This window comes from Taudactylus pleione, unplaced genomic scaffold (assembly GCF_031769625.1).
Source record: "Taudactylus pleione unplaced genomic scaffold, aTauple2 ptg000166l, whole genome shotgun sequence".
Classification (NCBI taxonomy): domain Eukaryota; kingdom Metazoa; phylum Chordata; class Amphibia; order Anura; family Myobatrachidae; genus Taudactylus; species Taudactylus pleione.
The window spans coordinates 2,336,288-2,408,376 of NW_028284568.1; positions in this window are offsets into that span (position 1 = coordinate 2,336,288).

Here is a 72,089-nt window from a genome sequence, read left to right on the forward strand (position 1 = left end):
CTCTGGTAAATGTATGCCATTTATATGGTATCAAACCCCTCCATGTGCCTCTTATATAGCTTAGAACACTCCAGGTGTCCCTTTTATATACTATACTTTGACGCTCCTATAATAACTGGCCACTCCTCTCTGGTGGTTAACCACACCCCTTAGTGGGCTCCTATGATTGTATTCCCCTGGTGGGCCCTTCAAACCCCAGTCCAACACTGGTAGGAAATATGACATTAAGATATAGAGATGGTGAGACATGATGACAGAAGGTGGGAGATAATATTAGTGGTGGTGTGGGTGAGATACAACATGAAAATATAATGATTAGAGACATACTAACAGTAGGTGAAATATAATATTAGTGGATGGTGGGGGTAAGTTATGACATGAAGATATAGACATGTAAGACATAATGACAGAAGGTGAAAGATAATATTATGGTGCCTCTTTTTACCCTCCCAAATAAACTCACCTCCGTCATTTTCATTAGTTATTGACAGCACAACCATCCTCTCTAGACAACAAGTGCACTGTATTGAAGTTGTTCTTGACCCCTCCTTCTCCTTTAAACCTCACATACCTTTTGCATTCCTGCCAGTTCCATCTCAGAAATATCTCCAGGGTGAGACCCTTTCCCACCATGGAGGCAACTAAGACTCTCATCCTCTCACTGGTCAATTCTAGACTGGACTACTGTAACCTCCTTACAGTATATCAGACTTCCCTGTCTCCCACCTTCTCCACTCCGTTCTGTCCTCAAAGCTGTTGCCCAGCTCATCTTTCTCTTCAAATGCACAATGCCTCCCCTTTCCTACAAGCCCTACACTGGCTCACCCTTCCCTTTCAGAACCCAATTCAAACTCCTCACACTAACTTACAAAGCCCTCACCCAATGCTTTCCTATTTTGATCTTTGACTCTCCCTCGCCCACCGCTCCTCAAATGATTGTCATTTCTCCTCCCAACTGAGTTCTTGATCCCACTCCCTTATATAAGATTATTCCTGAGCTGCTCCTTACTACTGGAACTCTCTCTCTTTCCCTATCAGACTCTCCTCCTCTCTACAAAGCTTCAAATGGGATCTTAAGACCCACTTCCTTTCCTGCTTATCCACTCCATGTACCTTATTCACTGTCTCTCCTCTGTGTGTTATCCCTGTCCATCTCCCCAGGGCCGCTGAGAGGGGGCGGAGTGGGTACAAATTACCCAGGCCCAGGCTTGCTGGAGGGGCCCGGCTGGGGCCCGGGTCCAACACCACTCCCCCTCCCTCTTATGTCACAGCAGCCCAGCACACGCTGCCATGTGCTGGGCTGCACTGGGAGACTGCTCGCAACTGCTAAAGCAGCAGCCACAGCAGTTTCCTATGCCTATGGGGGGAGTGATCATGTTGATCGTGGACCTCCATTGGCTGTGCACTGGGCTGAGGGGCACAAAACACCCCCCTCCCCAGCGAGCAGCGCCACTATGTGGTGCTGCAAAAATTACATTGTTTCTTTTTTTTAAAGGGGGCTTGGCCATGCCTCCAGATATTAGGTCACGCCCCCTGTCACCTGGGCCCAGCGCGGCTGTCAGCAGCCCTTCATCTCCCCTCCCCTTTAGATTGTAATCTCTCATGAGCATGGCCCTCTTCCATCGTCTTCCTCCCACTGCCATCAACAGCACCTAACCTTTGGGTTTGACTGCCCCACTGCTCATTACTGCAGCAATGTCTTTAAATCTTGTCATTGTTCTGCAATGTTGTGTACTGTAACTAACTCTTTTCTTGTTTTGTTCATATTAGATACATTTAATATCCCGACAGTGGAGATTCCTGCGGTCACAATACCAATGCTGGAATCGCAAAGGTGGGAAGGGTTAGGGGTTAAGGTTAGACAATAGGGGGAGAATTAGGGTTAGGCACTAAGGGGGGTGGGTTAGGTTTAGGCACCAGGGAGGGAGGTTTAGGGTAGTGTTAGGGGTTAGGTTAGATATATTTGCTTTCAGCCATTTGGGCAACTAATCTAGTTGGGATGCCGGCATCAGGATTCTGACAACTGGGATCCCAAACGCCGGTATCCAATACAAAACCCATTCATATTGTTTGTTTACATGGGGCTTGTGCAGGGCCAGATTAACAATGGGTTTTAACAGGGCCAGATTAACAATAGGATTAACAGCTCCAGGCCTCCACATAAAAATAGGCCCATTGCAGGGCCGGATTAAGGGCAGGGCGACAGGGGCGATCGTCCAGGGGCCCCCACACATAGGGGGCCCCCACACTGTACCTGGTCCCTGATCCCTGGGCACTTCTACTAATTAAACTGCTGTGGTCCTCGGCAGCACAGCTGTTCCCTTTTTTATCACAAATTATTTATCCGTTGTAACTCCCATCATGGCACTTACCAAGAAATCCCAAAATCAAAATCCCAAAGTTTGGTCTCCTGGAACTGAGAAGGCATTATCTCATCTGAAACTTTTCTTTACTTTAGCACCTATTTTGAGGCAACCAGATACTGATCAACATTTCTTCTTAGAAGTGGATGCTTCTACAGATAGAGTAAAAGATGTTGACAGCTATTAGATCCTGGCAAAGTGAATAAAGCACTTGATCTACAAGTCCAACATACTTAGCAAAATCATTTCATTTCATCTCCTCTTTCAGTTTCTTGAGCTGTTTTGTCAGAAGTCTAATATGGGGAATCACCTGAATCAAGCTGTCAGTGTCTGAACTCAATTCACAGGTGACTACTTTGAATGGTTTTAGCATCTTGCACAACACAGAAAGTATTCTGCACTCTGCTGGACTAAGGTTCATTTCCCCTCTTCTCCCTATGTCATGACTTGTTTTGTAGGTTTGGAAGACTTGTTGCTGTTCCCCCATTTGCTGAAGCATATGGTTAAATTTCACCTTGTTACCATCTCTTGTCTCAGTTGGTGGTAAGGAAAATAAAACTTTTCTTGCAGCCGCTGCACTCTTCTACATGCAGTTGAGAGTGAGAATCGAAGCTGGATAATTCATTTTGTTATGACATCCCTTACTTTTTCTAACAGGTTGACACCAGTATGCCGGTGTTACAGATAGTAGCCTGTCTGGGAAGTAGCTGGTTTTGTGTTACTGCTGCTGCTAAAGGCGATACACCCACCCAGTGAACAGTCATATATCATTTTATTAACCCTGTACTACTTATCCAAATATCTGTGGTTAAGTGGACAATGGGTACAATGGCATTTTGTAGGCCAAGAATTACTTTTTTTAATGTCTTGGTATAAGTGAGGAATTGCTTTTCTGGTCACATAACTGAGATGGAATTTGGTAGCAGGTACACAAGACTTAATTGACAGTAACTGTCTAAAACCAGATGCATTAATGGCAGATATTGGATGTAGACCTAATACTATCACAGCCATCATGGTTTCAGTATACACTGTGCAACTGAGTGAAAGCTGTCATACTTGTTCCTCCTGGAAAGGATTGTTTACCAGTCAAGTGTATTTTGAAACTACTACTAGTATTCTTGGCAGTGGCGTAAGTTCATCCCAGACGCCCAGAGGCAAGTTATAATTTATTGCCCCCCCCCCCGTCACAGCCACTGACATTGTGTAATGTAGCAATTTGCATGCAGTCAGGCTATAGATAGATGAAGGCAGCAGCTGATGGTCTGACATGGTGCTCTCCACTAGTGTATGGTGGTTTCTCAGGAGCTGGGAAGGAGTGCCATGTATTGGGGCTGCCGTAACAGTACACTCCGGGTACATAGTGGGGTGAATATGTTCTGGACAATGGAGGAGGTGCCCCTTCAAAGCTGGAGCCCATCAGCAGGTGCCTCCATTGTCTCCCATAGTTCTGCCCTGATTCTTGGTCCCCTTTCTGGGATGAAGATCCACCCCGAGCAGCAGCAACAGCAGCAGCAGGCCTAGTCCTCAAGGACTCTTCTCAGGAAACCTGGATAGGTGAGGAATGAGTTAGCCTTAGCATATTGGGTGCAGGACTACCTCTGGTTATTAGGAGGAGATTGATGATAAAGGTGTTATTTTATGTCACCATCTTTACTTGTGCTGCTCATCCCCACATTGGCAGAGGGTGCAGATATATCATATCACACATAGCATCGTAGACACCCTTAGACTTTCCTCAAGGACATTTCTGAAGACAGTTTGCTCCTCAGCCTGAGTGGTATTTTTCTGCACTGGTCTGCCTGTTTTACACATCTTCTAGACTCTGAGTGAGAAGGTTTTGCTTCATCATGTGTCAACCAGCGCTTATATTATTAATGTGGTGTCACGGCACATACTGAACATTATTATAACACAGTGCCACTACCTGGACCTGAACACACAAGTTTTATATAATAAAAAGTCTTTTGTTTTTTAATAAATAACAATCACTTCACACTGGAGTCACACAGCGCTTATATTTTTAATGTGGTGGCATGGCACCTACTGAGCATCAATGTAATACAGTGCCGCTGACTGGCCCTGAACACACACAACTTTTTTTATCCTCTTTTTAAACACATTTAATACACATAATAACAACCATAAATTATACACACAATAAAATAAAATAATATGCCATGTATATTAATGGAGCTGCTGCTCTCAATGTCTCAATAAAATAACCACATTAACTTAAATTTAGGGAGATATATATATACACTCACCTCTGCATCTGTCACAACTAGAAGCAGCTCTGCCTCTGACACTACCACAAGCAACTCTGCCTCTGTCACTTCTATAAACAGCTGTGCCTCGGTAAATACAACAAGCAGCTCTGCCTCTGTCCCTACTATAAGCAGCTCTGCCTCTGTCAACAGTATAAGCAACTCTGCCTCTGTCACTACTATAAGCAGCTTTGCCTATGTCACTAGTATAAGCAGCTCTGCCTCTGTCAATACAACAATCAGCTCTGCCTCTGTCACTTCTATAAGCAGCTCTGCCTCTGTCACTACTGCACGCAGCTATGCCTCTGTCATTACTACAAGCAGCTCTACCTCTGTCATTTCTACAAGCAACTAATCCTCTGTCACTACTACAAGTAGCTCTGCCTCTGCCACTACCATAAGCAGCTCTGCCTCTGTCACTACTAAAAGCAGTTTTGCCTCTGTCACTACCACAAGTAGCTCTGTGTCTGTCACTACCATAAGCAGCTCTGCCTCTGTCACTACTATAAGCAGATCTACCTCTGTCACTACTACAAGCAGCTCTGCTTCTGTCACTACTACAAGCAGCTCTGCCTCTGTCACTACTACAAGCAGCTCTTTCTCTCTCACTACTACATGAAGCTCTACCTCTGTCACTACAATAAGCAGCTCTGCCTCTGTCACTACTACAAGCAGCTCTGCCTCTGTCACTAATACATGCAGCTCTGTCTCTGTCACTACAACAAGCAGCACTGCCTCTGTCACTACTATAAGCATCTCTGCCTCTGTCATGGCTACATGCAGCTCTGTCTCTGTCATTGCATATGCAGCTCTGCCTCTGTCACTACAATAAGCAGCTCTGCCTCTGCCACTAATACATGCAGCTCTGCCTCTGTCACTACAACAAGCAGGTCTACCTCTGTCACTACTTTAAGAAGTTCTGCCTCTGTCATTACTACATGCAGCTCTGATTATTTCACTACTACAAACAGCTCTGCCTCTGTTATTACTACAAGCAGCTCTACCTCTGTCACTACTACAAGCAGCTCTTTCTCTGCAGCTACAACAAGCAGCTCTGCCTCTGTCACTACTATAAGCAGCTCTGCCTATGTCATTAAAACAAATATCTCTGCCTCTGTCACTACTACAAGCAGCTCTACCTATGTCACTACTACAAGCAGCTCTGCCTCTGTCACTACTATAAGCAGCACTGCCTCTGTCACTGCTACATGAAGATCTGTCTCTGTCACTGCTACATGCAGCTCTGCCTCTGTCACTACTACATGCAGCTCTGCCTCTGTCACTACTACAAGCAGTTCTGCCTCTGTCACTACAACAAGCAGCTCTGCCTCTGCCACTATTACATGCAGCTCTGCCTCTGTAACTACATCAAGCAGCTCTGCCTCTGTCACTACTACAAGCAGTTCTGCCTCTGTCACTACTACATGAAGCTATGCCTCTGTCATGGCTACAAGCAGCTCTTCCTCTATCCCTACTACACTCACCTCTGCATCTGTCACAACTAGAAGCAGCTCTGCCTCTGACACTACTATAAGCAGCTCTGCCTCTGACACTACCACAAGCAACTCTGCATCTGTTACTACTATAAGCAGCTCTGCCTCTGTCACTTGTATAAACAGCTGTGCCTCTGTAAATACAACAAGCAGCTCTGCCTCTGTCCCTACTATAAGCAGCTCTGCCTCTGTCAATAGTATAAGCAACTCTGCCTCTGTCACTACTATAAGCAGCTCTGCCTCTGTCACTTCTATAAGCAGCTCTGCCTCTGTCTCTACTGCACGCAGCTCTGCCTATGTCACTAAAACAAGTATCTCTGCCTCTGTCACTACTACAAGCAGCTCTACCTATGTCACTACAATAAGCAGCACTGCCTCTGTCACTGCTACATGAAGAACTGTCTCTGTCACTGCTACATGCAGCTCTGCCTCTGTCACTACTACATGCAGCTCTGCCTCTGTCACTACTACAAGCAGTTCTGCCTCTGTCACTACAACAAGCAGCTCTGCCTCTGCCACTATTACATGCAGCTCTGCCTCTGTAACTACATCAAGCAGCTCTGCCTCTGTCACTATTATAAGAAGTTCTCCTTCTTTCACTACTACATGCAGCTAGGATTCTTTCACTACAACAAGCAGCTCTTTCTCTCCAGCTACTACAAGCAGCTCTGCCTCTGTCACTACTATAAGCAGCTCTGCCTCTGTCACTACTATAAGCAGCTCTGTCTCTGTCACTACAACAAGTAGCTCTGCCTCTGTCACTACTACATGCAGCTCTATCTCTGTCACTACTTTATGCAGCTCTGCCTCTATCACTACTAGAAGCAGCTCTGCCTAGGTCACTACTATAAGCAGCTCTGCCTCTGTCACTACAACAAGAAGCTCTGACTCTGTCACCCCAACAAGCAGCTCAACCTCTGTCACTACAACAAGCAGCTTTGCCTCTGTCACTACTATAAGCAGCTCTGCCTCTGTCACTGATACAAGCAGCTCTGCCTCTGTCACTGCTACAAGCAGCTCTGCCTCTGTCACTAGAACAGGCAGCTCTGCCTCTGTCACTACAACAGGCAACTCTGCCTCTGTCACTAAAACAAGCAGCTCTGCCTCTGTCACTAATACAAGCAGCTCTGCCTCTGTCACTACAAGCAGCTCTGCCTCTGTCACTACTACAAGCAGCTCTGCCTCTGCTACAAGCAGCTCTGCCTCTGTCACTACTACATGCAGCTCTGTCTCTGTCCATAGTACATGCAGATCTGCCTCTGTCACTACTACATGCAGCTATGCCTCTTTCATGGCTACAAGCAGCTCTTCCTCTATCCCTACTACACTCACCTCTGCTTCTGTCACAACTTGAAGCAGCTCTGCATCTGCCACTACTATAAGCAGCTCTGCCTCTGTCACTACTACAAGCAGCTCTGCCTCTGTCACTAATATAAGCAGCTGTGCCTCTGTCACTACAACAAGCAGCTAGGCCTCTGTCACTGCTACATGCAGCTCTGCCTCTGTCACTAATTAAAGCAGCTCTACCTCTGTCACTCCTACAAGCAGCTCTGTCTCTGTCACTACAAGCAGCTCTGCCTCTGTGACTACTATATCTAGCTCTACCTCTGTCACTACTTCATGCAGCTCTGACTCTGTCACTACTACATGCAGCTCTGCCTCTGTCACTACTACAAGCAGCTGTGTCTCTGTCACTACTTCATGCAGCTCTGCCTCTGTCACTGATACATGCAGCTCTGCCTCTGTCACTGCTACAAGCAGCTGTGCATATGTCACAACTATAAGCAGCTCTGCCTCTGTCACTGATACATGCAGCTCTGCCTCTGTCACTGCCACATGCAGCTCTCCGTCTATCACTAATACAACCAGCTCTGCCTCTGTCACTTCTACAAGCAGCTCTGCCTCTGTCACTACAACAAGCAGTTCTGCCTCTGCAACTACTATAAGACACTCTGTCTCTGCAACTACTAAAAGCAGCACTGCCTCTGTCACTACTATAAGTAGCTCTGCCTATGTCATTATTACAAGCAGCTCTGTCTCTGTCACTACAAGCAGCTCTGCCTCTGTGACTACTATATCTAGCTCTACCTCTGTCACTACTTCATGCAGCTCTGACTCTGTCACTACTACATGCAGCTCTGCCTCTGTCACTACTACAAGCAACTGTGCCTCTGTCACTACTTCATGCAGCTCTGCCTCTGTCACTGATACATGCAGCTCTGCCTCTGTCACTGATACTTGCAGCTCTGCCTCTGTCACTGCTACAAGCAGCTGTGCATATGTCACTACTATAAACAGCTCTGCCTCTGTCACTGATACATGCAGCTCTGCCTCTATCACTGCTACATGCAGCTCTCCGTCTGTCACTAATACAACCAGCTCTGCCTCTGTCACTTCTACAAGCAGCTCTGCCTCTGTCACTACTATAAGACACTCTGTCTCTGCAACTACTAAAAGCAGCACTGCCTCTGTCACTACTATAAGTAGCTCTGCCTCTGTCATTACTACAAGCAGCTCTTTCTCTGTCACTGCTATAAGCAGCTCTGCCTCTGTCACTGCTATAAGCAGCTCTGCATCTGTCACTGCTACAAGCAGCTCTGCCTCTGTCACTGCAACAAGCAGCTCTGCCTCTGTCACTACAACAGGAAGCTCTGCCTCTGTCACTACAACAGGCAGCTCTGCCTATGTCATTACAACAGGCAGCTCTGCCTCTGTCACTACAAGCAGCTCTGCCTAAGTCACTACTACATGCAGCTCTGCCTTTGTCACTGCTACAAGCAGCTCTGCCTCTGTCACTACAACATGCAGCTCTGTCTCTGTCATTAGTACATGCAGCTCTGCCTCTGTCACTACTACATGCAGCTATGCCTCTGTCATGGCTACAAGCAGCTCTTCCTCTATCCCTACTACACTCACCTCTGCATCTGTCACAACTAGAAGCAGCTCTGCCTCTTCCACTATGATAAGCAGCTCTGCCTCTGTCAATGATACATGCAGCTCTGCCTCTGTCACTCCTACAAGCAGCTCTGCCTCTGTCACTACAAGCAGCTCTGCCTCTGTGACTACTATATCTAGCTCTACCTCTGTCAATACTTCATGCAGCTCTGACTCTGTCACTAATACATGCAGCTCTGCCTCTGTCACTACTTCAAGCAGCTGTGCCTCTGTCACTACTTCATGCAGCTCTGTCTCTGTCACTGATACATGCAGCTCTGCCTCGGTCACTGCTACAAGCAGCTGTGCATATGTCACTACAACAAGCAACTCTGCCTCTGTCACTGATACATGCAGCTCTGCCTCTGTCACTGCTACATCCTGCTCTGCCTCTGTCACTACAACAAGCAGCTCTGCCCCTGCCACTACTATTAGACACTCTGTCTCTGCATCTACTAAAAGCAGCACTGCCTCTGTCACTACTATAAGTAGCTCTGCCTCTGTCACTACTACAAGCAGCTCTGCCTCTGTCACTGCCACATGCAGTTGTGCCTTTGTCACTACTACAAGCAGCTCTGCCTCTGTTACCCCAACAAGCAGCTCAACCTCTGTCACTACAACAAGCAGCGTTGCCTCTGCCACTACTATAAGACACTCTGTCTCTGCAACTACTAAAAGCTGCACTGCCTCTGTCACTACTATAAGTAACTCTGCCTCTGTCACTACTACAAGCAGCTCTGCCTCTGTCACTACAAGCAGCTCTGCCTCTGTCACTACTACATGCAGCTCTGCCTCTGTCACTACTACATGCAGCTCTGCCTCTGTGACTACTAGAAGCAGTTGTGCCTCTGTCACTACTACAAGCAGCTCTGCCTCTGACACTGCTACATGCAGCTCTGCCTCTGTCACTGCTACATGCAGCTCTCCCTCTGTCACTACTATAAGCAGCTCTGCCTCTGTCACTACTATAAGCAGCTCTGACTCTGTCACTTCTATAAGCAGCTCTGCCTCTGTCACTAAAACAAGTAGCTCTGCCTCTGTCACTACTACATGCAGCTCTATCTCTGTCACTACTTTATGCAGCTCTGCCTCTATCACTACTAGAAGCAGCTCTGCCTAGGTCACTACTATAAGCAGCTCTGCCTCTGTCACTACAACAAGAAGCTCTGACTCTGTCACCCAAACAAGCAGCTCAACCTCTGTCACTACAACAAGCAGCTTTGCCTCTGTCACTACTATAAGCAGCTCTGCCTCTGTCACTGATACAAGCAGCTCTGCCTCTGTCACTGCTACAAGCAGCTCTGCCTCTGTCACTAGAACAGGCAGCTCTGCCTCTGTCACTACAACAGGCAGCTCTGCCTCTGTCACTAAAACAAGCAGCTCTGCCTCTGTCACTAAGACAAGCAGCTCTGCCTCTGTCACTACAAGCAGCTCTGCCTCTATCACTACTACAAGCAGCTCTGCCTCTGCACTGCTACAAGCAGCTCTGCCTCTGTCACTTCTACATGCAGCTCTGTCTCTGTCCTTACTGCATGCAGATCTGCCTCTGTCACTACTACTTGCAGCTATGCCTCTTTCATGGCTACAAGCAGCTCTTCCTCTATCCCTACTACACTCAACTCTGCTTCTGTCACAACTTGAAGTAGCTCTGCATCTGCCACTACTATAAGCAGCTCTGCCTCTGTCACTACTACAAGCAGCTCTGCCTCTGTCACTACTATAAGCAGCTGTGCCTCTGTCACTACAACAAGCTGCTATGCCTCTGTCACTGCTACATGCAGCTCTGCCTCTGTCACTAATTAAAGCAGCTCTACCTCTGTCACTCCTACAAGCAGCTCTGTCTCTGTCACTACAAGCAGCTCTGCCTCTGTGACTACTATATCTAGCTCTACCTCTGTCACTACTTCATGCAGCTCTGACTCTGTCACTACTACATGCAGCTCTGCCTCTGTCACTACTACAAGCAGCTGTGCCTCTGTCACTACTTAATGCAGCTCTGCCTCTGTCACTGATACATGCAGCTCTGCCTCTGTCACTGCTACAAGCAGCTGTGCATATGTCACTACTATAAGCAGCTCTGCCTCTGTCACTGATACATGCAGCTCTGCCTCTATCACTGCTACATGCAGCTCTCCGTCTGTCACTAATACAACCAGCTCTGCCTCTGTCACTTCTACAAGCAGCTCTGCCTCTGTCACTACAACAAGCAGTTCTGCCTTTTCAACTACTATAAGACACTCTGTCTCTGCAACTACTAAAAGCAGCACTGCCTCTGTCACTACTATAAGTAGCTCTGCCTATGTCATTACTACAAGCAGCTCTGTCTCTGTCACTACAAGCAGCTCTGCCTCTGTGACTACTATATCTAGCTCTACCTCTGTCACTACTTCATGCAGCTCTGACTCTGTCACTACTACATGCAGCTCTGCCTCTGTCACTACTACAAGCAGCTGTGCCTCTGTCACTACTTCATGCAGCTCTGCCTCTGTCACTGATACATGCAGCTCTGCCTCTGTCACTGATACTTGCAGCTCTGCCTCTGTCACTGCTACAAGCAGCTGTGCATATGTCACTACTATAAGCAGCTCGGCCTCTGTCACTGATACATGCAGCTCTGCCTCTATCACTGCTACATGCAGCTCTCCGTCTGTCACTAATACAACCAGCTCTGCCTCTGTCACTTCTACAAGCAGCTCTGCCTCTGTCACTACAACAAGCAGTTCTGCCTCTGCCACTACTATAAGACACTCTGTCTCTGCAACTACTAAAAGCAGCACTGCCTCTGTCACTACTATAAGTAGCTCTGCCTCTGTCATTACTACAAGCAGCTCTTTCTCTGTCACTGCTATAAGCAGCTCTGCCTCTGTCACTGCTATAAGCAGCTCTGCCTCTGTCACTGCTACAAGCAGCTCTGCCTCTGTCACTGCTACAAGCAGCTCTGCCTCTGTCACTGCAACAAGCAGCTCTGCCTCTGTCACTACAACAGGTAGCTCTGCCTCTGTCACTACAACAGGCAGCTCTGCCTATGTCATTACAACAGTCAGCTCTGCCTCTGATACTACAAGCAGCTCTGCCTCTGTCACTACTACATGCAGCTCTGCCTTTGTCACTGCTACAAGCAGCTCTGCCTCTGTCACTACAACATGCAGCTCTGTCTCTGTCATTAGTACATGCAGCTCTGCCTCTGTCACTACTACATGCAGCTATGCCTCGGTCATGGCTACAAGCAGCTCTTCCTCTATCCCTACTACACTCACCTCTGCATCTGTCACAACTAGAAGCAGCTCTGCCTCTGCCACTACGATAAGCAGCTCTGCCTCTGTCAATGATACATGCAGCTCTGCCTCTGTCACTCCTACAAGCAGCTCTGCCTCTGTCACTACAAGCAGCTCTGCCTCTGTGACTACTATATCTAGCTCTACCTCTGTCAATACTTCATGCAGCTCTGACTCTGTCACTAATACATGCAGCTCTGCCTCTGTCACTACTTCAAGCAGCTGTGCCTCTGTCACTACTTCATGCAGCTCTGCCTCTGTCACTGATACATGCAGCTCTGCCTCGGTCACTGCTACAAGCAGCTGTGCATATGTCACTACTACAAGCAACTCTGCCTCTGTCACTGATACATGCAGCTCTGCCTCTGTCACTGCTACATCCTGCTCTGCCTCTGTCACTACAACAAGCAGCTCTGCCCCTGCCACTAGTATTAGACACTCTGTCTCTGCATCTACTAAAAGCAGCACTGCCTCTGTCACTACTATAAGTAGCTCTGCCTCTGTCACTACTAAAAGCAGCTCTGCCTCTGTCACTGCCACATGCAGTTGTGCCTTTGTCACTACTACAAGCAGCTCTGCCTCTGTTACCCCAACAAGCAGCTCAACCTCTGTCACTACAACAAGCAGCTTTGCCTCTGCCACTACTATAAGACACTCTGTCTCTGCAACTACTAAAAGCTGCACTGCCTCTGTCACTACTATAAGTAACTCTGCCTCTGTCACTACTACAAGCAGCTCTGCCTCTGTCACTACAAGCAGCTCTGCCTCTGTCACTACTACATGCAGCTCTGCCTCTGTCACTACTACATGCAGCTCTGCCTCTATGACTACTAGAAGCAGTTGTGCCTCTGTCACTACTACAAGCAGCTCTGCCTCTGACACTGCTAAATGCAGCTCTGCCTCTGTCACTGCTACATGCAGCTCTCCCTCTGTCACTACTATAAGCAGCTCTGCCTCTGTCACTACTATAAGCAGCTCTGACTCTGTCACTTCTATAAGCAGCTCTGCCTCTGTCACTACAACAAGTAGCTCTGCCTCTGTCACTACTACATGCAGCTCTATCTCTGTCACTACTTTATGCAGCTCTGCCTCTATCACTACTAGAAGCAGCTCTGCCTAGGTCACTACTATAAGCAGCTCTGCCTCTGTCACTACAACAAGAAGCTCTGACTATGTCACCCAAACAAGCAGCTCAACCTCTGTCACCACAACAAGCAGCTTTGCCTCTGTCACTACTATAAGCAGCTCTGCCTCTGTCACTGATACAAGCAGCTCTGCCTCTGTCACTGCTACAAGCAGCTCTGCCTCTGTCACTAGAACAGGCAGCTCTGCCTCTGTCACTACAACAGGCAGCTCTGCCTCTGTCACTAAAACAAGCAGCTCTGCCTCTGTCACTAAGACAAGCAGCTCTGCCTCTGTCACTACAAGCAGCTCTGCCTCTATCACTACTACAAGCAGCTCTGCCTCTGCACTGCTACAAGCAGCTCTGCCTCTGTCACTTCTACATGCAGCTCTGTCTCTGTCCTTAGTGCATGCAGATCTGCCTCTGTCACTACTACTTGCAGCTATGCCTCTTTCATGGCTACAAGCAGCTCTTCCTCTATCCCTACTACACTCACCTCTGCTTCTGTCACAACTTGAAGTAGCTCTGCATCTGCCACTACTATAAGCAGCTCTGCCTCTTTCACTACTACAAGCAGCTCTGCCTCTGTCACTACTATAAGCAGCTGTGCCTCTGTCACTACAACAAGCAGCTATGCCTCTGTCACTGCTACATGCAGCTCTGCCTCTGTCACTAATTAAAGCAGCTCTACCTCTGTCACTCCTACAAGCAGCACTGTCTCTGTCACTACTAGCAGCTCTGCCTCTGTGACTACTATATCTAGCTCTACCTCTGTCACTACTTCATGCAGCTCTGACTCTGTCACTACTACATGCAGCTCTGCCTCTGTCACTACTACAAGCAGCTGTGCCTCTGTCACTACTTAATGCAGCTCTGCCTCTGTCACTGATACATGCAGCTCTGCCTCTGTCACTGCTACAAGCAGCTGTGCATATGTCACTACTATAAGCAGCTCTGCCTCTGTCACTGATACATGCAGCTCTGCCTCTATCACTGCTACATGCAGCTCTCCGTCTGTCACTAATACAACCAGCTCTGCCTCTGTCACTTCTACAAGCAGCTCTGCCTCTGTCACTACAACAAGCTGTTCTGCCTCTGCCACTACTATAAGACACTCTGTCTCTGCAACTACTAAAAGCAGCACTGCCTCTGTCACTACTATAAGTAGCTCTGCCTCTGTCATTACTACAAGCAGCTCTTTCTCTGTCACTGCTATAAGCAGCTCTGCCTCTGTCACAGCTATAAGCAGCTCTGCCTCTGTCACTGCTACAAGCAGCTCTGCCTCTGTCACTGCTACAAGCAGCTCTGCCTCTGTCACTGCAACAAGCAGCTCTGCCTCTGTCACTACAACAGGCAGCTCTGCCTCTGTCACTACAACAGGCAGCTCTGCCTATGTCACTACAACAGGCAGCTCTGCCTCTGTCACTACAAGCAGCTCTGCCTCTGTCACTACTACATGCAGCTCTGCCTTTGTCACTGCTACAAGCAGCTCTGCCTCTGTCACTACAACAAGCAGCTATGCCTCTGTCACTGCTACATGCAGCTCTGCCTCTGTCACTAATTAAAGCAGCTCTACCTCTGTCACTCCTACAAGCAGCTCTGTCTCTGTCACTACAAGCAGCTCTGCCTCTGTGACTACTATATCTAGCTCTACCTCTGTCACTACTTCATGCAGCTCTGACTCTGTCACTACTACATGCAGCTCTGCCTCTGTCACTACTACAAGCAGCTGTGCCTCTGTCACTACTTAATGCAGCTCTGCCTCTGTCACTGATACATGCAGCTCTGCCTCTGTCACTGCTACAAGCAGCTGTGCATATGTCACTACTATAAGCAGCTCTGCCTCTGTCACTGATACATGCAGCTCTGCCTCTATCACTGTTACATGCAGCTCTCCGTCTGTCACTAATACAACCAGCTCTGCCTCTGTCACTTCTACAAGCAGCTCTGCCTCTGTCACTACAACAAGCAGTTCTGCCTCTGCCACTACTATAAGACACTCTGTCTCTGCAACTACTAAAAGCAGCACTGCCTCTGTCACTACTATAAGTAGCTCTGCCTCTGTCATTACTACAAGCAGCTCTTTCTCTGTCACTGCTATAAGCAGCTCTGCCTCTGTCACAGCTATAAGCAGCTCTGCCTCTGTCACTGCTACAAGCAGCTCTGCCTCTGTCACTGCTACAAGCAGCTCTGCCTCTGTCACTGCAACAAGCAGCTCTGCCTCTGTCACTACAACAGGCAGCTCTGCCTCTGTCACTACAACAGGCAGCTCTGCCTATGTCACTACAACAGGCAGCTCTGCCTCTGTCACTACAAGCAGCTCTGCCTCTGTCACTACTACATGCAGCTCTGCCTTTGTCACTGCTACAAGCAGCTCTGCCTCTGTCACTACAACATGCAGCTCTGTCTCTGTCATTAGTACATGCAGCTCTGCCTCTGTCACTACTACATGCAGCTATGCCTCTGTCATGGCTACAAGCAGCTCTTCCTCTATTCCTACTACACTCATCTCTGCGTCTGTCACAACTAGAAGCAGCTCTGCCTCTGCCACTACGATAAGCAGCTCTGCCTCTGTCAATGATACATGCAGCTCTGCCTCTGTCACTCCTACAAACAGCTCTGCCTCTGTCACTACAAGCAGCTCTGCCTCTGTGACTACTATATCTAGCTCAACCTCTGTCAATACTTCATGCAGCTCTGACTCTGTCACTAATACATGCAGCTCTGCCTCTGTCACTACTTCAAGCAGCTGTGCCTCTGTCACTACTTCATGCAGCTCTGCCTCTGTCACTGATACATGCAGCTCTGCCTCTGTCACTGCTACAAGCAGCTGTGCATATGTCACTACTACAAGCAACTCTGCCTCTGTCACTGATACATGCAGCTCTGCCTCTGTCACTGCTACATCCTGCACTGCCTCTGTCACTACAACAAGCAGCTCTGCCCCTGCCACTACTATTAGACACTCTGTCTCTGCATCTACTAAAAGCAGCACTGCCTCTGTCACTAGTATAAGTTACTCTGCCTCTGTCACTACTACAAGCAGCTCTGCCTCTGTCACTGCCACATGCAGTTGTGCCTTTGTCACTACTACAAGCAGCTCTGCCTCTGTTACCCCAACAAGCAGCTCAACCTCTGTCACTACAACAAGCATCTTTGCCTCTGCCACTACTATAAGACACTCTGTCTCTGCAACTACTAAAAGCTGCACTGCCTCTGTCACTACTATAAGTAACTCTGCCTCTGTCACTACTACAAGCAGCTCTGCCTCTGTCACTACAAGCAGCTCTGCCTCTGTCACTACTACATGCAGCTCTGCCTCTGTCACTACTACATGCAGCTCTGCCTCTGTGACTACTAGAAGCAGCTGTGCCTCTGTCACTACTACAAGCAGCTCTGCCTCTGACACTGCTACATGCAGCTCTGCCTCTGTCACTGCTACATGCAGCTCTCCCTCTGTCACTAGTATAAGCAGCTCTGCCTCTGTCACTACTATAAGCAGCTCTGACTCTGTCACTACTATAAGCAGCTCTGCCTCTGTCACTACAACGAGTAGCTGTGCCTCTGTCACTACTACATGCAGCTCTATCTCTGTCACTACTTTATGCAGCTCTGCCTCTATCACTACTAGAAGCAGCTCTGCCTAGGTCACTACTATAAGCAGCTCTGCCTCTGTCACTACAACAAGAAGCTCTGACTCTGTCACCCAAACAAGCAGCTCAACCTCTGTCACTACAACGAGCAGCTTTGCCTCTGTCACTACTATAAGCAGCTCTGCCTCTGTCACTGATACAAGCAGCTCTGCCTCTGTCACTGCTACAAGCAGCTCTGCCTCTGTCACTAGAACAGGCAGCTCTGCCTCTGTCACTACAACAGGCAGCTCTGCCTCTGTCACTAAAACAAGCAGCTCTGCCTCTGTCACTAAGACAAGCAGCTCTGCCTCTGTCACTACAAGCAGCTCTGCCTCTGTCACTACTACAAGCAGCTCTGCCTCTGCACTGCTACAAGCAGCTCTGCCTCTGTCACTTCTACATTCAGCTCTGTCTCTGTCCTTAGTGCATGCAGATCTGCCTCTGTCACTATTACATGCAGCTATGCCTCTTTCATGGCTACAAGCAGCTCTTCCTCTATCCCTACTACTCTCACCTCTGCTTCTGTCACAACTTGAAGCAGCTCTGCATCTGCCACTACTATAAGCAGCTCTGCCTCTGTCACTACTACAAGCAGCTCTGCCTCTGTCACTACTATAAGCAGCTGTGCCTCTGTCACTACAACAAGCAGCTATGCCTCTGTCACTGCTACATGCAGCTCTGCCTCTGTCACTAATTAAAGCAGCTCTGCCTCTGTCACTACAACTAGAAGCTCTGACTCTGTCACCCAAACAAGCAGCTCAACCTCTGTCACTACAACAAGCAGCTTTGCCTCTGTCACTACTATAAGCAGCTCTGCCTCTGTCACTGATACAAGCAGCTCTGCCTCTATCACTGCTACAAGCAGCTCTGCCTCTGTCACTAGAACAGGCAGCTCTGCCTCTGTCACTACAACAGGCAGCTCTGCCTCTGTCACTAAAACAAGCAGCTCTGCCTCTGTCACTAAGACAAGCAGCTCTGCCTCTGTCACTACAAGCAGCTCTGCCTCTGTCACTACTACAAGCAGCTCTGCCTCTGCACTGCTACAAGCAGCTCTGCCTCTGTCACTTCTACATTCAGCTCTGTCTCTGTCCTTAGTGCATGCAGATCTGCCTCTGTCACTACTACATGCAGCTATGCCTCTTTCATGGCTACAAGCAGCTCTTCCTCTATCCCTACTACACTCACCTCTGCTTCTGTCACAACTTGAAGCAGCTCTGCATCTGCCACTACTATAAGCAGCTCTGCCTCTGTCACTACTACAAGCAGCTCTGCCTCTGTCACTACTATAAGCAGCTGTGCCTCTGTCACTACAACAAGCAGCTATGCCTCTGTCACTGCTACATGCAGCTCTGCCTCTGTCACTAATTAAAGCAGCTCTACCTCTGTCACTCCTACAAGCAGCTCTGTCTCTGTCACTACAAGCAGCTCTGCCTCTGTGACTACTATATCTAGCTCTACCTCTGTCACTACTTCATGCAGCTCTGACTCTGTCACTACTACATGCAGCTCTGCCTCTGTCACTACTACAAGCAGCTGTGCCTATGTCACTACTTCATGCAGCTCTGCCTCTGTCACTGATACATGCAGCTCTTCCTCTGTCACTGCTACAAGCAGCTGTGCATATGTCACTACTATAAGCAGCTCTGCCTCTGTCACTGATACATGCAGCTCTGCCTCTGTCACTGCTACATGCAGCTCTCCATCTGTCACTAATACAACCAGCTCTGCCTCTGTCACTTCTACAAGCAGCTCTGCCTCTGTCACTGCTATAAGCAGCTCTGCCTCTGTGACTGCTACAAACAGCTCTGCCTCTGTCACTGCTACAAGCAGCTCTGCCTCTGTCACTGCAACAAGCAGCTCTGCCTCTGTCACTACAACAGGCAGCTCTGCCTCTGTCACTACAACAGGCAGCTCTGCCTATGTCACTAAAACAGGCAGCTCTGCCTCTGTCACTACAAGCAGCTCTGCCTCTGTCACTACTACAAGCAGCTCTGCCTCTGTCACTGCTACAAGCAGCTCTGCCTCTGTCACTGCAACAAGCAGCTCTGCCTCTGTCACTACAACAGGCAGCTCTGCCTCTGTCACTACAACAGGCAGCTCTGCCTATGTCACTACAACAAGCAGCTCTGCCTCTGTCACTACAAGCAGCTCTGCCTCTGTCACTACTACATGCAGCTCTGGCTTTGTCACTGCTACAAGCAGCTCTGCCTCTGTCACTACAACATGCTGCTCTGTCTCTGACATTAGTAAATGCAGCTCTGCCTCTGTCACTACTACATGCAGCTATGCCTCTGTCATGGCTACAAGCAGCTCTTTCTCTATCCCTACTACACTCACCTCTGCGTCTGTCACAACTAGAAGCAGCTCTGCCTCTGCCACTACGATAAGCAGCTCTGCCTCTGTCAATGATACATGCAGCTCTGCCTCTGTCACTCCTACAAGCAGCTCTGCCTCTGTCACTACAAGCAGCTCTGCCTCTGTGACTACTATATCTAGCTCAACCTCTGTCAATACTTCATGCAGCTCTGACTCTGTCACTAATACATGCAGCTCTGCCTCTGTCACTACTTCAAGCAGCTGTGCCTCTGACACTACTTCATGCAGCTCTGCCTCTGTCACTGATACATGCAGCTCTGCCTCTGTCACTGCTACAAGCAGCTGTGCATATGTCACTACTACAAGCAACTCTGCCTCTGTCACTGATACATGCAGCAATGCCTCTGTCACTGCTACATCCTGCACTGCCTCTGTCACTACAACAAGCAGCTCTGCCCCTGCCACTACTATTAGACACTCTGTCTCTGCATCTACTAAAAGCAGCACTGCCTCTGTCACTACTATAAGTAGCTCTGCCTCTGTCACTACTACAAGCAGCTCTGCCTCTGTCACTGCCACATGCAGTTGTGCCTTTGTCACTACTACAAGCAGCTCTGCCTCTGTTACCCCAACAAGCAGCTCAACCTCTGTCACTACAACAAGCATCTTTGCCTCTGCCACTACTATAAGACACTCTGTCTCTGCAACTACTAAAAGCTGCACTGCCTCTGTCACTACTATAAGTAACTCTGCCTCTGTCACTACTACAAGCAGCTCTGCCTCTGTCACTACAAGCAGCTCTGCCTCTGTCACTACTACATGCAGCTATGCCTCTGTCACTACTACATGCAGCTCTGCCTCTGTGACTACTAGAAGCAGCTGTGCCTCTGTCACTACTACAAGCAGCTCTGCCTCTGACACTGCTACATGCAGCTCTGCCTCTGTCACTGCTACATGCAGCTCTCCCTCTGTCACTACTATAAGCAGCTCTGCCTCTGTCACTACTATAAGCAGCTCTGACTCTGTCACTACTATAAGCAGCTCTGCCTCTGTCACTACAACAAGTAGCTCTGCCTCTGTCACTACTACATGCAGCTCTATCTCTGTCACTACTTTATGCAGCTCTGCCTCTATCAATACTAGAAGCAGCTCTGCCTAGGTCACTACTATAAGTAGCTCTGCCTCTGTCACTACTATAAGCAGCTCTGCCTCTGTCACTGATACAAGCAGCTTTGCCTCTGTCACTACTATAAGCAGCTCTGCCTCTGTCACTGATACAAGCAGCTCTGCCTCTGTCACTGCTACAAGCAGCTCTGCCTCTGTCACTAGAACAGGCAGCTCTGCCTCTGTCACTACAACAGGCAGCTCTGCCTCTGTCACTAAAACAAGCAGCTCTGCCTCTGTCACTAAGACAAGCAGCTCTGCCTTTGTCACTACAAGCAGCTCTGCCTCTGTCACTACTACAAGCAGCTCTGCCTCTGCACTGCTACAAGCAGCTCTGCCTCTGTCACTTCTACATTCAGCTCTGTCTCTGTCCTTAGTGCATGCAGATCTGCCTCTGTCACTACTACATGCAGCTATGCCTCTTTCATGGCTACAAGCAGCTCTTCCTCTGTCCCTACTACACTCACCTCTGCTTCTGTCACAACTTGAAGCAGCTCTGCATCTGCCACTACTATAAGCAGCTCTGCCTCTGTCACTACTACAAGCAGCTCTGCCTCTGTCACTACTATAAGCAGCTGTGCCTCTGTCACTACAACAAGCAGCTATGCCTCTGTCACTGCTACATGCAGCTCTGCCTCTGTCACTAATTAAAGCAGCTCTACCTCTGTCACTCCTACAAGCTGCTCTGTCTCTGTCACTACAAGCAGCTCTGCCTCTGTGATTACTATATCTAGCTCTACCTCTGTCACTACTTCATGCAGCTCTGACTCTGTCACTACTACATGCAGCTCTGCCTCTGTCACTACTACAAGCAGCTGTGCCTATGTCACTACTTCATGCAGCTCTGCCTCTGTCACTGATACATGCAGCTCTTCCTCTGTCACTGCTACAAGCAGATGTGCATATGTCACTACTATAAGCAGCTCTGCCTCTGTCACTGATACATGCAGCTCTCCATCTGTCACTAATACAACCAGCTCTGCCTCTGTCACTTCTACAAGCAGCTCTGCCTCTGTCACTGCTATAAGCAGCTCTGCCTCTGTCACTGCTACAAACAGCTCTGCCTCTGTCACTGCTACAAGCAGCTCTGCCTCTGTCACTGCAACAAGCAGCTCTGCCTCTGTCACTACAACAGGCAGCTCTGCCTCTGTCACTACAACAGGCAGCTCTGCCTATGTCACTACAATAGGCAGCTCTGCCTCTGTCACTACAAGCAGCTCTGCCTCTGTCACTACTACATGCAGCTCTGCCTTTGTCACTGCTACAAGCAGCTCTGCCTCTGTCACTACAACATGCAGCTCTGTCTCTGTCATTAGTACATGCAGCTCTGCCTCTGTCACTACTACATGCAGCTATGCCTCTGTCATGGCTACAAGCAGCTCTTCCTCTATCCCTACTACACTCACCTCTGCGTCTGTCACAACTAGAAGCAGCTCTGCCTCTGCCACTACGATAAGCAGCTCTGCCTCTGTCAATGATACATGCAGCTCTGCCCCTGTCACTCCTACAAGCAGCTCTGCCTCTGTCACTACAAGCAGCTCTGCCTCTGTGACTACTATATCTAGCTCTACCACTGTCAATACTTCATGCAGCTCTGACTCTGTCATTAGTACATGCAGCTCTGCCTCTGTCACTACTACATGCAGCTATGCCTCTGTCATGGCTACAAGCAGCTCTTCCTCTATCCCTACTACACTCACCTCTGCGTCTGTCACAACTAGAAGCAGCTCTGCCTCTGCCACTACGATAAGCAGCTCTGCCTCTGTCAATGATACATGCAGCTCTGCCTCTGTCACTCCTACAAGCAGCTCTGCCTCTGTCACTACAAGCAGCTCTGCCTCTGTGACTACTATATCTAGCTCTACCTCTGTCAATACTTCATGCAGCTCTGACTCTGTCACTAATACATGCAGCTCTGCCTCTGTCACTACTTCAAGCAGCTGTGCTTCTGTCACTACTTCATGCAGCTCTGCCTCTGTCACTGATACATGCAGCTCTGCCTCTGTCACTGCAACAAGCAGCTCTGCCTCTGTCACTACAACAGGCAGCTCTGCCTCTGTCACTACAACAGGCAGCTCTGCCTATGTCACTACAACAGGCAGCTCTGCCTCTGTCACTACAAGCAGCTCTGCCTCTGTCACTACTACATGCAGCTCTGCCTTTGTCACTGCTACAAGCAGCTCTGCCTCTGTCACTTCTACATTCAGCTCTGTCTCTGTCCTTAGTGCATGCAGATCTGCCTCTGTCACTACTACATGCAGCTATGCCTCTTTCATGGCTACAAGCAGCTCTTCCTCTGTCCCTACTACACTCACCTCTGCTTCTGTCACAACTTGAAGCAGCTCTGCATCTGCCACTACTATAAGCAGCTCTGCCTCTGTCACTACTACAAGCAGCTCTGCCTCTGTCACTACTATAAGCAGCTGTGCCTCTGTCACTACAACAAGCAGCTATGCCTCTGTCACTGCTACATGCAGCTCTGCCTCTGTCACTAATTAAAGCAGCTCTACCTCTGTCACTCCTACAAGCAGCTCTGTCTCTGTCACTACAAGCAGCTCTGCCTCTGTGATTACTATATCTAGCTCTACCTCTGTCACTACTTCATGCAGCTCTGACTCTGTCACTACTACATGCAGCTCTGCCTCTGTCACTACTACAAGCAGCTGTGCCTATGTCACTACTTCATACAGCTCTGCCTCTGTCACTGATACATGCAGCTCTTCCTCTGTCTCTGCTACAAGCAGCTGTGCATATGTCACTACTATAAGCAGCTCTGCCTCTGTCACTGATACATGCAGCTCTGCCTCTGTCACTGCTACATGCAGCTCTCCATCTGTCACTAATACAAGCAGCTCTGCCTCTGTCACTTCTACAAGCAGCTCTGCCTCTGTCACTGCTATAAGCAGCTCTGCCTCTGTCACTGCTACAAACAGCTCTGCCTCTGTCACTGCTACAAGCAGCTCTGCCTCTGTCACTCCTACAAGCAGCTCTGCCTCTGTCACTACAACAGGCAGCTCTGCCTCTGTCACTACAACAGGCAGCTCTGCCTCTGTCACTACAAGCAGCTCTGCCTCTGTCACTACTACATGCAGCTCTGCCTTTGTCACTGCTACAAGCAGCTCTGCCTCTGTCACTACAACATGCAGCTCTGTCTCTGTCATTAGTACATGCACCTCTGCGTCTGTCACAACTAGAAGCAGCTCTGCCTCTGCCACTACGATAAGCAGCTCTGCCTCTGTCAATGATACATGCAGCTCTGCCTCTGTCACTCCTACAAGCAGCTATGCCTCTGTCACTACAAGCAGCTCTGCCTCTGTGACTACTATATCTAGCTCTACCTCTGTCAATACTTCATGCAGCTCTGACTCTGTCACTAATACATGCAGCTCTGCCTCTGTCACTACTTCAAGCAGCTGTGCTTCTGTCACTACTTCATGCAGCTCTGCCTCTGTCACTGATACATGCAGCTCTGCCTCTGTCACTGCTACAAGCAGCTGTGCATATGTCACTACTACAAGCAACTCTGCCTCTGTCACTGATACATGCAGCTCTGCCTCTGTCACTGCTACATCCTGCTCTGCCTCTGTCACTACAACAAGCAGCTCTGCCCCTGCCACTACTATTGGACACTGTCTCTGCAACTACTAAAAGCAGCACTGCCTCTGTCACTACTATAAGTAGCTATGCCTCTGTCACTACTACAAGCAGCTCTGCCTCTGTCACTGCCACATGCAGTTGTGCCTTTGTCACTACTACAAGCAGCTCTGCCTGTTACCCCAACAAGCAGCTCAACCTCTGTCACTACAACAAGCAGCTTTGCCTCTGCCACTACTATAAGACACTCTGTCTCTGCAACTACTAAAAGCTGCACTGCCTCTGTCACTACTATAAGTAACTCTGCCTCTGTCACTACTACAAGCAGCTCTGCCTCTGTCACTACAAGCAGCTCTGCCTCTGTCACTACTACATGCAGCTCTGCCTCTGTCACTACTACATGCAGCTCTGCTTCTGTGACTACTAGAAGCAGCTGTGCCTCTGTCACTACTACAAGCAGCTCTGCCTCTGACACTGCTACATGCAGCTCTGCCTCTGTAACTGCTACATGCAGCTCTCCCTCTGTCACTACTGTAAGCAGCTCTGCCTCTGTCAATACTACAAGAAGCTCTGACTCTGTCACTACTATATGCAGCACTGCCTCTGTCACTGCCACATGCAATTGTGCCTTTGTCACTACTACAAGCAGCTCTGCCTCTGTTACCCCAACAAGCAGCTCAACCTCTGTCACTACAACAAGCAGCTTTGCCTCTGCCACTACTATAAGACACTCTGTCTCTGCAACTACTAAAAGCTGCACTGCCTCTGTCACTACTATAAGTAACTCTGCCTCTGTCACTACTACAAGCAGCTCTGCCTCTGTCACTACTACAAGCAGCTCTGCCTCTGTCACTACAAGCAGCTCTGCCTCTGTCACTGCTACATGCAGCTCTGCCTCTGTCACTACTACATGCAGCTCTGCCTCTGTGACTACTAGAAGCAGCTGTGCCTCTGTCACTACTACAAGCAGCTCTGCCTCTGACACTGCTACATGCAGCTCTGCCTCTGTCACTGCTACATGCAGCTCTCCCTCTGTCACTACTATAAGCAGCTCTGCCTCTGTCAATACTACAAGAAGCTCTGACTCTGTCACTACTATAAGCAGCACTGCCTCTGTCACTACTATAAGTAGCACTGCCTCTGTCACTACTACAAGCAGCTCTGCCTCTGTCACTGCTACAAGCAGCTCTGCCTCTTTTTAGATATCACACATGGAGTGCACGGTGTCAGGTTAGCGGTTAGATATCACACATGGAGTGCACGGTTTCAGGTTAGCAGTTAGATATCACACATGGAGTGCACTGTGTCAGGTTAGCAGTTACTATAAGCAGCACTGCCTCTGTCACTGCTACATGAAGATCTGTCTTTGTCACTGCTACATGCTGCTCTGCCTCAGTCACTACTACATGCAGCTCTGCCTCTGTCACTACTACAAGCAGCTCTGCCTCTGTCACTTCAACAAGCAGCTCTGCCTCTGCCACTATTACATGCAGCTCTGCCTCTGTAACTACAACAAGCAGGTCTGCCTCTGTCACTATTATAAGAAGTTCTCCTTCTTTCACTACTAAATGCAGCTCTGATTCTTTCACTACTACAAGCAGCTCTTTCTCTGCAGCTACTACAAGCAGCTCTGCCTCTGTCACTACTATAAGCAGCTCTGCCTCTGTCACTACTATAAGCAGCTCTGCCTCTGTCACTACAACAAGTAGCTCTGCCTCTGTCACTACTACATGCAGCTCTATCTCTGTCACTACTTTATGCAGCTCTGCCTCTGTCACTACTATAAGCAGCTCTGCCTAGGTCACTACTATAAGCAGCTCTGCCTCTGTCACTACAACAAGCAGCTCTGACTCTGTCACCCCAACAAGCAGCTCAACCTCTGTCACTACAACAAGCAGCTTTGCCTCTGTCACTACTATAAGCAGCTCTGCCTCTGTCACTGCTACAAGCAGCTCTGCCTCTGTCACTGCTACAAGCAGCTCTGCCTCTGTCACTACTACATGCAGCTCTGTCTCTGTCATTAGTACATGCAGCTCTGTCTCTGTCACTACTACATGCTGCTATGCCTCTGTCATGGCTACAAGCAGCTATTCCTCTATCCCTACTACACTCACCTCTGCTTCTGTCACAACTAGAAGCAGCTCTGCAACTGCCACTACTATAAGCAGCTCTGCCTCTGTCAATACCACAAGCAACTCTGCATCTGTCACTACTACAAGCAGCTCTGCCTCTGTCAGTACTATAAGCAGCTGTGCATCTGTCACTACTACAATCAGCTATGCCTCTGTCACTGCTACATGCAGCTCTGCCTCTGTCACTAATTAAAGCAGCTCTGCCTCTGTCACTCCCACAAGCAGCTCTGCCACTGTCACTACAAGCAGCTCTGCCTCTGTGACTACTATATCTAGCTCTACCTCTGTCACTACTTTATGCAGCTCTGACTCTGTCAATACTACATGCAGCTCTGCCTCCTTCACTACTACAAGCAGCTGTGCCTCTGTCACTACTTCATGCAGCTCTGCCTCTGTCACTGATACATGCAGCTCTGCCTCTGTCACTGCTACAAGCAGCTGTGCATATGTCTCTACTACAAGCAGTTCTGCCTATGTCACTGATACATGCAGCTCTGCCTCTGTCACTGCTACATGCTGCTCTCCGTCTGTCACTAATACAAGCAGCTCTGCCTCTGTCACTTCTACAAGCAGCTCTGCCTCTGTCACTGCTGCAAGCAGCTCTGCCTCTTTTTAGATATCACACATGGAGTGCATGGTTTCAGGTTAGCGGTTAGATATCACACATGGAGTGCACGGTTTCAGGTTAACGGTTAGATATCACACATGGAGTGCTCGGTGTCAGGTTAGCGACTAGATATCACACATGGAGTGCACGGTGTCAGGTTAGCAGTTAGATATCACACATGGAGTGCTCGGTGTCAGGTTAGCGGTTAGATATCACACATGGAGTGCATGATGTCAGGTTAGCGGTTAGATATCACACATGGAGTGCACGGTGTCAGGTTAGCAGTTAGATATCACACATGGAGTGCACGGTGTCAGGTTAGCGATTAGATATCACAAATGGAGTGCACGGTGTCAGGTTAGTGGTTAGATATCACACATGGAGTGCACTGTGTCAGGTTTCCCTAAGGCATAAAGTCCTTCCCTGTGACATGGTGGTGGTTTGATTCTGCAAGTGGTGAAAAGGGTGATCGTTCTGGATAACGGGAGGATGGATGCTGTCAGGTGGTCTCGGTTGTGGGGTCACCAGAAACTCTCTTGAGTGGGTGGCAGAACTCTCCTCTAAATCTTGCTGGAGGTCTTTCCTTTTCTTCCCATGCCCACTAGATTTTGGTAACAGGTTTTTTTATGGAATAGGTTTGCATATACCTAAGAAGCTTTGGTCAGTTTTCCTTTAAAAAATATGTAAATATGGGGAAAAATAGATAAGGGTAGTAGTTACAGTATTTGTGTGTGTATTTTTTTGATTGCATATTTACCTAATATGATTAGTTATGGATTTACTTTCTTTGTTTATTATATAGAATTTATGTTGTGCATTATATATTATTATGCATTATTATGTAATGTATATGTATTTATTTATTTATCACACTGTATATAATGTATATATGTTGCAAGTTTTAATAAATGGAAATATTCCCACCTATACTACTCACACTAGTAAACCGTCACACCTACCCTACTCCCACCTATACCACCCACACTAATACACCCTCACACCTACCCTACTCCCACCTATCCTGGGGGCGGAGACTCTGCAGTGTGTGCTGTCTGAGCTGTGAGGAGGTTGTGTGGAGGCAAGCTCTAGCTGCTGCAGGTGTGTCCCGTGTCTGCAGGGAGACTCCCTGCTGGCTTCTCCAGGGGGATGGATCCTCCTGGGGGAGAGTGCTCCCGACGTTCAGCCCGTGGCTCGGGCTCTAAAGCAAAAGCCAAAGCAAAGACTCCTGGTGTCCAGATAACTAGTGCAGCAGGCCAATCCGGATCATCAGGAAGCAGCATGAGTGACAGTGGAGGCAATATCAACAGCCCGGCTTCTGTGCAGTTGGAACCACAGCTTGTTCCCCCTATGTCTGAGGGTGCTCCCCTATGTGATGGAACAAAGGGTCGAGCAGTGCTGGAAGCTACCTACCCTGTCGGTGTGGGCCCAGTGAAGAAACTGGAGCCACAGTTGGATTCCCACAAACTCTCCCTGGGTGCTCCCCTGTGTGATGTAACACAGGGTGGAGTGACAGCAGCTACTGTCTGCCCAGGGGGTAGTAAAGTATGTGGGGGGTGAAGCCCCTTGATGCCTTGGATAATGTTCCTGGATCCCCTGGTGATACTGGGGTTGAAGTGGAAGATGAGGAGGAGGAGGAATCATTTGATAGCTTCTCTATTGAGGAATTACAAAGAGAGGCAAAGTGTATACAGACCAGAATTCATGATAAGAAGAAAAAAAGAAATACCTTCTATAAATGGGAGAAACCAGTGTTAAAAGAAGTGATTGAAACCCTTTCTGTAACTCTGGGAAGGGTTAAAAATAAATTGCAAGAAAAGCGCTTGGAAAAAAAGGAAAAGCAGATGCAAGCAGTAGAGAAAGGGTTACCAGTTCATGCAAAGGTCCAATCAGGGCCGACACCCATGGAGACAGGTGTTATCAGTGTACCTGGTGATTGCAGCAGCAGCACCCCACAGCCTGTCTGTGCAACTGAAACAAACCTACAAGCTGATGTCCAGGCAGAGAGTATACAGCTGGAGGCGGTAGCAGTAGCTGAGTCTAATACAGCTGAAGATGCAGTAAATATGGAGGATAAAGTTATGTCAGAGGTGGTGGTGTCTGGTGCTGGGATTGCTGATTCCCAGGAGAGGTCCTTGGCAGGGGACACAGTGGAGATGTCTTGCGAGCCTGAGGTGGAGGATGTTGCGGAAAAGGGCGCTTTCGGTGAGCCGGCTGTCCTGCAGGTGTGTAACAGTGTGCCGGGTGCTGGGGGTAAGGCAGGTAAGAAGTGGCCGGTGATGGCTGAGCCTGACAGTGCCCGGCATGAACTATTTCCACCTGTAGTGATGGCAGATGGCAGAGCCAGGAACACAGAGGGCGCAGTGTTCCAGATTCAAATGGAGGTTGTTATGGCGGAATTAAGGCTTGAGGAAGCTTTACAGAAAAGTGGCACTGAGGGGGGATTTCCAGATGAATCTGCAGTGGCAGGTGATTTACCTGTTACTGGGGAGGCTCTGGGGATTGTACCCGGAGACGTGCAGGGTGAGAAGGTTATAGGTGCAAGGAGGTTGCTGCATGGTACTGGTTTAAGAGGGCACATAAAGGAAAGACAATTTGCACAAGGAATGCCTGCATTAGAAAAGACTGGGCTGCCAGAGGAGCAGACTAAAGTAATAGAAACTGTTTATGGAGATAAAATGCTTGTACCTGCCAGGGCTGCAGAGGCAGCTAAAATTATTTGTGATGATGTAAGAAGGAGAGAGGGTGGGGGGGTGTGGTAACAAACATATCGGACAAACAGACTGTTCCTGGAAGTATATTGTATGCCAAAATGGTGACAAGATCTAATGCTTTCAATATGAATGTGAATAATGCTGGTCCACAAATGCCGGGTGCAGCAGGCCAGGTTGGAAAAAGGAGAAATTTAATCCAGTTCCGATGGGCAGGAGATGGGGAAGTTCCTACAAAGGAGACTTTCTTAAAAATGATTTTTGGTCTGGGGTTTAAACCCTCAGATTTATATGCTTGCATACACCCTGTCAAATCTGCAGAGTTTGATTTGAGTTTTTTATCCTACCAGGGACTACAAGTGTTCTGGACAAAATGGCAGGCATGTAAAATGTCAAAACCATATGATATGTACAGAATAAATTTGGTTACAAAGCATGATAAAGTGAAGGTGCATATTCTAGTGAGGAATGAGTCCATTCCTGTCCAAGATATTGCGTACTGGTTGTCCAAATATTGTGATATACAGTCTGACCTAAGCAAATCTGGATATACGATGGGGGTATGGGGGGGAGCTTGGGAGGCCCTGGTAAAGCTGCATCATTCTGACAGAGGATTCATCCATGTACTGTCCGCTGCATACATTGGCAGGGATCGAGTACAATGCTTCTACCAGGGTCAACCAAGAACCTGCTTTAAGTGTGGGGATTTCAGGCATCTGAGCAGTGAATGTAAAGTGATAAAATGTTCATTGTGTAATAAGATCGCCCATGTATCAAGAGAATGTGGGGTGGTCAAATGTAATTTCTGCGGGGAAGAAGGCCACCCGTATAGCAGGTGTCCTCGGGCAAGCCATAATAGTGGGCAGGAGGTTAGGCCAGAACCAAGAAGGGAGGAGGAGGAGGTGAGACAAAAAGAACCACTAGGTGTAGATGAACATGTAAAGCAGGTGCAAGGGAAACAGGTAGAGGAGGCACCTTTTCAGGAGGTAAGGAGAGGAAATAAGAAAAAGAGGAAAGGTAAAGATGTGCAAGTTGTGCTAAGCAACAAATTTGATGTATTTTCCTCTGATGAGGAGGAAGTAATGAGGAGTGGGGGTGAATTGATTTGTCAATGATACATGCAGCTCTGCCTCTGTCACTCCTACAAGCAGCTCTGCCTCTGTCACTACAAGCAGCTCTGCCTCTGTGACTACTATATCTAGCTCAACCTCTGTCAATACTTCATGCAGCTCTGACTCTGTCACTAATACATGCAGCTCTGCCTCTGTCACTACTTCAAGCAGCTGTGCCTCTGACACTACTTCATGCAGCTCTGCCTCTGTCACTGATACATGCAGCTCTGCCTCTGTCACTGCTACAAGCAGCTGTGCATATGTCACTACTACAAGCAACTCTGCCTCTGTCACTGATACATGCAGCAATGCCTCTGTCACTGCTACATCCTGCACTGCCTCTGTCACTACAACAAGCAGCTCTGCCCCTGCCACTACTATTAGACACTCTGTCTCTGCATCTACTAAAAGCAGCACTGCCTCTGTCACTACTATAAGTTACTCTGCCTCTGTGACTACTACAAGCAGCTCTGCCTCTGTCACTGCCACATGCAGTTGTGCCTTTGTCACTACTACAAGCAGCTCTGCCTCTGTTACCCCAACAAGCAGCTCAACCTCTGTCACTACAACAAGCATCTTTGCCTCTGCCACTACTATAAGACACTCTGTCTCTGCAACTACTAAAAGCTGCACTGCCTCTGTCACTACTATAAGTAACTCTGCCTCTGTCACTACTACAAGCAGCTCTGCCTCTGTCACTACAAGCAGCTCTGCCTCTGTCACTACTACATGCAGCTCTGCCTCTGTCACTACTACATGCAGCTCTGCCTCTGTCACTACTATAAGCAGCTCTGCCTCTGTCACTACTATAAGCAGCTCTGACTCTGTCACTACTATAAGCAGCTCTGCCTCTGTCACTACAACAAGTAGCTCTGCCTCTGTCACTACTACATGCAGCTCTATCTCTGTCACTACTTTATGCAGCTCTGCCTCTATCACTACTAGAAGCAGCTCTGCCTAGGTCACTACTATAAGCAGCTCTGCCTCTGTCACTACTATAAGCAGCTCTGCCTCTGTCACTGATACAAGCAGCTTTGCCTCTGTCACTACTATAAGCAGCTCTGCCTCTGTTACTGATACAAGCAGCTCTGCCTCTGTCACTGCTACAAGCAGCTCTGCCTCTGTCACTAGAACAGGCAGCTCTGCCTCTGTCACTACAACAGGCAGCTCTGCCTCTGTCACTAAAACAAGCAGCTCTGCCTCTGTCACTAAGACAAGCAGCTCTGCCTTTGTCACTACAAGCAGCTCTGCCTCTGTCACTACTACAAGCAGCTCTGCCTCTGCACTGCTACAAGCAGCTCTGCCTCTGTCACTTCTACATTCAGCTCTGTCTCTGTCCTTAGTGCATGCAGATCTGCCTCTGTCACTACTACATGCAGCTATGCCTCTTTCATGGCTACAAGCAGCTCTTCCTCTGTCCCTACTACACTCACCTCTGCTTCTGTCACAACTTGAAGCAGCTCTGCATCTGCCACTACTATAAGCAGCTCTGCCTCTGTCACTACTACAAGCAGCTCTGCCTCTGTCACTACTATAAGCAGCTGTGCCTCTGTCACTACAACAAGCAGCTATGCCTCTGTCACTGCTACATGCAGCTCTGCCTCTGTCACTAATTAAAGCAGCTCTACCTCTGTCACTCCTACAAGCAGCTCTGTCTCTGTCACTACAAGCAGCTCTGCCTCTGTGATTACTATATCTAGTTCTACCTCTGTCACTACTTCATGCCGCTCTGACTCTGTCACTACTACAAGCAGCTCTGCCTCTGTCACTACTACAAGCAGCTGTGCCTATGTCACTACTTCATGCAGCTCTGCCTCTGTCACTGATACATGCAGCTCTTCCTCTGTCACTGCTACAAGCAGCTGTGCATATGTCACTACTATAAGCAGCTCTGCCTCTGTCACTGATACATGCAGCTCTCCATCTGTCACTAATACAACCAGCTCTGCCTCTGTCACTTCTACAAGCAGCTCTGCCTCTGTCACTGCTATAAGCAGCTCTGCCTCTGTCACTACTACAAACAGCTCTGCCTCTGTCACTGCAACAAGCAGCTCTGCCTCTGTCACTGCAACAAGCAGCTCTGCCTCTGTCACTACAACAGGCAGCTCTGCCTCTGTCACTACAACAGGCAGCTCTGCCTATGTCACTACAACAGGCAGCTCTGCCTCTGTCACTACAAGCAGCTCTGCCTCTGTCACTACTACATGCAGCTCTGCCTTTGTCACTGCTACAAGCAGCTCTGCCTCTGTCACTACAACATGCAGCTCTGTCTCTGTCATTAGTACATGCAGCTCTGCCTCTGTCACTACTACATGCAGCTATGCCTCTGTCATGGCTACAAGCAGCTCTTCCTCTATCCCTACTACACTCACCTCTGCGTCTGTCACAACTAGAAGCAGCTCTGCCTCTGCCACTACGATAAGCAGCTCTGCCTCTGTCAATGATACATGCAGCTCTGCCTCTGTCACTCCTACAAGCAGCTCTGCCTCTGTCACTACAAGCAGCTCTGCCTCTGTGACTACTATATCTAGCTCTACCACTGTCAATACTTCATGCAGCTCTGACTCTGTCATTAGTACATGCAGCTCTGCCTCTGTCACTACTACATGCAGCTATGCCTCTGTCATGGCTACAAGCAGCTCTTCCTCTATCCCTACTACACTCACCTCTGCGTCTGTCACAACTAGAAGCAGCTCTGCCTCTGCCACTACGATAAGCAGCTCTGCCTCTGTCAATGATACATGCAGCTCTGCCTCTGTCACTCCTACAAGCAGCTCTGCCTCTGTCACTACAAGCAGCTCTGCCTCTGTGACTACTATATCTAGCTCTACCTCTGTCAATACTTCATGCAGCTCTGACTCTGTCACTAATACATGCAGCTCTGCCTCTGTCACTACTTCAAGCAGCTGTGCTTCTGTCACTACTTCATGCAGCTCTGCCTCTGTCACTGATACATGCAGCTCTGCCTCTGTCACTGCTACAAGCAGCTGTGCATATGTCACTACTACAAGCAACTCTGCCTCTGTCACTGATACATGCAGCTCTGCCTCTGTCACTGCTACATCCTGCTCTGCCCCTGCCACTACTATTAGACACTGTCTCTGCAACTACTAAAAGCAGCACTGCCTCTGTCACTACTATAAGTAGCTATGCCTCTGTCACTACTACAAGCAGCTCTGCCTCTGTCACTGCCACATGCAGTTGTGCCTTTGTCACTACTACAAGCAGCTCTGCCTGTTACCCCAACAAGCAGCTCAACCTCTGTCACTACAACAAGCAGCTTTGCCTCTGCCACTACTATAAGACACTCTGTCTCTGCAACTACTAAAAGCTGCACTGCCTCTGTCACTACTATAAGTAACTCTGCCTCTGTCACTACTACAAGCAGCTCTGCCTCTGTCACTACAAGCAGCTCTGCCTCTGTCACTACTACATGCAGCTCTGCCTCTGTCACTACTACATGCAGCTCTGCTTCTGTGACTACTAGAAGCAGCTGTGCCTCTGTCACTACTACAAGCAGCTCTGCCTCTGACACTGCTACATGCAGCTTTGCCTCTGTCACTGCTACATGCAGCTCTCCCTCTGTCACTACTGTAAGCAGCTCTGCCTCTGTCAATACTACAAGAAGCTCTGACTCTGTCACAACTATAAGCAGCACTGCCTCTGTCACTGCCACATGCAATTGTGCCTTTGTCACTACTACAAGCAGCTCTGCCTCTGTTACCCCAACAAGCAGCTCAACCTCTGTCACTACAACAAGCAGCTTTGCCTCTGCCACTACTATAAGACACTCTGTCTCTGCAACTACTAAAAGCTGCACTGCCTCTGTCACTACTATAAGTAACTCTGCCTCTGTCACTACTACAAGCAGCTCTGCCTCTGTCACTACTACAAGCAGCTCTGCCTCTGTCACTACAAGCAGCTCTGCCTCTGTCACTGCTACATGCAGCTCTGCCTCTGTCACTACTACATGCAGCTCTGCCTCTGTGACTACTAGAAGCAGCTGTGCCTCTGTCACTACTACAAGCAGCTCTGCCTCTGACACTGCTACATGCAGCTCTGCCTCTGTCACTGCTACATGCAGCTCTCCCTCTGTCACTACTATAAGCAGCTCTGCCTCTGTCAATACTACAAGAAGCTCTGACTCTGTCACTACTATAAGCAGCACTGCCTCTGTCACTACTATAAGTAGCACTGCCTCTGTCACTACTACAAGCAGCTCTGCCTCTGTCACTGCTACAAGCAGCTCTGCCTCTTTTTAAATATCACACATGGAGTGCACGGTGTCAGGTTAGCGGTTAGATATCACACATGGAGTGCACGGTTTCAGGTTAGCAGTTAGATATCACACATGGAGTGCACTGTGTCAGGTTAGCAGTTACTATAAGCAGCACTGCCTCTGTCACTGCTACATGAAGATCTGTCTCTGTCACTGCTACATGCTGCTCTGCCTCAGTCACTACTACATGCAGCTCTGCCTCTGTCACTACTACAAGCAGCTCTGCCTCTGTCACTTCAACAAGCAGCTCTGCCTCTGCCACTATTACATGCAGCTCTGCCTCTGTAACTACAACAAGCAGGTCTGCCTCTGTCACTATTATAAGAAGTTCTCCTTCTTTCACTACTAAATGCAGCTCTGATTCTTTCACTACTACAAGCAGCTCTTTCTCTGCAGCTACTACAAGCAGCTCTGCCTCTGTCACTACTATAAGCAGCTCTGCCTCTGTCACTACTATAAGCAGCTCTGCCTCTGTCACTACAACAAGTAGCTCTGCCTCTGTCACTACTACATGCAGCTCTATCTCTGTCACTACTTTATGCAGCTCTGCCTCTGTCACTACTATAAGCAGCTCTGCCTAGGTCACTACTATAAGCAGCTCTGCCTCTGTCACTACAACAAGCAGCTCTGACTCTGTCACCCCAACAAGCAGCTCAACCTCTGTCACTACAACAAGCAGCTTTGCCTCTGTCACTACTATAAGCAGCTCTGCCTCTGTCACTGCTACAAGCAGCTCTGCCTCTGTCACTGCTACAAGCAGCTCTGCCTCTGTCACTGCTACAAGCAGCTCTGCCTCTGTCACTGCTACAAGCAGCTCTGCCTCTGTCACTACTACATGCAGCTCTGTCTCTGTCATTAGTACATGCAGCTCTGTCTCTGTCACTACTACATGCTGCTATGCCTCTGTCATGGCTACAAGCAGCTATTCCTCTATCCCTACTACACTCACCTCTGCTTCTGTCACAACTAGAAGCAGCTCTGCATCTGCCACTACTATAAGCAGCTCTGCCTCTGTCAATACCACAAGCAACTCTGCATCTGTCACTACTACAAGCAGCTCTGCCTCTGTCAGTACTATAAGCAGCTGTGCATCTGTCACTACTACAATCAGCTATGCCTCTGTCACTGCTACATGCAGCTCTGCCTCTGTCACTAATTAAAGCAGCTCTGCCTCTGTCACTCCCACAAGCAGCTCTGCCACTGTCACTACAAGCAGCTCTGCCTCTGTGACTACTATATCTAGCTCTACCTCTGTCACTACTTTATGCAGCTCTGACTCTGTCAATACTACATGCAGCTCTGCCTCCTTCACTACTACAAGCAGCTGTGCCTCTGTCACTACTTCATGCAGCTCTGCCTCTGTCACTGATACATGCAGCTCTGCCTCTGTCACTGCTACAAGCAGCTGTGCATATGTCTCTACTACAAGCAGTTCTGCCTATGTCACTGATACATGCAGCTCTGCCTCTGTCACTGCTACATGCTGCTCTCCGTCTGTCACTAATACAAGCAGCTCTGCCTCTGTCACTTCTACAAGCAGCTCTGCCTCTGTCACTGCTGCAAGCAGCTCTGCCTCTTTTTAGATATCACACATGGAGTGCATGGTTTCAGGTTAGCGGTTAGATATCACACATGGAGTGCACGGTTTCAGGTTAACGGTTAGATATCACACATGGAGTGCTCGGTGTCAGGTTAGCGACTAGATATCACACATGGAGTGCACGGTGTCAGGTTAGCAGTTAGATATCACACATGGAGTGCTCGGTGTCAGGTTAGCGGTTAGATATCACACATGGAGTGCATGATGTCAGGTTAGCGGTTAGATATCACACATGGAGTGCACGGTGTCAGGTTAGCAGTTAGATATCACACATGGAGTGCACGGTGTCAGGTTAGCGATTAGATATCACAAATGGAGTGCACGGTGTCAGGTTAGTGGTTAGATATCACACATGGAGTGCACTGTGTCAGGTTTCCCTAAGGCATAAAGTCCTTCCCTGTGACATGGTGGTGGATTTGATTCTGCAAGTGGTGAAAAGGGTGATCGTTCTGGATAACGGGAGGATGGATGCTGTCAGGTGGTCTCGGTTGTGGGGTCACCAGAAACTCTCTTGAGTGGGTGGCAGAACTCTCCTCTAAATCTTGCTGGAGGTCTTTCCTTTTCTTCCCATGCCCACTAGATTTTGGTAACAGGTTTTTTTTATGGAATAGGTTTGCATATACCTAAGAAGCTTTGGTCAGTTTTCCTTTAAAAAATATGTAAATATGGGGAAAAATAGATAAGGGTAGTAGTTACAGTATTTGTGTGTGTATTTTTTTGATTGCATATTTACCTAATATGATTAGTTATGGATTTACTTTCTTTGTTTATTATATAGAATTTATGTTGTGCATTATATATTATTATGCATTATTATGTAATGTATATGTATTTATTTATTTATCACACTGTATATAATGTATATATGTTGCAAGTTTTAATAAATGGAAATATTCCCACCTATACTACTCACACTAGTAAACCGTCACACCTACCCTACTCCCACCTATACCACCCACACTAATACACCCTCACACCAACCCTACTCCCACCTATCCTGGGGGCGGAGACTCTGCAGTGTGTGCTGTCTGAGCTGTGAGGAGGTTGTGTGGAGGCAAGCTCTAGCTGCTGCAGGTGTGTCCCGTGTCTGCAGGGAGACTCCCTGCTGGCTTCTCCAGGGGGATGGATCCTCCTGGGGGAGAGTGCTCCCGACGTTCAGCCCGTGGCTCGGGCTCTAAAGCAAAAGCCAAAGCAAAGACTCCTGGTGTCCAGATAACTAGTGCAGCAGGCCAATCCGGATCATCAGGAAGCAGCATGAGTGACAGTGGAGGCAATATCAACAGCCCGGCTTCTGTGCAGTTGGAACCACAGCTTGTTCCCCCTATGTCTGAGGGTGCTCCCCTATGTGATGGAACAAAGGGTCGAGCAGTGCTGGAAGCTACCTACCCTGTCGGTGTGGGCCCAGTGAAGAAACTGGAGCCACAGTTGGATTCCCACAAACTCTCCCTGGGTGCTCCCCTGTGTGATGTAACACAGGGTGGAGTGACAGCAGCTACTGTCTGCCCAGGGGGTAGTAAAGTATGTGGGGGGTGAAGCCCCTTGATGCCTTGGATAATGTTCCTGGATCCCCTGGTGATACTGGGGTTGAAGTGGAAGATGAGGAGGAGGAGGAATCATTTGATAGCTTCTCTATTGAGGAATTACAAAGAGAGGCAAAGTGTATACAGACCAGAATTCATGATAAGAAGAAAAAAAGAAATACCTTCTATAAATGGGAGAAACCAGTGTTAAAAGAAGTGATTGAAACCCTTTCTGTAACTCTGGGAAGGGTTAAAAATAAATTGCAAGAAAAGCGCTTGGAAAAAAAGGAAAAGCAGATGCAAGCAGTAGAGAAAGGGTTACCAGTTCATGCAAAGGTCCAATCAGGGCCGACACCCATGGAGACAGGTGTTATCAGTGTACCTGGTGATTGCAGCAGCAGCACCCCACAGCCTGTCTGTGCAACTGAAACAAACCTACAAGCTGATGTCCAGGCAGAGAGTATACAGCTGGAGGCGGTAGCAGTAGCTGAGTCTAATACAGCTGAAGATGCAGTAAATATGGAGGATAAAGTTATGTCAGAGGTGGTGGTGTCTGGTGCTGGGATTGCTGATTCCCAGGAGAAGTCCGTGGCAGGGGACACAGTGGAGATGTCTTGCGAGCCTGAGGTGGAGGATGTTGCGGAAAAGGGCGCTTTCGGTGAGCCGGCTGTCCTGCAGGTGTGTAACAGTGTGCCGGGTGCTGGGGGTAAGGCAGGTAAGAAGTGGCCGGTGACGGCTGAGCCTGACAGTGCCCGGCATGAACTATTTCCACCTGTAGTGATGGCAGATGGCAGTGCCAGGAACACAGAGGGCGCAGTGTTCCAGGCTCAAATGGAGGTTGTTATGGCGGAATTAAGGCTTGAGGAAGCTTTACAGAAAAGTGGCACTGAGGGGGGATTTCCAGATGAATCTGCAGTGGCAGGTGATTTACCTGTTACTGGGGAGGCTCTGGGGATTGTACCCGGAGACGTGCAGGGTGAGAAGGTTATAGGTGCAAGGAGGTTGCTGCATGGTACTGGTTTAAGAGGGCACATAAAGGAAAGACAATTTGCACAAGGAATGCCTGCATTAGAAAAGACTGGGCTGCCAGAGGAGCAGACTAAAGTAATAGAAACTGTTTATGGAGATAAAATGCTTGTACCTGCCAGGGCTGCAGAGGCAGCTAAAATTATTTGTGATGATGTAAGAAGGAGAGAGGGTGGGGGGGTGTGGTAACAAACATATCGGACAAACAGACTGTTCCTGGAAGTATATTGTATGCCAAAATGGTGACAAGATCTAATGCTTTCAATATGAATGTGAATAATGCTGGTCCACAAATGCCGGGTGCAGCAGGCCAGGTTGGAAAAAGGAGAAATTTAATCCAGTTCCGATGGGCAGGAGAGGGGGAAGTTCCTACAAAGGAGACTTTCTTAAAAATGATTTTTGGTCTGGGGTTTAAACCCTCAGATTTATATGCTTGCATACACCCTGTCAAATCTGCAGAGTTTGATTTGAGTTTTTTATCCTACCAGGGACTACAAGTGTTCTGGACAAAATGGCAGGCATGTAAAATGTCAAAACCATATGATATGTACAGAATAAATTTGGTTACAAAGCATGATAAAGTGAAGGTGCATATTCTAGTGAGGAATGAGTCCATTCCTGTCCAAGATATTGCGTACTGGTTGTCCAAATATTGTGATATACAGTCTGACCTAAGCAAATCTGGATATACGATGGGGGTATGGGGGGGAGCTTGGGAGGCCCTGGTAAAGCTGCATCATTCTGACAGAGGATTCATCCATGTACTGTCCGCTGCATACATTGGCAGGGATCGAGTACAATGCTTCTACCAGGGTCAACCAAGAACCTGCTTTAAGTGTGGGGATTTCAGGCATCTGAGCAGTGAATGTAAAGTGATAAAATGTTCATTGTGTAATAAGATCGCCCATGTATCAAGAGAATGTGGGGTGGTCAAATGTAATTTCTGCGGGGAAGAAGGCCACCCGTATAGCAGGTGTCCTCGGGCAAGCCATAATAGTGGGCAGGAGGTTAGGCCAGAACCAAGAAGGGAGGAGGAGGAGGTGAGACAAAAAGAACCACTAGGTGTAGATGAACATGTAAAGCAGGTGCAAGGGAAACAGGTAGAGGAGGCACCTTTTCAGGAGGTAAGGAGAGGAAATAAGAAAAAGAGGAAAGGTAAAGATGTGCAAGTTGTGCTAAGCAACAAATTTGATGTATTTTCCTCTGATGAGGAGGAAGTAATGAGGAGTGGGGGTGAATTGATTTTGGTAACAGGGAAGGATAAGAAGCAAGCAAGGACAGTGACAAAGTTAATAATATTGAAGGGGGGGAGGAAAGGAATAAAAGGAGGAGAAAGAGATCAGATCAGGAGGAAGGTGATGGGGAGGGATTAGAGTGTGACCCTGCTGGAACTCAGCTGGAAGAGGAAAATATGTGCAGTTTAGGGAGTGTGGTGGTGGAAGTGACGGTGATAAAGGAGACCCAGGGTATGGAGGAGGATAGGGTGGCTCAAGGTGTGTCCCAAGGCTCCTATGTAGGGTCGAGTCAGGCACAGGTACCTGGTACTGAGCATCAAGTTATCAAGTTTGTACCCAAACCTCCTGATCCTGGGCCTTCTCGTACGGGGGGAGAAGGTCCCTGTAGATTGTCAGGGAGTGAGGGAAGAAGGGGTAGTGACAGTTGTCGCTATGGAAGAGAAGGCTGGCCCAAGTAGGGTTAGCTTGTAGTTTTGTGGTGGATTTGGTGCTGGGAATTATGCAAGGTAAAAGTAAGCAAGGTCTTGCATTTAATAATCTATACATCATGGATCCCCAACCCATACGATGTGCCACTATTAATGTGGCTTCCGTAGTTTCTGAACGTGCTCATATAATGGCCTTTGATTTTTTCAACACGGTTGAGGTTGATTTTTTGTTTTTGCAGGACACTAGGATTAGTAAGTTGGATCTCCTCCACAAAGCGAAGCGTGAGTGGAGGAGGGGTCCTTCTTACTGGTCTCTTGCGGCCGAGCCATACGGTGGGGTGGCAGTGCTTTTTACTGACATGGTAACTGTGTACAAGGTTATAGAGTTGCAAGCAGGTAGATGTATGATTTTGGATATCAACATGAAGGGACAGGACCTTAGGTTAATTAATATTTATGGTCCTCAGTCACAGTGGGATAGGAAATGTCTCTTCATGGAGATAAAACCTTTTCTTTTTACAGCCCAGCAAGTTATCTTTGGTGGTGATTTTAATACCATAATTAGGCCAAAAGATAGGGGAGGTTCAAAGAAAACTCTGGGCTATGACTCCAATTTTTTAGTTAGCATGATTAGACAGGCGGGTCTGCTAGATGTGCATATTCGGCATTTCCCAGACCTCACAGGTTTCATCTTTTTTAGTGGTAGTCATAGATCTAGAATAGAACAGAACTCATCTTTAGGTGTGAGGTTAGTGGAGTTTTCCGAACACGCTTTTCTCTCAGTAACTTTGAATGCCTCAGAAACCCCTCAGAAAGGGCGGGGCCTGTGGCGATTGAACTCAGAGCTTCTGGAAGAAGAGAGCGTTAGACAATCCTTTAGGGTCTTCTTTCAATCTCATGAGACACTTTTGGAGGCGGGTTGGAGTAGATCTGAGTGGTGGGAGGTGATTAAAAAGAGAATCCGGAAGTTTTTCCGTGGGTCTATTGCTAAAAAAAACTTGTTAAGATGTAACATCTACCATAGCCTAAGAAAGAAATTTGATCTCTTGATCTCGGAGATAGTGGGGAAATCTCCCGGGTGAAGGCTCGGATGAAGGAGTTTCAGTACAACTGACTGGCATCCTTAGTTCTGGATAGGGATTATGGAACATACCACTCGCCAGATCCCTACCAGAGCTGTAGGTGGTCAGTTGATGCCAAAGAGATCAGGGGACTGAAGGATGGACAGGGTGTTCTTCATATTAATAAGAAGGGCATTCTGGAAGTGATTGAGTCCTATTATTCAGATCTTTTATCTGAGCATTCACTCATCAGGGAGAGGATGGAGGAATTTCTGAGGAGGACACCAGGTTTGGGTTCTCAGGTTGTTTCTTCTGAATCTTTAGAGAGTGATATAACGGCAGAGAAAGTTTAGATAGCAATAGAGGGGTTAAACTCCAAAAAATCTCCAGGACCGGATGGTTTAACATCTGAATTCTATAAGACCTTTTCAGACCTCTTAATTCCTCACCTTGTGGAAGTATTTCATGAGAGCCTGGATGACGGAGTCCTGCCTCCTTCCATGAGGTTATTTGCCCTTATACTACTGTCTAAAGGAAAGGATCCATCCCATATTGAGAACTGATGCCCCATAGCCCTTCTTAATACAGACAGGAAGATTTTGGTAATGGTACTGTTCAATAGGCTATCAGAATTTTCTGAGCTGTTGCCTTCCCCCTCTCAGCACTGTATGGTGAAGGGCCGTAGCACCTTTAGTGCTGTCCTAGGTGTCCGGGAGGTCATTGAGCGGTGCAGGGCTGAGAAGTGTGGAAAGTATTTACTGGCATTTGATCAATCTAAGGCTTTTGATCGGGTAAACCATGAGTACCTTTGGACCCTACTGAAAAGGTATGGTCTTCCAGAGCGGGTGGTGAATTGGCTGCAGGCTATTTATTGTCAGGCCGAGAGCTTCCCACTTGTAAATGGTTGGGTGGGTCCCACTTTTGGGGTAGGCTCTGGTGTTCGTCAGGGATGCCCCCTGAGCCCCCTCCTATATGTTTTTGCAATTGACTCCTTCGTCGGAAGGGTAGAGAGCGGAACTGTGGGTAGGGTGCAGCTGAGCCCAGAGTTTCTGCTAAAGGTGGTGGCCTACGCAGATGATGTCACGGTGGTCCTCTCCTCATGGACAGAGACCCGTGATGTGGAACACCTTATCTGTGAATACTCTGAAGCCTCGTGCTCCAGGGTAAACCGTGAAAAGTGTGAAGTTTTCTGGACAGGGGAGGAGGGTGATGAATTTTGCCTTCCGGACAGCTTCCCTCGGGCCAGTCAGCAGATTAAAATTCTAGGCATAACAATTGACCATGGTGACTATGCCTCCCTAAATTGGGATAAGAAGCTGGAAGATGCTACCAAGAAGGTAGAGAGCTGGAAGAGATGGAAGTTATGTCTGAGGGAAAGGGTTGACTTGTGTAAGACTTACTTGATTCTGATTTTTTTATATGTCAGTTATGTGTGTTTTTTGCCTCAATCTATGTGGTCCAGATTGAATTCCTTGTTTTTCCTTCTTTTGTGGGGAAACGGGGTCAATATTGTCAGGAGAAACATCACCTACAGACCGAGGAAAGACGGGGGTTTAAATATGGTAAACCCCGTTGTCTTTTTTGTAACAGCCTTTTTAAAATTTAATCTTGGGAGTTTGATTTTAGATGCTCCCCCTTGGTGGGTAGAGGGATTTAGATTCTGGATGTTCCCCTTCCTCAGGTTGTGGCTAGAGGGTGGCCAGGTGAAAAGCTTTTGGATTCGGTGTGGTTACCTCCCAATCTACGTCATCCAGAGTTTGAAGGTGATGAGGCGTTTTGGCATGGTGGTGAGTGAAGTCAAAAACTTCTCTAGAAGGGAGTTGGAGAGAAGAATTTTGCAGACTCACTTCCATGACCAGCTGTCCCTGAGGGACTGTCCGAGTGATGTCGCTTCGGTCGGGTTAGCTCTGTTAAATTCACAGAGGATACCGCCGAAGTTTAGAGACATTGCTTGGCTCTCTTTTCACGGAAGACTTTATGCTGGGGAGAATCTCAGGTGGAAGAGTGTCAATGATCGTGGTTGCCCACGGGAGGAGTGTCCGGGGGTGGTGGAGACGATGGACCACTTTCTGCTTGAGTGTCCCTTTAATGTAAAGGTTTATGAGGAGGTGTCAAAAGCCATTGGTATTCCGTGCCTTTCGGGGCTTAGTTACCCTTAGTGGGTTTATGGGGTAGTCGGAAGATACGGTGGATTTAATTTAGTCACGATTTATTTAGTTAGTTTAGCAGTTAAATTTCACATGTGGAGCGCACGGTGTCAGGTGTCAATAAGGAAAAAGGTCCTCCCCTATAGGAATGTGGTGGGTTTGATTCTTCAAGAGGTGAGAAGGATGATGGATCTGGATAGGGATGGGTTGGATGCTGTCAGCTGGTCTCGTCGGTGGGGCCAGTTGAAAACCCCTTGAGTGGGTGGCAAACAGTCTCTCTCAATTGCGGCTTTGGGTTTCTTTTCTCTTTTTTCACTACCTTGTAAATGGTTTTTTGAAGTATTTTGTTTTATTTATGGAAAGGTTTGCATACATCTGCCTGTAGGTGTTGGTGATGGGTAATATAGTTTAGGGTTTGATGTATGATTTAGATAGTTTCCTTATACTTGAGGTGGTTTCTAAATCCTTGCTTAGTTTTCCCTTGCAGGTGGTGGATTGTATATAGGTAGTAGGGTAGATAAGTGTTTGTATTAGGTTAGGAAAAGTATAATATGAAGTAATATTATGTATTTTTTTTGCCTTTTTTATTAAGTTTTTGATTTTATGTAATTATTTATTTACATTTCAAGTATTTATTATTATACTTGTTGCAAGTTTTAATAAAACAAAGCATGACCTATACTACTCACACTGGTACACCCTCACACCTACCCTACTCCTACCTATACTATTCACACTTGTACACTCTCACACCTCCCCTACTCCTACCTATGCTACTCCCACTGGTACACCCTCACACTTACCCTACTCCCACCTATACTACTCACACTGGTACACCCTCACACTTACCCTACTCCCACCTATACTACTCACACTGGTACACCCTCACACGTACCCTACTCCCACCTATACTACTCACACTGGTACACCCTCACACCTCCCCTACTCCCACCTATTCTACTCACACTGGTACACCCTCACACCACCCCTACCCCCACCTATACTACTCACACTTGTACACTCTCACTCCTGGACTTGGGACAGCTACAGTTTTGCCACTTGGAAGGATTGAGCTTAATCGTGTAATAGAAAATAAATGCTGGATCTCTTCTTTATACTGTTTTTCTTTTACATACAGTACTAACTATAAATCTCTGCCACTCTGCAGCTTACATCACTTTTTCATGGATAGACTAAATATTTTTATCCAATTCTTTATTTCACAAGGTATCAGAAATACTGTAGTAATAAAACCAAACGCTTTGTCTGACCATGCCCTAGTGTGGACAACAATTCATATTGCTCTAGAGAAGGGCCCTTTTTCCTCCTGGAAATTCCCCTTCCACCTAGCCTAGTCTACTAAATTTAAATCCTGGCTGGAAACAGTGTGGGACAAATACAAAACAAACAACTAATCCTACACCTCCTCCGACCCTCCTCTCTTCTGGCAAACTGCCAAATCATTTTTTCGGGTAGCTATAATCTCCTCTGTTTCCTCCATACACAAAAGTATGGATCCTCATATATTGCAATGCAATCAGCCTTTTCTGAAGCTTTTCAGAAGTTGAAATCCTGTCTATCCACAGCCAACAAACACAATTATCAAACTGAGAAGACGGGGCTTTGATGAATTTCTACAAATGATGGGTGACCGGTATTTGTTCTTTGTTAATCATAAGTTTCACAAATTTGGCAACAAAACAGATCGCCTTTTAACTAATTTGTTAAGGAACTCAATCTCCCATGCTAGTTAACCCACTTAAAAAATCAGATGGTTCAATCACCACATCCATTTCCCAGATCACTAATATCATGGTAATTTTTATGAATCCTTATATTCACACCCTCCCCCTTCTCCAAATGTAGACAATACGTCAGCGGCATCTGCATGTTGCTCTAATATCTGGCAAGATATTACATACTACTACCCTCTGACGCAGCTCAGTCACTAATTTCACCAATCACGTTAACAGAAGTCATTAGAGCACTTAAGAGTCTCAAATAAGCTAAGGCTCCAGGTTCTGATGGCATAGGGAGGAATTTTATAAGCTTTTACTGCCCAGGATAGGCAAAACCTTGGTTACTGTTTATAATCCTACCATTTCATATAAAGCCCTCCCATTTACTTCAATATGGCTACCATAAAAGTTTTGCCTAAACCAGGATGGGACTTATCAATACCGGGTTCATATATGCCTTCACTTGTATGAGCTCCCTCACTCGATCAGGCTCTCTCCGACCTTGCAGAGCTTCAAATGTGCACTGAAACTGGCCTGTTCATCAAAGCATACCCTTCCACCACATAACCGTGTCACCTAGTCTCTGTCCCTCCCGCCTCAGCCATCTCTACCTTCCCTACTTCTGCACTCAGGTTCCCCTCTACACACTCATGCCTCATGTTATCTGTCTGTCTCCCCTCTCCCCTAGATTGTAAGCTCCCAGGAGAAGAGTCCTCCTCCTCACAGCTCTCTTCTCTAGCACTAGGACAGCCTTCACTTTCCCAGCTGTACTATGTATGGAGAATTGTGTTGCTAATTGTTACTTGTGCTTTGTTTATAATGTGGATAGTGTATTGTAATGTAATGTTCTGTGTACCTTTTACTGTATGTACGGCGCTGCGGACCACTTGTGATGCCCTATAAATAAAATGTAGTAGTAATAATAATAATAATAATTTAGGCCCATCTGCCTTTTGAACTTAGACTATAAGATTTGAACAAAGATATTATCAGACAGACTTAATTTATCCTACCTAGTATAATACATAAGGATCAGTCTGTGGATCAGATTTGTGGACGCCCTTCAGTAGTGAATGTAAGAAGAATACTGGGAGCTTTGCAACATCTGAATTCTTCTCAAGATCCAGACATTAGCTTCTTAATTTCACTCGACAGGGAAAAGGCATCTGACCTTGTTCTCTGGCCATGTCTATTTAATACCCTACGTAAATTTGGATTCCCACAACTCTTCATTGACATAATTAAAACTCTTTATCTTGGTGCCCAATCCCACATAGTATGTAATGGTTATAAATCTTCCCCATTTTCTATACAGAAAGGAACAAGACAGGGCTGCCCTGTGTCACCTCTCCTTTTCGCCATAGCAATAGAACCCCTCGCTATCGCTGTACGTTCTTATCCTTCCATAAAGGGTATAGTGGTGGATGCTTAAGGTCGCACTATTCGCAGATGACATGATATTATTTGTCTCTGATCCATCTACCACTATCCCTGCAATTATGAATCTGTTAAACTTTTTTGGTTCCTTCTCTGGATATAAAATAAATATAGATAAGTCAGAAATTTTGCCATTAAAAGGTTCATTATCTCATATAACACATTTAAAACATATCCCAATTGTAACCAAATTCAAACTCAGCACCTCCAAATCAAATATTTGGGAGTCCACATCCCTTCCGATATCTCTCAACTCTACTTAACTAATTTCACACCAGTGATTCCAAGATCTCGCTGTTATTAGACAGTTGGAAACTCCTTCCCCTATAACTTCTGGGTTGGGTGGCCGTGGTCATTTAATCTTCTGACACACATACTACGCATAGTTATACATAAATAAGAAAGGAATCACCTTAACTCACCCCTGATACCTTTTTGGGGCAATTCAGCCTTCCCCCGTCTCTTCTTAACAACAAATTTTGAAACCGGTGAGCAAAGGTCTTAGTAACATCTCCAAGGTTTTTGATCCAGGAGGGGTTGTTTTTCCTATTTCTAAACTGCAAACTATTTTCCATATCCCCAGACAAGAATTTTTTATGTATCTGCAATTGAGGGACTATGGCCCTGATTCAGTGCCAGAAGCTCTGACAGAGCGCTCGCTCTGATTCAGGGTGTCTTTTTTTTTTTTATGGAGCGGCCTCCTGGCCACTCGCTGTGGGTTGCCACCCACAGCTAATGCGAGCGGCCAGGATGATGGTTGCAATGGTCAAGACCATCGCGACCCTCAGGCTTGCGATGAGACCCTTGTGGTAAGGTCTCGTGGCCGCAAGCCCCAGATAGCTTTCGGCTCAAACAGAGCCGAAAGCTCTCCCACTGACATCACTTGTGATGTCAGTGGGGCCGCCTCCAAACGGTAGCGTTCCCATGGGAACACCTCTGTCTGGGCAGCCACCCCCCCAACCTGCCCACCAAAGGGGGCGTGCTGTCACTCAACATTGACAGCACACCCCCTTTGGTGCGAGACCCAGAGCGACGGATTGCCCGTCGCTATCCGGGTCTCGCGCATGCGCACGACAGAGTTGGCTGCGTCATGCGCATGTGCTCTGGGCCACCTTGGACCGGTTGCGAGCGCTCAGCACTTGCGACCGGGTCTGAATCAGGCCCTATGTTCAGACACTCCCCCATGCAATGCCCTCCTCTGCTCAATCAGGTCCCATAGTTTCATTACTAAAGACATATAACTTTAATCCCTTATAAGACAAAATTGTTATACTCCACTTTAGTGAATCTTTCTTATGCACCTTTATGGGAGAAAACTGACAATTTATAGGAGCAAAGAATCCTTGTTTACTCCTTCGCCTGATGATCTATTTCTACACGATGATAATACTTTACAAACACTCCAATCCCCTTACCTGCAGGTAACATAGTACATATACGAGTTATATTCAGAGCTTATATAGCTCCTGCACAGAGAAGACACATGGGGGGTCATTCAGACCCACTCACGAGCGGCAGTACGCTCGCAAGTGGGACGATGTTCCCCACTGTGCATGCGCACGACGGAGGGAGCTCCGTCGTGCGCATGCGCGAGACCCGGGGAGCGAAGGACTTTCCTTCGCTCGGAGTGTCTCACCAAAGGTGGCGTGCTGTCGATGGTGACTGACAGCACGCCACCTTTGGTGGGCGTGCCGGGGGTGTGCCTGCCAGACGGAGGCGTTCCTATGGGAACGCCTACCGTCTGAAGCCGGCCCCACTGACATCACTAGTGATGTCAGTGGGAGTGATTTTAGCTCTGATAGAGCCAAAATCACTCCAGGGCTTGCGGTTGAGAAACCCGACCACAGGGTTTCACTCGCAAGTCCGATGGTCGCGATGGTCAAGACCATCGCGACCATCTTGTTGTACGCTCGTATATGCTGTGGGTGATGACCCACAGCTATATGAGCGTCCAGGAGGACACTCCATATTAATGGAGGAGGGCCCTGATTCAGAGCGAGTGCTCTGGTCAGAGCGTCCGGCTCTGAATCAGGGCCATGGTCCCCTCGTACTCTGGCCAATGTATAAAATGGCAGATGAGTAACGCTCGGTTTTTACACCATTTCCGGGACTGCTATAGTATCAGAACATTTTGGATTAAGGTGTTATCATATTTAATTTCTTGTTTCTCATTATGTCTTCATTTAGATCAGCTAGCATGTCTTTGTTCCAATTTCAAAAATTGGGAGTTAGGACCAAAAAAGAAAAATGTACTACATCTCCTAACGATTTATCTAACCATAGCTAAAAAGTAAACTCAAATATTGGACATCTCCTTCTTCCCCTTCCCTCAATGAAGTGAACCAAAAACTCCTCCAAATGTTATATTGTGACATGCGGTCCTCTATCCCTGATAGCGAAAATGGAGTAGTTACATTTTATATATAGATACTTTACATTCTCAGACACAAGATCATATTTATAAAGTATTCCATTCCACAGACTGGTTCCTTCATGGACGTATATTACTAGAGACTACATATTGTGTAATAGAGTTATATGACCTTGTTCCCCTTCTCTGATGTATACCAACCTGTGTTTCTAGGGTATATAGCGCATAATCATATGTATGACTAAAATATCCACAACTGTTACCATCAAACTTTGGCTTTATCCCTTCGTCCATGTCCCCTTTCCTTTTGGGTCTTCCCTTTGTCTTGTCTCGTCTTCTCCCAGCCCTTTATTTCAAAACGTAATTAGCTGAATTATAGTCCTCTATTTGAATATGAAACATGTAAAATATATGAACTGATGGTTGTCATGTAATGTGTTCATGTTCTCACTCCTTCAGGAGGTTTATGCTTTCCTTTCATTTTTATAAGAAAAGCTTTGTATACCATTTGACTTTTTATTTGGTTCATATTATAAATGTACAGTATGTATACAGCTGTAAGTAGAGGAATTTACATATTATCCCTATACACTATTTTGTCTGAATGTATTTTGAATTTATTGAAAATCTGTCCAATAAAAAAGATTGTTAAAAAAAAAAAACTCTGGCTAGCAAACCGTGATCCATTTCCTGAGTACAGTAGTAAACATATGTTAACGGTTACATTATATATTTATATGTATGAACTAAATTGACTGGGGATGGGTGATTTTTCAAAGTTGTGCAATATAGCTGATCCCTGATGAAAAGAAAAGACAGGTCTCGTGATATAGGGTCTGGGAACTGTCATTCAGATGTTACAAACTGCACCACTAAAATGTAATTCAGTATATGCCTAATAGTTATTTATAGCTTACTTTTGTCATCGCTCACATGTACTAATATTGGCTGCTGGTAACAGGTCAGCAAGAACGGGGAACATTCACTTTCTAAGAAAGTTGTGCTGATTCAGATAAACTGATAATGCAATCTGCCATATCACAGCCCAGGACAAGGTAAAGGGGTTTCCCCATAGTGAGGCAGCTTAAGGGGGCATCCACTACACGATTTTAGCAGGCGATTGAACGATAACGACGTTGTTATCGTTCAATCGTTTAAAAATCGTTTATAAATCGCGCAGTGTTTGGTCGTTAACAACGATGCGCGCTCCCGCTGGTCGTTTGATCGTCTCGTCAGTCGACTGAACATGCAGGTCAATTTCACTTGATCTATTGAAAATTGTTTGCAAATCGTTCGGACTGAAAGATAACATTTCGAGAAAAAAAATCAAGGGAAAATCGTTTAGAGATTGGGCAGGGAGTAGATAATCTAGTGGATGTGCCCCATTACTCAGGCAGCAGATATGGAGGGTACAAAACGTAGAGAACTAATAAAAACCACTTGCTGCAAAATTGTACATAAATTATTTGCATTATACCAATAATAATAAGGCTATACTATTTTTTTCTAATTATGCATCAACCATCAACCAAATGATACCAACATACATCTCTTTACTTATCTCCCAGCTTTAACCGTAAACAAGATCTGCATCTATTATCCGCACTCATTCCCTGCTCCCATTCATGGTCACAGGACTTTCTTCTCTGTGTGTGGTACCCTGCTGTCACCAGTCAGTACACTATAATGCCTGTTCATCAAAGAATCTGCAGCTGCAGAGAGACAGACGTCCAGGTCGCTATGGTGATGAGGCTTGGACATCTACTTAGAGAGTGGTGCAAGAAAAGGGGCAGCTTAGGATCCACACTGACAACCCCAGGGGTCAAGTGCCATCATGTCCTGGCAGGCTTGCTGGGACCAGTAGTCCTCCTGCAACAAACAATGGCCCTCATTCAGAACCGTACGCTCTGAGCAGAGCGCACGCTCTGCATGAGGGCCGGGCTCCTTTTTCATGGAGCGTCCTCCTGGACGCTCGTATAGCTGTGGGTCACCACCCACAGGCTAGACGAGCGTGCATTTTGATGGCCGCGATGGTCGTGACCATCGCGACCATCGAAATTGCGAGCCGGAGCCTGCGGTTGAGGTTTTCAACCGCAAGCTCCGGAGTGATTTTGGCTCTATCAGAGCTAAAATCACTCCCACTGACATCACTAGTGATGTCAGTGGGCCGGCTTCTGACGGGAGGCGTTCCCGTGGGAACGCCCCCGTCAGGGAGGCACGCCCCCGGCACGCCCACCAAAGGGGGCGTGCTGTCAATCAACATTGACAGCACGCCCCCTTTGATCGGACACAACGAGCGAAGGAAAGTCCTTCGCTCGTCGTGTCTGGCGCATGCGCACGACGGAGCTCCCTCCGTCGTGCGCATGCTCAGTGCAGACCATCGACCCACTTGCGAGCGTACAGCCGCTCGCGAGTGGGTCTGAATCAGGCCCAATATCAATATTATTAATAATACTCTATTACCTCCACACATAAAGTCACGGAGGTGTGTGGAGATGAGCCTTAGGGAGGGGCCACCCCATTTTTAGGTGTAAGTACTTTACAATGAAAGGCCGAGGTCTAGAAATGTCAGGGTAGATGCACGGATGGTCATATAGATGCAAGGGTGGTCATATAGAAAGTGGAAAAGTTGTATTTCACATTCATCTCCTTGAATAGGTGATAGGTTAACCGGTCAAACATTCTAATCATCAAATGCATGCTTGTAAGTAGTTTTTGTTTTTCTACTTAGAATACCCAGGTCTAAGACAGCTAAACTGAAGTGCATTTGTAATCTCTTAACTAGATGGAATAATTTCCCTTTATAAATAATCCTATCCAGTTAGGAGCTTAGAATGTATAACTGAGGTGTAATGAATACTGAAAGATATGTGTTAATGTTAAAAGAAGATGTTTCCCCTTGCACTCTTAGTTTGGGGGAAACCTCGAAATACAGTTATACCCCTTTTCCATCAAAATTCAGGGTTCCTATCCGGATCAGACTCGGAATTTTGCCAGTGCCGACTCGGGATATTCCCGAGTCGGCGCCACTCACACCGGAGTCGGGTCTGCATAGACCCGGCTTTTCCGGTGTGTAAGTGGTCGCTTGGAGATGACGTCATCTCCAAGCGCCACTGAAGCCGGACCAATCGGCCGGCTTGCAGCGCACTCCAGGTCATCGTGACCCAGAGTGCACTGTTCTCACAGCAGGGTTTCACGAGCTACGCCCGTGTTAAACCCTGATAGTTACCTGGGTTGGATTGCCAGGTCACTCCACCCAGCAATCCAACCCTCTCCCCTTTTACACCAGGGAGCTGCCCGGGTTAACCCTGCAATAACCCGGGTTTTAGCTCCGGTGTAAAAGGGGTATAACTAACTTTCTTAAATAGAGTGAAATATCTTAACAGGTTCTTGTAGCTAAATAAGCAAGTACATTTTCATCAAGTGGTGTCTTTACAGTGTCTAGGATGAGAAACCTTGCCTTTCTGTGGTGGTGTGGGAATATAGAAGCAGTGCTATGAGCGAGTGATAAACTTCATTATCCTTACAGCAGACAGGCAATCCTGAACTTGTGAAGAATTCCAGCAGCGAATTCCCTACACAGTTTCTTGAATCCCAAACAGACAAAAGGTGATCAGTGTGTCATTATGGACAGGCAGGTAACTTGCACTGGAATAGTTGGAATATAAATGGCTAATATAGATGATAAATTCCAGCCACATACATGAGGCTTTTCAAAGAGGTTGAAAAAGTCTCATGTGTTTGGGGGTGAAACATGTCTGAGTGGTGATGGGAGCTGTGCACTGCACAGTAGATGGGCACCTTTGCATGTGTCGGATTCAGGATCATTCATATAAGCTAGAGCTACTATGTCTGGAGCATTGGTATAACTAGAAGGGGTTGAGCAGGGCACGTGCACTGGGCACCACAGCAGTGTATTCGGGAGTTGCTGTTTATACAAGAAATGTCCTTCGCAATGTGAGTCCCGGGCTGGTATCTCCTTTCTGCATCTGATCACGTCTCCTCACTTTCAGTCATATTCACATTTCAATATACAGTCATTGTTGGGAATCAAACAATAGTACATGTATAATAACAATGATAGTATGTATATAATAACAATAATAGTACGTGTATAATAACAATGACAGTACGTGTATAATAACAATGATAGTACGTGTATAATAACAATGATAGTACGTGTATAATAACTAGGGGTGAGCGGGTTCGGATTTCTGAAATCCGAACCCCCTTGAGCCCCCCCGATCCGAGGCCGATCCGAGTCAGGCTCGACTTTTCCCGTCTGACTCGGATCTCAAATCGAGGCAAAACGTCATCATCCCGCCTTCCGGGTCTCGCGGGTTTTGGATCCTATATAAGGTACCCGCGTCGGCGCCATTTTCTCACTCTGCTGTGGACAGTGAAGAGGGAGGGTGGGAGTTAGGGCTGGCTGGGCTGTGTAGTGCAGTGCAGTGTAGTGTTGTGCTGTGCTGTGCTGTGCTGCTGTTGTCCATAGGGGCTGTGTCCACTACTTCAAAGTCCATAGGGGCTGGCTGGACTGTGGTGTGCAGTCAGTTGTCCATAGGGGCTGTGTCCACTCCAAAGTCCTGTGCAGTGTCCCAGTCCTAAAGGGGTGCTGTAGTGTTGTCCAGGGGGTGCTCTGTCCGTCAGGGGTGCTCCCCCCAAGTGCTAAAAAAAATAAATATTTTTTCTGTGTTTGTGAATTGTGTGCACTGTGGCTGCACGTGCATCAACAAAGGAGCAGTGCCAAGCGTGCGCCTGTGTCCCATAAGTAAAAGGCCGGCTGGCTTGTCCGTTAAAGGGTGCTGTAACCCCCAAAGGGCACTCCAAACAAAATAAAAAAATATATTTTTTTGTGTTTATGAATTGTGTGCGCAGTAGCCGCACGTGCATCAACAAAGTAGTGCCAAGCGTGTGCCTGTGTCCCATAAATAAAGGGCCGGCTGGATTGACTGCTAAAGGGTGCTGTAACCCCCAAAGAGCACTCCAAACAAAATAAAAAATGCATCAACAAAGTAGTGCCAAGCGTGCGCCTGTGTCCCATAAATAAAGGGCAGGCTGGATTGACCACTACAGGGTGCTGTAACCCCCAAAGGGCACTCCAAACAAAATAAATTTTTTTTTTCTATGTTTGTGAATTGTGTGCACTGTGGCTGCACGTGCATCAACAAAGGAGCAGTGCCAAGCGTGCGCCTGTGTCCCATAAGTAAAGGGCCGGCTGGCTTGTCCGTTAAAGGGTGCTGTAACCCCCAAAGTACACTCCAAACAAAATAAAAAATATTTTCTGTGTTTGTGAATTGTGTGCACTGTGGCTGCACGTGCATCAACAAAGGAGCAGCGCCAAGCATGCGCCTGTGTCCCATAAGTAATGGGCCGGCTGGCTCATTTCTTAAAGGGTGGTGTAACCCACAAAGTGCACTACTCTCCACCAAAAATAAAGAAATATTTTCTGTGTTTGTGTGCACCTTAGCGGCACATATATATCAATATAACATAAATGGAGGACCAAACTTTCTCCGATAAAAATAAAATAGAGAAAGATCAAGAACCACTTCCTCCTAGTGCTGTTGCTGCTGCTGGGAGTTGTTCATCATCCCAGAGAGGAAGTAGGAACACCACTACTTTTACTAAACAATTGACCCTCCAACAGTCCCTAGCGAGGAGGATGAAGTACGACGGCAGTCATCCTGAAGCAAAATGTATAACTGAGGCCTTGACTGCTATGTTGGTGTTAGACGTGCGTCCGTTATCCACCATTAGTGCAGTGGGATTTAGACAATTGATGGAGGTAGTGTGTCCCCGGTTCCAAATCTCGTCTAGATTCCACCTGCATCCTCAAAGCAGCAGCGACAAGCGTGCATTTGTCTGTTAAAGGGTGGTGTAACCCTCAAAGTGCGCTCCACAAACAATAAAAAATGTATTCTTTTTATTTCTGTCTTTGTGAAATGTGTGGGCTGTAGCCGCACCTGCGTCCTTAAAGCAGCAGCGACAAGCGTGCGTCTGTCTGTTAAAGGGTGGTGTAACCCTCAAAGTGCACTCCACAAACAATAAAAAAGTTCTTCTTTCTATTTCTGTCTTTGTGAATTGTGTGGGCTGTAGCCACACCTGCATCCTCAAAGCAGCAGCGACAAGCTTGAGTCTGTCTGTTAAAGGTTTACATCGGTGACAGCATCCAAGTAGGCATGTCAGACAGTCCGTACATGTACTGGCAGGAAAAAGAGGCAATTTGGAGGCCCCTGTACAAACTGGCTTTATTTTACCTGAGTTGCCCCCCCTCCAGTGTGCACTCCGAAAGAGTGTTTAGTGCAGCCGGGAACCTTGTCGGCAAAAGGTGTAGGAGGTTGCTTCCACAAAATGTGGAGAAGATGATGTTCATAAAAATGAATTATCAACTCTTCCAGGGAGACCAGCCTCCAGAACGTACAGAGGGACCTGTGGTGGTGGATTCCAGCGGGGACGAGTTAATACTCTGTGAGGATGAGGATGTACACAACACTGAAGAGGGTGAGCAATCGGTGGATGAGGAGGATGAGGACGACATCTAGCCTCCGTAGAGCCAGTTTGTGCAGGGACAGATTAATTGCCAGCTTGTTTTGTGGGGGCCCAAACGAAACAATCATTTCAGCCACAGTTGTGTGGCAGACCCTGGCTCTGAAATGTTTGGTTTGTTAAAGTGTGCATGTCCTGTTTATACAACATACGGGTGGGTGGGTGGGCCCAAGGACAATTCCATCTTGCATCTCTTTTTTGTCTTTGCATTATGTTCTGTTTGGGGCCTAGTTTTTCAAACTGCCATCCTGTCTACCACTGCAGTGTCACTCCTAGATGGGCCACGTATCTGTGCCGCCCACTCGTATCTCTTAGCATAGTCATCCAGCTACCTCGGTGCAACCTTTTGGACATAAAAACAGTATTGTGAGGTGTTCAGAATAGACTGGAAATGAGTGGAAATTAAGGTTATTGAGGTTAATAATAGCATAGGAGCAGAAAAACCCACAAATTCTGTGATTTTAGCTGTTTTTATGCTTTTTTAAAAAAAAATACAGATCCAAAACACAAAACCCAGAATCCAAAACACGGAAGGGTGGTTTTGGCAAAACCAATCCAGATCCAAAACACGAAGAAAGATCCAGATCCAAAACCAAAACACAAAACACGAAAAGTGGCCGGTGCACACCCCTAATAATAACAATGATAGTACATGTATAATAATAACAATGATAGTACGTGTATAATAACAATGATAGTACATGTATAATAACAATGTATAATAACAATGATAGTACATGTATAATAACAATGTATAATAACAATGATAGTACATATGGGAAATGGTGACTGCACTTAGCTGGATGGAAAGTGGTTCCCAACAGCATCGATGAAAAGGTTTTCCAATAAATCACTGAAGGGACATAGGCCCTCATTCAGAGCCACTCGCTAGCGGCAGTACGCTCGTTCCGAGCGATGTTCGCACATCTGCGCATGCGTACGGTTTTTAGTACGCATGCGCGAACCAGTCAATGCGGCCGAAAATCATTTGTACGCAATATAGCGAGTGCCTGCTATTTTGAGTGACAGTATGAGGCGTATGTGGGCGGTAACAGGGGAAGGTGCTTGAAAACGGGGAGTGGAGATCCGAACGCAGGCGTGCCAAAAGGTCAAAACAGGCGTTTTATGGGTGTGCATAATTAATACAGCAGCGTCAATGACCACGTCACTTGGTTTTTTTTAACTCAGAACTGCTCGCAAAATAGCGGTTGAAAAAACCAACCACAAGAATAGCGAGCAGTTCATATCCTGTTCGATGTACTCGATTAATCTAATAAATAGCGGACATGACGTATGGTGCGAGCGGCCAGGGGGCGTTTTTATCAAATAAACGAGCGTATGTTTCGCTCGCTCGTTTAAACTTAGAGGTGTGAACAGACTGCAATGTGCGAACGGATCATTTGAATAGCCACCCCTTGTTTTTGAACGAACGCAAATAGCGAACGGCTCTGAATGAGGGCCATAGTCATTTTGAACAAAACTCTATCTGTATCTTCTCCTATAGCTCAGAAAAAGTTTAAAATTAGATAATTTATTAACTCACAATATGTGGTATATTTAGTGCCATGTCCTTGTCATGTGCTCTACATTGGCTGCACGACACAAAGATTCCTAGAACATAGGAGGAGTATCAGGAGTAAATTCTCTAAGCATACTGTAGTGTTTCTTAAAGTGGTCGGTGTGGAACAGATTCCCAATATGATTATAGGGGGCGACAGATTTAGATATCTTTGTAAAGAAGAATTTGTTGGATTCTAAAGGTGCAGACGCTGAGCGCACAGGGTCTAAATAAAAATAACGACCTAGAGTTTATATAGCGTCTACGCTCATATGGAATCCGGCTGAGTCGCCTCACACTTTCATCTGCCGCCATTTTATATTTATCACTACAAGTGTTAGTGGTCGGTTTATATTATAACCAGTAACTTGGTAGTTGTTGGGTCTAGCTACATTACCTATCAGTGCAACTTTATAATGATGTTTTTAGTTCTTCACCATCTGTAATATAATCTTATATGTCCATATTCTCTGTGCAACCTTTGTTCTGTCTTATATCTATGGGTGTCTTGTGTATTATGGGTCTGATTAATCAAGGATCACAGTAGCAAGGAAGCACGCAATCTGTCAATTAAATTGTATTGCACATGAGTAGGCATCGCAGTGCCATGCATGATCTAGCTACTGCGATGGGAAATGCGTTTGCAGAGACTACGTAGACCCCGGGCACATTGATTGACAGGAAGCGCCATTTGTGGGTGGTGACGGGGGATGGTCGGGTGAACGCAGGCGTGCCAGTGCGTTGGGATGGCGTTGCAGGGGCATGTATAAATTCTACACTGCGATACCATACACAGCATGAGGCCTCATAGCGTGCGCTGAAGTTACCAATTCCTGAGTGAGGTCTGACCTGCCTTATCTGTGCGTATGGGTCCGATGTTACTCGATGTTACCGATTATTTCTCTATGTTGCCCAAGTATATGGATGTGTGTAAGGGGAAGTGGGCGTCCTTATGGTAAGCTGTGATCGCAATGAGATTGCAAACATTTGCATTTCCCTGCTAATTTTAGCAACTGCGTGCGTGCGTTCTCACAGAATAGCAAACCTTCCTGAATCATGCCCTATATCCAGATTTTTGCATATTTTTATTTATTATATATTTTGTTATACACATCAAGTTTTATTCTGTGGACTATCACTGCCTAGTCAAACTCTGTATTGTATATTTGACTTGATTATGCATGTTGAATCAGCAATCTAACGATTGAAAAGAAATACATACCCCTATCTACATATACAGGTTTTTCTTAGAAACATGGGCCCTCATTCAGAGCCACTCGCTAGCGGCAGTACGCTCGTTCCGAGTGATGTTCGCACATCTGCGCATGCGTACGGATCGTTATACGCATGCGTGAACCAGTCAGTGCGGCCGAAATTCATGTGCTCGCAATATAGCGAATGCCTGCTATTTTGAGTGACAGAATGAGGCGTATGTGGGTGGTAACAGGGGAAGGTGCTTGAAAATGGGGAGTGGAGATCAGAACGCAGGCGTGCTTAAAGGTCAAAACGGGCATTTTATGGGTGTGCATAATTAATACAGCAGCGTCATTGACCACGTCACTGGGTTATTTTATAGCCAGAACTGCTCGCAAGATTGTGGTAGCAAAAACCAACCACAAGAATAGCGAGCAGTTCATACTCTGGTCGATGTACTGGATTAATCTAATAAATAGCGGACATGACGTATGGTGCGAGCGGCCAGGGGGCTTTTTTAACAAATAAACGAGCGTATGTTTTGCTCGCTCGTTCAGACTTAGAGGTGTGAACAGACTGCAATTTGCGAACGGATCATTTGAATAGCCACCCCTTGTTTTTGAACGAACGACCGCAAATAGCGAGTGGCTCTGAATCAGGCCCATGATTTGTTATATGGGGATTTCCATATTTTCTATTTTTTTAGTTTTTATACTTCTGTATTTTTTCAGTGTCCTCTTATTCTATATATATTTATATGTAATATCTGTTGTAGCTATGCCAACTAGTTTATCAGTATATTAGGATATTAGTATATCACCTGCTGTGTTTAATCTCCACTATACATATATTCTTTTTATTCATTTTTGTTTTTGAATATGATATATGATATGATATTCCTGTAGCAGAGTATAACATCACTCATAGTTAATGGTTACTTACCATGATTACTGATTGACCAACCACAGGTGTAGAATTAATATGGAGCGGTACTTATAGCCAGAAATGCTAAGACAGCTCATTCTGCCTTTTGAGAAAGTGGTGACACGCATTAAGGATTTTCAGACAAGTGTGAAGGACACTTTCAGACCGGTATTCAGCAGGACTGCATTTCTGGATTAGCTCTATCATTTGGATTTTCCCACATCCACTCTTGAATTGTGGCCACACCTCCTCCACATTGGCTTAGTGCATCATCAAGCCACACCAAACCACCCAGCCACAGCCGAGCTCGACCTCCCAGCACGGTGCTTTACAACAGGGCTGGTGGTGAGACACAGCCAGGAGATGGATAGCCACAGCGGTGACTTGGCTAGCAGGAGTGGCGGTCCCACTGGGCTGCTGGGCACAGACCCGCTGCAGTTACATACCTGCTCTTACACGGTTGGTGACATGGCCTCTGTTCCACACTAATGAATATGTCCCTTCAGTGATTTATTGGAAAACCTTTTCATCGATGCGATGCAAATGAAAAGCGCACCTCATATCACTCAGAATGCCAAGTCAAAATTTAGTCAATTTACCCTTTTGTCTCATATTGTCACATTTTAAACTGGTGAATATTTTAATAAATTCATTAAATATTTATTTAAATTACTACCTCTGCAGTGACCTTTGTGTGTGCAGAGCTCTTCCCACCTACTATTTAACTACTTTGCTATTGTGTATTTTGGGGGTGGTGGCATCATGCCCAGGTGGTGGCATCACGCAGCCCTCACATTTGTACACTTGTTTACTGAATTATACGTTTTTGCCATTTGGTTCCTTTCTTTGTTGTTCTACATAACCAATGGAGCCACCTGCTACTACAGTGACCGCCTGTGACTTCTAACTACATCACTCTACTACACATTTCTATTAATATAAAATAGTCATACCTGGGATTCAGACTGAAATGGAAAGGAATGTTCCCAGAGTGATGAGAGTGACCACACCCATTTTTGAAGATCGCATATGCACACAGTTGAGGGGGCGCCAAAAATCTTAGTTACACCTCTGGTCTGGGGCTACTGGTGACTTAAATTATTTTCCCTCAATGTAATGATCCGAGACTGTGATTTATTTCTTCAGCACGGGTACCGTCAGCTGGGGTCATTGCCAACGAAATTACTTTCCCTCATTCAGAGGTCCAAAACGGCTAATTGCATTTATATTCTGGGACTTGTGGTTCCACAAATCATTTCATTTAAATTATCTCTGCATATCCATGAACGAAAGGATATTAATTATAAATGTTTTGTCAGTATATATTTGATATACATATGTGTTTCTTATTTATAGCAGTGTTCATTATGTAAAAAAATGGGCTAGCTACCTTCTGAATTATTGTTGATGTGATACTATTCAATATACAGTATGTGTCAATGTTAATATATTTTATTATATTTATATTATGGTTATATACTTCTTTTTACCATGGCTTGTATATGTATCAATCTGCCCTACCAGTCAATCTGCAGAAGAAAAGTCCAATTTAATGTCTAATTGTCTATGGGAAGCCAGTAGAATTGGAAAGTGGTGACTAGCACATGGTGAGGTACAGCGCTCTATGTAGAGATAGAACGTGGAGATGTAAAAACATTGTACATTGACAAATGAAGATTCTGGGGCTCTGACAGGACTTAAAGAAAACTTCCTAGACAAACCAATCTATTATTACCCTGGTGTCTCTGAAATGATTAGAGGCTGGAAGGTCATTACCATAAATCCATAGAAATATGGGTCCATGCAACAGAAGAAAGAAGAAAGAAGGAAAAGACCAGTAAGAGTTTGGTAAAGACCCCTATGCATGCCAAGCCCACCTCCTGATCAGGTTTTACCTCAGCGCTGCAGAAGATAGAGGACTCTGGAGTCTATTTACTAAACCTTGGAGAGAGATAAAGTGGATTGAGATAAAGTACCAACCAATCAGCTCCTAACTGTCACTTTCCAGGTTGTGTTTAAAAAATATCAGTTAGGAGCTGATTGGTTGGTACTTTTCCTCCATCTACTTTATCTCTCTCCTAGGCTTAGTACATAGACCCCTCTGTGTCTGATACACACACATTATGTTTGTCCCATCTCACAGGAAGAGGGTTATTAGATAGCCTGTTAAATATGGGCTGTCAGACACAACTAATTCCTCTTCAGATGAGGAAATATTGTTTAAAAAGAGACAGATTATTAACCCTGTCAGGCCAGAAGACAGCAAGGATTCATCTGAGGAAGAAGGAGTCAGTCAGGTCTGAAGACAGCAGGGATTCCTCTGAAGAAGAAGGAGTCAGTCAGGTCTGAAGACAGCAGGGATTCCTCTGAGGAAGAAGGAGTCAGTCAGGCCAGAAGACAGCAAGGATTCCTCTGAGGAAGAAGGAGTCAGTCAGGTCTGAAGACAGCAGGGATTCCTCTGAGGAAGAAGGAGTCAGTCAGGTCTGAAGACAGCAAGGATTCCTCTGAGGAAGAAGGAGTCAGTCAGGTCTGGACAGAAGGGATTCCTCTGAGGAAGAAGGAGTCAGTCAGGTCTGAAGACAGCAGGGATTCCTCTAAGGAAGAAGGATTCAGTCAGGTCTGAAGACAGCAGGGACTCCTCTGAGGAAGAAGGAGTCAGCCAGGTCTGAAGACTGCAGGGATTCCTCTAAGGAAGAAGGATTCAGTCAGGTCTGAAGACAGCAGGGATTCCTCTGAGGAAGAAGGAGTCAGTCAGGTCTGAAGACAGCAGGGATTCCTCTGAGGAAGAAGGAGTCAGTCAGGTCTGAAGACAGCAGGGATTCCTCTGAGGAAGAAGGTGTCAGTCAGGTCTGAAGACAGCAGGGATTCCTCTGAGGAAGAAGGAGTCTGTCAGGTCTGAAGACATCAGGGATTCCTCTGAGGAAGAAGGATTCAGTCAGTCAAGTCTGAAGACAGCAGGGATTCCTCTGAGGAAGAAGGATTCAGTCAGTCAAGTCTGAAGACAGCAGGGATTCTTCTGAGGAAGAAGGAGTCGGTCAGGTCTGAAGACAGCAGGGATCCCTCTGAGGAAGAAGGATTCATTCAGACCAGAATACAGCAGGGATTCCTTTGAGGAAGAAGGAGTTGAGGAAGAAGAAATCAGTCAGGTCTGAAGACAGTCATGATTCCTCTGAGGAAGAATGAGCTATTCAGGCTGTACAGTCTCCTTCTCCCCCTGACTTCTCACACCGGCCTGTGACAAAGTGCATTACTAAAAAGAAACATATAGGTTGATGTTCCTGCATGAGACGCTTCTTCAGGATGATTTATTTCTTTCCCAGGTATTGCCAGTAGCTTGAATACCTCCACGATTCACAGCAGACCACCTTCACCTGCCCATGACTGGCATGCATTCCCTGCCACTGACTGACACTTGGGGATATGTAAGAAGCTCAGAAGCCATATCAGCACACGTTATGTGCACTGATACCGTTTCTCCATGATGTATGATCGGGGGTTGATTGGTAAATGAGCTATTGAGCTATGCGCCCCTGTCATTATCAGCGCTGCTATCTACAAGATAGCAGCACCGATAGCCTGGGCCATGTATGAATGGTCAGATCACCTGACCATTCGACCCGCTGTCGCTATCAACAGCTACAGCCTGGCGCTGCCCTATCCCATCAGCAGGGATAGTGCTGTCCCTGCTGTGGTGACTGCCGGCTCCAGGCTGCACGCGGGGATCTTGCGATACCTGCGAGATCCCATGCATGCTCAATGGAGCCAGCTGGGACTGACACACAGCACCTCAGCACTAGGCTGATGCGCTGTGGTCTCCAGCGAGCAGCATCGGAGAGAGGAGTTAACGCTCCCCCTCTCTGGCCGATGAGATGTTCATATATCTCATCGGTAGTGCTTCCTGCTTCACCTTGGTAAATAGGTGAAGCAGGAAGCATTACAGCAGCATGTTAACTGCCGCTATAATACATCTCCCCTAGTATGAGCTACTGCAATCCCATAGGGGGTCGACCAGCAATGTGCACTTCATTCATCTAATTCATACAAGGACCTGAGTTACCCCTCAGGCAGTCAGAGAAGGTTACTAAAACCAGTGCGTCCTCTCACAGAGGAGAGTATAGTGACCTGCAGGTGTCCCGTGTAGCTCTGGAGGGCAGAATGTCTCCCTGTAAGTTACATGCATCACTGGGCTAAGTGAGCAATTCCAGGTACATAATTTTGCCCAGTTAGTGTTTAGAACAACCTTCCTTAAGTAGGATGAAATGGTTCTCCATTACCATACTAGTAATCCAGACATCACTACCCTTTATGCACCAGGAATTGCCCCTGAACTCTCATCACATATTGGGAATAAGGTCCAGGGTGATGTAACTGATAAATTCAAAAATTCAATTTGAAGTCTTAGATGCTGCTGGTCCATTGTTTTTATTATGGATAAGACAGCGAATGAGGGAGTTTTCAGTGGCACCATAGTCTTACTGGTAGCATCCAAGACTGCTCTCTTAAAAGCAATTAGGAGGGCTAACTTAATGATTTGCCAAACTGTTTATTCTATATGAAACACCCACAGAACTCATTGGCTAGTGAGAGCAGGTTTTACGAAGTTCGCTCCCAGGCCAGTGGATGTTCCCAATCTCACAGACTCTGATCTGTTTAGCTCCAGTTTTATAGACAAGATCAAAGTCCCTATAAAGCCTGCAAATCATTTGCAGACATGAAGGGCCACCAGCCATCAAGGCGGCCCTTTCGCCAGGAGGGTCATTCTGTCAGAGTCATTAATGTGAACCAAGACAGCGAGGTGCCTTCAGAGGACATAAAGGAGGTTTTCCCCAGACATGAGTCACAAGAGGTGCAATGTCCACCAGTGCAAATCCCTCCAAGAGAGGCAGAAGATATGGTTAGTCACCTAATTGCACTCCCCCCTCTTCTTTCTTAAAATTTAGCTTCATCGAGGCAGATTACCTCTGGCAGGTGGCTATTAAAAATCATAGAGAAAGGTCTCTTCCTCCCTCTCTTCCACTTTCCTCACCAAAAACATCCCTGTTCAAAAATTGTCAGCCCACTGCTCGATGGTGCTCTGTCTCAGGGCAATATACTGTAGATTTAGTAGACACCTTCAAGACAGGCTGGGTCTTACAGACCGATTTTGAATTATAAAATCCCTCAACCAATATATAAAGCCTCATTCATTCCACATGGAGGGTATTGCAGACATGCCTTTCCTATTTCTCCAGAATTATTTTCACACAATTCAGGTTACTTTGGAACAATGTCCTTTATCAATAGACCATCATAGCAACATTAGACCAATAGACCATCATAGCAACATTAGACCAATAGACCATCATAGCAACATTAGACCGATAGACCATCATAGCAACATTAGACCAATAGACCACCATAGCAACATTAGACCTATAAACCATCATAGCAATATTGATAGCATCATTGCTCATCTGTTGATTGACTCTAATCTATTAGCTTCCTTCAGGACCTGCAAACTGTCTTTGTTCTCGGAATTAGAACTGCCACCTAGCAACAGCATCCACCCTACCCACCATATACCTCGCTAAGTCTGTTGGTTATGTTCTCTTAACTTCAGTTATTACTAATTCTCGATCTTTAATTTGGTTCTAGATGCACCCACCTAAAGAGCAGAAATAACTCCTTTTATCTGCCACAAGTGTTCCTGAGATTTGTTTTTGTTTTCCCCATCCCTAGACAACAAGATGGTCGAACCTTCACTTTCCTTTTTTCCCAGTTTTGGTTCCCTAAACATTGTTCAATTGTTTGATAACTATTACTAATACATATCGTCTTTTCCAATATTGCTAGTAAATACTATTTCTCTGCATCAAGTCATCACTAGAACATTTTTGGTATGTTAGAGGAATTAGGACATTACAATCTCTCTTGTTTTACTTAGCATTACCATCTGTTAGCTTCTGTAAAATCTGATGAGGGGGCACGCTTGGTGTGCATGTGACCATGTATGTACATGTACCTAGTTGTGTGGCACACATGACACACGTGAGTGAGCCACAGCAGATGTGCCACCCACTCCCCCAGCTGTCAGGCAAGGTAAGTAATACCCCTTTTACACCAGAGCAAAAACCTGGGTTTTGCTGGGTCTACCTGGGTCGCAGCTCAGTGTAAAAGGGTCCCTGAAAAATAACCCAGGTCAAGTGACCCAGCAATCCAACCCAGATAGCTACCAGGGTTGGACCCAGGATGGACCCGGGTAATGGTGCAGTGTAAACGGTGCAACCCGGGTTATCTGACCTGGGTCATGCCTAAAATGAGCTGATTGGTGGTTGTGGGGCATTCACCTCCCACTTTTTATGACCTCACAGGTTTAGCAGGGCAGACCTGAGTTCAGTGTGAACAGGGCTGACCTGGGAGTTACCCAGATCGAAAGTGCAGTGTAAATGGGCCTGACCTGGGTCTGACCAGGGTTGGAACCATGTCCAAAATCCCAGGTCGGACCTGGGATTTTGGTGGAAAAGAGGTATAACTATCACTTTACTTTATCAGCAATGTCAGGAGGCTTGCATCCACCAGCTGTTGATAGGTGGCAATACTATTCCCTAGAACTAAGAGAGTTTGCAGGTAATAGATTCCTGCAAACTAAAGTGTATACTGTACAAGTCTCACCTCTGGTTGTCCTACAGTTGAAGTCAGGACTCAAGAAGGACTGAATTTAAGACCCTCCTTGAATTAGCAGCAAGCATTTGAGGGCTGAGAAACAAGCAATTTCTGCCTATGCACAGGTTGATCTGGGGTCAATCCCCTGTATGGATAAGGAAGATGCAGCAACATCTTAACCCATGAATGATTACTAACAAAAACAAAACATCCTGTTAGTCTACTGACTAACCAGCTTGGCATTGACTATTTGTATATTTCATGTAGCCTTTGCATCTGCTACTCTTTCTAATTATCGCTCTCCACATCCTGAAAGTGACAGATGCCAGGGAGTAAAAAGATAGAGAGAGTTTAGAGCCTGTAAACCTAGAAGTGTAGCCGTCTTATGTAAGACATTTGCAAATAATCATGTAAATGTTTCATCATCCCATCATGACTAAAGTTACGTTGAGATAACAATTGGCTGCTTCTCAGATGCAAAATGAACGTCCAGCTTCTAAGCTGATGGGGAGAGGCTGAGATTTCTGTGTTTCTCAATCTCCAGTGGGGACTACTGTGCCTAACATGGCAGAGACAATGCCACTCCTATCAGTGTATGGCAACCTGATTGCCGTTACTATTAGTAGCTTCCATGTTACTTACTCTGGTCCTATAATATGTTGCGTAGCTAATGGTCATGGTTATCTAGTGTGGAAAAGGCAGTAACAAAGCAGCACGAGACTGGCCTCGCGGCCGTGCCTGTGTTAGTCTGTGTCTGTTTTGGCGCATTCCTAAATACTTTTACAGAACTGTTTGTTCTTGTGTGAAAATTACCTGGATTTATGCCAAGGTGAAACCTAATATCTTGAGTTTCTACAATAATTAAACATGTTTATAAAACTTTGCTTCGGGACTACTCTGACTTATTAAGTGTTCTCCCAGCACGGCCTCCTTATCTTATCTGTCTTATTGGAACCTTCTCACCATGTCCCAATATTCAGCTTGGCTCCTTCAACTGAGCAAATACTTTACGTGGAGCAATAAATTCCTCCAATACTGCTTCAGATTTACGTATCCATGTAATGAGCTGAATTGGATGAATTATTAATGTTCCTGTGACCTCAGCCTTCGCCTATTCATGTCTGAATGGCCTTGGTTATTTACAGGAGTATCCAGCTGCACTCATTCATTTCACTGGGAAAACAGACTTAATAACCTCTCCCTGGTGCTCACTGATGAGCTGAGTGATGTCACACACCCTGCTCTACAATATATACACATATATCCACAAGCTGCCTATAAACCGCATGGCTATGAGAGTGCATTCATTATGTAACCTAATCCCTCACCTAGTGCAGCACTGTGGGTCCGGATTACCCCAAACTGTTTTTATGCTTTTTTTGTTTTTGTACAAATGTAGGCGGATGGTGCTAAACCAGTATTTAGCGTAAGGGCACATGGGCTCTGAGCCTCTGCACTTTAATAAATAAGATATATATTACCTGTACCTGTAAATGTCATCATGTCAGAAGAAGACTTATATAAGTGACAATACTTCCTGTCATGTTCATTTTAATGACGCAGGCAGACTATAGGGGCAATACTATTCGGGATATATTTAATAAAGTGCAGCTTTTTAGAAGTGAAGGTGTTGCCCATAGCAACCGTGTTATATAAAGTGTTATATTGAGTGTTATAAAAAAATTTATAAAGTAATACCAACCAAAATTTAGCTCTAATGTGAGAAATACTATACATATATATATATATATATATATATATATATTATATATATATATATATATATATATATATATATATATATTTATATATACCTTACGATTTATATTATTGTGTATTTAATATTATTATTTAAAAGAGTTTTAATCTTTTTATTTTTTATTATTTGTTATATCTTATTTTATTTAGTATATATTATTTTTTACATTTTATTTCCAATAACTTTTTTTATTTTAATTTAACAATAAATATGTATTACTGTTATCTTGACACTTGCGATAAAAATATACCCAAATATTGTAAGTATATGTCAGGAGATCAGGACACCAATAGAAAGCCCAATTACAAATAAGGGCAAATCACAAATTATGCAGGAACAGAGTGTCATAAGACATGCGCCGTCCTATACTGCGATCACGTGAGTCATTGTTCACATCATGTGATCGGCAGAATGGACTGAAGCACAGGTTACAATAAAAAGCTCCATTACAACTAAGTGCAAATCCCACAGTATGCAGGACTGGAAGGTTTCATGTCACATGATATGCTACGTCCAACACGACGATCAAGTGAGTAAATGTTTACATCACGAGATCGGCAGAATGGACGGAACCTTGCTAAGGGATAAAGTAAGATATATTTTTTATATTTTTTCTTTTTGTGTTTTCTCAGGTATGCATTTTTAATGGCTATAGGTTTGCCTCTGCAATACTACTGTACTTACCAAAAACGTTTTAAATAATGAATATATACAAATGAAGTGTAATTACACACATTTGTATCAATTAGCAGCCATATTGTTTAGAGTATTAATATCTGTTTACTACAAACACAAGTCACCTTTGACAAAGCTGGGAGATGCCTAGCGAAATGCGTTAGAAGTGGAGCACCTTTACTTCACTGGTACTCACTGGATTACCACTCAGTATTCTGTGGATGTATTGTGACCTGAACCAGACTCCTGGACATTGCAGTTTCTTTTCCACCCAAAAGTGGCTACGGGCTGGACTATAAGCACTAAAGTCTCCAGGGAAATTATTCTCCCACACCACTCCAGGGGATCTACTGGAGCGAGATTGCTCTTCCGCTCATCGTGAAGGACCCTCGGCATCGTGAGTTGGTATGAGACTATACACTTCACTTGGATCTACCACTAAGCCACAACAAATTGCTTTTCATTACCAAGGAGTCATATTGGAACAGGACAATTCTATCACTTAATAAGTCCACTGATTATCCAGATTAGGAGTCAAGGTGAATAATGTGAAATGTCTGTTTAATTGCTGCATGTGTTTAGACTGCATATAGATGAAATTGTATTTTAATTCAATAGAAAATAAATTGTTTCAATTTGTTAATTGAATAGAAAATACATTTTCAATTTGTTTACAATACACTCATTTGGTCATAACTCAACAGCTAAAATATCCTCAATACTAGCGCTGTTCACCTTTTTGCCTTTCCAAAATTTGAAAGAGTTGCTGATATGCCCGAATAGTCGTCCAAGTGGGACCACTAGGACCTGGCTAAAAACTGCCAACCCAAGGTGCTACAGATGTACAAACTGTGTTACCTGTAGGTCATTATTGACTGGACCCACAGTGGAAAACCTATTAAGATCAAATACAAACTTAAATGTTTAATGGGCCATGTAATTTATTGTTACAAATCCCAAAGCTTGCTCCATGTAAACCCCCTAAAACCAAGGCTAGGAAGGTCTTCCACCAATAACAACTGTCCATTTTTCCCTTAGAACAAAGAGATGTTCACCAGTATTTAGGTGGCAACCTGGTCTTATAACTAATGGTAATCGAGGTTCATAAGGAAATGCAAGGTGATTCAATGGAGAGAGGAATGCCAGGAACAGAGGGCCTGATTCAGAGCCGCTCGTAAGTGGCCGCTCGTTCGCTCCGAGCGATGTTCGCACAACTGCGCATGTGTATGGGTCATAATGTGCATGGGCCAACCAGTCATTGCGGTCAGAAATCAAGCGCTCGCAAAACAGCGAGTGCCTGCTAATTTGAGTGACAGGATGAGGCGTTTGTGGGTGGTAACAGGGGAAGGTGCTTGAAAACGGGGAGTGGAGATCTGAACGCAGGCGTGCCAAACGGTCAAAACGGGCGTTTTAAGGGTGTGCATAATTAACAAAGCAGCGTCATCGACCACGTCACTTGGTTGTGTCTTAGCCTGAACTGTTCGCATGATTGCGGTAGGAAAATCCAACCACAAGCACTGCGAGCAGTTCAGACGCCTTTCGATGTACTCGATTAATCTAATAAATAGCGGAGATGACATATGATGCGAACGGCCAAGGGGCGTCTTTACAAAATAACGAGCACATGTTTCGTTCACTCGCTCAGACATAGAGGCGTCAACAGACCGCAAAGAGCGAGCGCTCAATTTAAATAGCTGGCCCCTTTTTCTGAATGAGCGAGCGCAAATAGCGTCCGGCTCTGAATCAGGCCCAGAAACCGGTATCTAGAAGACTTAAGAGTTGAGGATACAATTTGGTGTGCAGGTGATGTGGCTTTCAGAGCCGATGAGGTGACTGATGAACCAATGGTGCGGCTTGGATCACAGTATTCAATTGATGCGGCTTTGGTTGCCGATGGTGCCGCTTGGAACCGGTTGTAAAATGGTGAGGCCTGAAGCTGGTTTGTGGAAGAAAGAAAGTAAATTATGAGGCTTTAAGAGCCGATGTTGCAGCTTGGAGCCGGTAGCAGAGAGAAGTACAAAATTGATTCGGCTTTGGGAGTTGATGGTGTGGCCTGGTGCCAGTTGCAGAAGAAGGAAAATAATAGATGAGGTTTTGAGAGCTGGTACGCAATTAAGGGGTCTATTTACTAAGCTGTGTTAGGAGATAAAGTGAATGGTGATAAGGTACCACCCAATCAGCTCCTAACTGCCATGTCACAGTCTGTGTTTGAAAAATGGCAGTTAGGAGCTGATTGGCTGGTACCTTATCACCGTTCACTTTATCTCCTAACAGCTTAGTAAATAGACCACTAAGTGTACAAGTATGCAATATGGTGTACTAATTAGTGTACAAGTTATAGTTCTGCGATTTTGAGCTGGTGGCAGCACGAAAGCTGCTGGTATGGCCAGGGAGTCACAGGAGATACAGGAGAGCCGCTGGCAGCACAGAAGCTGCTGGTACGGCCAGGGAGCCATAGGAGAGACAGGTGAGCTGGTGGAAGCACGGAAGCTGCAGGTGCAGCCAGAGAGCCATAGGAGAGACAGGTGAGCTGGTGAAAGCACGGAAGCTGCTGGTGCAGCCAGAGAGCCGTAGGAGAGACAGGTGAGCCGGTGACAGCATGGAAGCTGCAGGTGCGGCTAGGTAGCCATAGGAGAGACAGGTGAGCTGGTGGAAGCACAGAAGCTGCTGGTGCAGCCAGAGAGCCATAGGAGAGACAGGTGAGCTGGTGACAGCATGGAAGCTGCAGGTGCGGCTAGGTAGCCATAGGAGAGACAGGTGAGCTGGTGGAATCACGGAAGCTGCTGGTGCAGCCAGAGAGCCATAGGAGAGACAGGTGAGCTGGTGAAAGCACGGAAGCTGCTGGTGCAGCCAGAGAGCCGTAGGAGAGACAGGTGAGCCGGTGACAGCATGGAAGCTGCAGGTGCGGCTAGGTAGCCATAGGAGAGACAGGTGAGCTGGTGGAAGCACAGAAGCTGCTGGTGCAGCCAGAGAGCCGTAGGAGAGACAGGTGAGCCTGCAGAAGCACGGAGGCAGTTGATGCGGCTGAGTTGAGTAGACCTACAGGAACACTATAGTCGGCAAGGTGGCAAAAGTCCAGTGTTTACAAATAGGAAGACCACCCAATCACACAGTGCCATATAAAGCATGTGACACCCTGAGGTGTGCCAATCGCCTAGCAACTGAGGAAACTGGAACAACAGCATCGAGGGAGACAAGTCGTGACCGCGACTTGTAACAGTACCC